This window comes from Ranitomeya imitator, chromosome 2, assembly GCF_032444005.1.
Source record: "Ranitomeya imitator isolate aRanImi1 chromosome 2, aRanImi1.pri, whole genome shotgun sequence".
NCBI lineage: Eukaryota > Metazoa > Chordata > Amphibia > Anura > Dendrobatidae > Ranitomeya > Ranitomeya imitator.
Genome location: NC_091283.1, coordinates 49,541,411 through 49,613,499, shown reverse-complemented (window position 1 = coordinate 49,613,499; position 72,089 = coordinate 49,541,411). Strand labels below are relative to the sequence as shown.

Here is a 72,089-nt window from a genome sequence, read left to right as displayed (position 1 = left end):
TCAATTGAGAGTTCCTTTGACCGCATGTTGTCTGCTCACAGCAACAGCTTCCAAATGCAAAACCACACACCTGGAATCCACCCCTGACCTTTTAACTACTTCATTGATTACAGGTTAACGAGGGAGACGCCTTCAGAGTTAATTGCAGCCCTTAGAGTCCATTGTCCAATTACTTTTGGTCCCTTGAAAAAGAGGACGCTATGCATTACAGAGCTATGATTCCTAAACCCTTTCTCCGATTTGGATGTGGAAACTATCATATTGCAGCTGGGAGTGTGCACTTTCAGCCCATATTATATATATAATTGTATTTCTGAACATGTTTTTGTAAACAGCTAAAATAACAAAACTTGTGTCACTGTCCAAATATTTCTGGCCCTAACTGTATGTATTGTATGTAATGTATAAATGTATTGTATGTAGTATGTGTGTTGTATCTATGTATGTATGTAGGTACGTAGTATGTATGTAGTATGTATGATGTATGTATGTAGTATGAAGTATGTATGTAGTACATATGTCATATGTATGTTGTATGTATGTAGTATGTTGTGTGTATGTAGTATGTATGTAGTATGTATGTAGTATGTATGCAGTATGTATGTTGTATGTATGTAGTATGTAGTATGTATGTAGTATGTATGTAGTATGTATGCAGTATGTATGTTGTATGTATGTAGTATGTATGTATGTAGCATGTAGTATGTATGTAGTATGTTGTATGTAGTATGTATGTAGTATGTATGTTGTATGTATGTAGTATGTAGTATGTATGCAGTATGTAGTATGTATGCAGTATGTAGTATGTATGCAGTATGTATGTAGTATTTATGTTGTATGTATGTAGTATGTATGTTGTATGTATGTAGTATGTATGTAGTATGTATGTAGTATGTTGTATGTAGCATGTTTGTAGTAGGTATGTATTTATTATGTATGTATGTAGTAGTTTTTTTTTGTTTTTGTTTTTTGCATTCAACACATTAGCCGGATGATGGGACTACTACTGTTCCATCATTGGCTAATGTGTCAATCACTGCCATTGTAGCAGGCATAGCCCAATGGAACTTGTAGTCCCATCGGACGATGCCTGCACACAAACACAAAGACCCCCGGCAGGCCGCACAGACCCCGATATGCCCCTTACAGACCCCCGGCAGGCCGCACAGACCACCGGCAGGCCACACAGACCACCAAGAGGCCCGTACAGACCCCTGGCCCGCCGCACAGACCCCCATCAGGCTGCACAGACCCCCGAGAGGCCTGTACAGACCCATGGCATGCCCGCACAGACCCCCGGCAGGCCCAAACAAACCCCTGGCAGGCCGCACAGACCCCCGGCAGGCCCGTACAGACCCCCGGCAGGCCGCACAGACCCCCTGGCAGGCCACACAGACCCCCGAGAAGCCTGTACAGACCCCCGGCAGGCCGCACAGACCCCGGCAGGCCACACAGACCCCCGAGAGACCCGTACAGACCCCCGGCCGGCCGCACAGACCCCGGCAGGCTGCACAGACCCCCGAGAGGCCCGTACAAACCCCTGGCATGCCCGCACAGACCCTCGGCAGGCCCGAACAGACCCCTGGCAGGCCGCACAGACCCCCGGCAGGCCCGTACAGACCCCCAGCAGGCCGCACAGACCCCTGGCAGGCCACACAGACCCCCGAGAGGCCCGTACAGACCCCTGGCAGGCCGCACAGACCCCGGCAGGCCACACAGACCCCCAAGAGGCCCGTACAGACACCCGGCAGGCCCGCACAGACCCCCGGCAGGCCCGAACAGACCCCTGGCAGGCCGTACAGACCCCCGGCAGGCCCATACAGATCATCGGCAGGCCCACACAGACCCCCCCACGGTCACTCACAGACCCTGCCCACACTCCATTATAGTGCATCATTGCACTATAGGAACTTCTGATTCCAGTATCCGATATCTTAAAAGTATCGGAACTCAGTATCGGAAATCCGATACCTGATAATTGCATATCGGAATGCTCAACACTATACAGTACAGACCAAAAGTTTGGACACACCTCGTTTAAATATTTTTCTGTATTTTCATGACTATGAAAATTGTACATTCACACTGAAGGCATCAAAACTGTGAATTAACACGTGGAATTATATGCTTAACAAAAAAATATGAAACAACTGAAAATATCTTTTATATTCTAGGTTCTTCAAAGGAGCCACCTTTTGTTTTGATGACTGCTTTGCACACTCTTGGCATTCTCTTGATGAGCTTCAAGAGGTAGTCACCTGGAATGGTCTTCTAACAATCTTGAAGGAGTTCCCAGAGATGCTTAGCACTTGTTGGCCCTTTTGCCTTCACTCTGCGGTCTGTTATGTTTGCTAATGAAAGGTGTTATGAAGGCAATCCAGAGACACAGTGTGCCTAGCAATCAGAGCGCACACAGTGATCTGACAAATACCCAAAAACAAAAGAACGAGCTCTGAGACGTGGAAACTCTGTAGACTGCACATCTGATCCTATCCTAAACACAACTAAAAGCGGCTGTGGATTGCGCCTAACAACTACCTAGGCAACTCGGCACAGCCTAAGAAACTAGCTAGCCTGAAGATAGAAAAATAGGCCTGACTTGCCCCAGAGAAATACCCCAAAGGAAAAGGCAGCCCCCCACATATAATGACTGTGAGTAAGATGAAAAGACAAAACGTAGGGATGAAATAGAATCAGCAAAGTGGGGCCCGATATTCTAAACAGAGCGAGGACAGTAAAGCGAACTTTGCAGTCTACAAAAAACCCTAAAGCAAAAACCACGCAAAGGGGGCAAAAAAGACCCACCGTGCCGAACTAACGGCACGGCGGTACACCCTTTGCGTCTCAGAGCTTCCAGCAAAACAAAAGACAAGCTGGACAGAAAAAAAACAACAAAATAGCAAAAAAGCACTTAGCTATACAGAGCAGCAGGTCACAGGAACAATCAGGAGAAGCTCAGATCCAACACTGGAACATAGACAAGGAGCAAGGATAGCAGCATCAGGCGGAGTTAAGTAACGAAGCAGTTAACGAGCTCACCAGAACACCTGAGAGAGGAAGCTCAGAAGCTGCAGTACCACTTGTGACCACAGGAGTGAATTCAGCCACAGAATTCACAACAGTACCCCCCCCTTGAGGAGGGGTCACCGAACCCTCACCAGAGCCCCCAGGCCGACCAGGATGAGCCGCATGAAAGGCACGAACAAGATCGGGAGCATGAACATCAGAGGCAAAAACCCAGGAATTATCTTCCTGAGCATAACCCTTCCATTTAACCAGATACTGGAGTTTCCGTCTAGAAACACGAGAATCCAAAATCTTCTCCACAATATACTCCAATTCCCCCTCCACCAAAACCGGGGCAGGAGGCTCAACAGATGGAACCATAGGTGCCACGTTGTTATGTCTGCTAATGAAAGGTGTTATGAAGGCAATCCAGAGACACAGTGTGCCTAGCGATCAGAGCGCACACAGTGATCTGACAAATACCCAAAAACAAAGAAACGAGCTCTGAGACGTGGAAACTCTGTAGACCACACACCTGATCCTATCCTAAACACAACTAAAAGTGGCTGTGGATTGCGCCTAACAACTACCTAGGCAACTCGGCACAACCTAAGAAACTAGCTAGCCTGAAGACAGAAAAATAGGCCTGACTTGCCCCCAGAGAAATACCCCAAAGGAAAAGGCAGCCCCCCACATATAATGACTGTGAGTAAGATGAAAAGACAAAACGTAGGGATGAAATAGATTCAGCAAAGTGGGGCCCGATAATCTTAGACAGAGCGAGGACAGTAAAGCGAACTTTGCAGTCTACAAAAAACCCTAAAGCAAAAACCACGCAAAGGGGGCAAAAAAGACCCACCGTGCCGAACTAACGGCACGGCGGTACACCCTTTGCGTCTCAGAGCTTCCAGCAAAACAAAAGACAAGCTGGACAGAAAAAAAACAACAAAATAGCAAAAAAGCACTTAGCTATACAGAGCAGCAGGTCACAGGAACAATCAGGAGAAGCTCAGATCCAACACTGGAACATAGACAAGGAGCAAGGATAGCAGCATCAGGCGGAGTTAAGTAACGAAGCAGTTAACAAGCTCACCAGAACACCTGAGGGAGGAAGCTCAGAAGCTGCAGTACCACTTGTGACCACAGGAGTGAATTCAGCCACAGAATTCACAACAGTACCCCCCCCTTGAGGAGGGGTCACCGAACCCTCACCAGAGCCCCCAGGCCGACCAGGATGAGCCGCATGAAAGGCACGAACAAGATCGGGAGCATGAACATCAGAGGCAAAAACCCAGGAATTATCTTCCTGAGCATAACCCTTCCATTTAACCAGATACTGGAGTTTCCGTCTAGAAACACGAGAATCCAAAATCTTCTCCACAATATACTCCAATTCCCCCTCCACCAAAACCGGGGCAGGAGGCTCAACAGATGGAACCATAGGTGCCACGTATCTCCGCAACAACGACCTATGGAATACATTATGTATGGAAAAGGAGTCTGGGAGGGTCAGACGAAAAGACACAGGATTGAGAATCTCAGAAATCCTATGCGGGCCAATAAAACGAGGTTTAAATTTAGGAGAGGAAACCTTCATAGGAATATGACGAGAAGATAACCAAACCAGATCCCCAACACGAAGTCGGGGACCCACACGGCGTCTGCGATTAGCAAAAAGTTGAGCCTTCTCCTGGGACAAGGTCAAATTGTCCACTACCTGAGTCCAGATCTGCTGCAACCTGTCCACCACAGAATTCACACCAGGACAGTCCGAAGACTCAACCTGTCCTGAAGAGAAACGAGGATGGAACCCAGAATTGCAAAAAAATGGAGAAACCAAGGTAGCCGAGCTGGCCCGATTATTAAGGGCGAACTCAGCCAACGGCAAAAAGGACACCCAATCATCCTGGTCTGCAGAAACAAAACATCTCAGATATGTTTCCAAGGTCTGATTGGTTCGTTCGGTCTGGCCATCAGTCTGAGGATGGAAAGCCGAGGAAAAGGATAGGTCAATGCCCATCCTACCACAAAAGGCTCGTCAGAACCTTGAAACAAACTGGGAACCTCTGTCAGAAACAATATTCTCAGGAATGCCATGCAACCGAACCACATGCTGAAAGAACAAAGGTACCAAATCAGAGGAGGAAGGCAATTTAGCCAAGGGCACCAGATGGACCATTTTAGAAAAGCGATCACAGACCACCCAAATAACTGACATCTTTTGAGAAACGGGAAGGTCAGAAATGAAATCCATCGAAATATGTGTCCAAGGCCTCTTTGGGACCGGCAAGGGCAAAAGCAACTCACTGGCACGAGAACAGGAGGGCTTAGCCCTAGCACAAATCCCACAGGACTGCACAAAAGTACGTACATCCCGTGACAGAGATGGCCACCAGAAGGATCTAGCCACTAACTCTCTGGTACCAAAGATTCCAGGATGACCAGCCAACACCGAACAATGAAGTTCAGAGATAAGTTTATTAGTCCACCTATCAGGGACGAACAGTTTCTCCGCTGGACAACGATCAGGTTTATTCGCCTGAAATTTTTGCAGCACCCGCCGCAAATCAGGGGAGATGGCAGACACAATGACTCCTTCCTTGAGGATACCCGCTGGCTCAGATAAACCCGGAGAGTCGGACACAAAACTCCTAGACAGAGCATCCGCCTTCACATTTTTAGAGCCCGGAAGGTACGAAATCACAAAGTCGAAGCGGGCAAAAAATAACGACCAACGGGCCTGTCTAGGATTCAAGCGCTTGGCAGACTCGAGATAAGTCAAGTTCTTATGATCAGTCAATACCACCACGCGATGCTTAGCTCCTTCAAGCCAATGACGCCACTCCTCGAATGCCCACTTCATGGCCAGCAACTCTCGGTTGCCCACATCATAATTACGCTCAGCGGCCGAAAACTTCCTGGAAAAGAAAGCACATGGTTTCATCACTGAGCAATCAGAACCTCTCTGTGACAAAACCGCCCCTGCTCCAATCTCAGAAGCATCAACCTCGACCTGGAACGGAAGAGAAACATCTGGCTGACACAACACAGGGGCAGAACAAAAACGACGCTTCAACTCTTGAAAAGCTTCCACAGCAGCAGAAGACCAATTAACCAAATCAGCACCCTTCTTGGTCAAATCGGTCAATGGTTTGGCAATGCTAGAAAAATTACAGATGAAGCGACGATAAAAATTAGCAAAGCCCAGGAACTTTTGCAGACTTTTCAGAGATGTCGGCTGAATCCAATCCTGGATGGCTTGGACCTTAACTGGATCCATCTCGATAGTAGAAGGGGTAAAGATGAACCCCAAAAATGAAACTTTCTGCACACCGAAGAGACACTTTGATCCCTTCACAAACAAAGAGTTAGCACGCAGGACCTGAAAAACCATTCTGACCTGCTTCACATGAGACTCCCAATCATCTGAGAAGATCAAAATGTCATCCAAGTAAACAATCAGGAATTTATCCAGGTACTCACGGAAGATGTCATGCATAAAGGATTGAAACACTGATGGAGCATTGGCAAGTCCAAACGGCATCACTAGATACTCAAAATGACCCTCGGGCGTATTGAATGCAGTTTTCCATTCATCTCCTTGCCTGATTCTCACCAGATTATACGCACCACGAAGATCTATCTTAGTGAACCAACTAGCCCCCTTAATCCGAGCAAACAAGTCAGATAACAATGGCAAGGGATACTGAAATTTAACAGTGATCTTATTAAGAAGGCGGTAATCAATACACGGTCTCAGTGAACCATCCTTCTTGGCTACAAAGAAGAACCCTGCTCCCAGTGGTGATGACGATGGGCGAATATGTCCCTTCTCTAGGGATTCCTTCACATAACTGCACATAGCGGCGTGTTCGGGCACGGATAAATTAAATAATCGACCTTTAGGGAATTTACTACCAGGAATCAAATTGATAGCACAATCACAGTCCCTATGCGGAGGTAGGGCATCGGACTTGGGCTCTTCAAATACATCCTGATAATCAGACAAGAACTCTGGGACCTCAGAAGGGGTGGATGACGAAATCGACAAAAATGGAACATCACCATGTACCCCCTGACAACCCCAGCTGGATACCGACATGGAATTCGAATCCAATACTGGATTATGGGTTTGTAGCCATGGCAACCCCAACACGACCACATCATGCAGATTATGCAACACCAGAAAGCGAATAACTTCCTGATGTGCAGGAGCCATACACATGGTCAGCTGGGCCCAGTACTGAGGTTTATTCTTGGCCAAAGGTGTAGCATCAATTCCTCTCAATGGAATAGGACACTGCAAGGGCTCCAAGAAAAACCCACAACGTTTAGCATAATCCAAATCCATCAGATTCAGGGCAGCGCCTGAATCCACAAACGCCATGACAGAAAACGACGACAAAGAGCATATCAAGGTAATGGACAGAAAGAATTTGGACTGTACAGTACCAATGACGGCAGACCTAGCGGACCGCTTAGTGCGCTTAGGACAATTAGAAATAGCATGAGTGGAATCACCACAGTAGAAACATAGCCCATTCAGACGTCTGTATTCCTGCCGTTCAACTCTGGTCATAGTCCTATCGCACTGCATAGGCTCAGGTTAAACCTCAGGCAATAAAGCCAAATGGTGCACAGATTTACGCTCGCGCAAGCGTCGACCGATCTGAATGGCCAAAGACAAAGACTCATTCAAACCAGCAGGCATAGGAAATCCCACCATGACATCCTTAAGAGCCTCAGAGAGACCCTTTCTGAACAAAGCTGCCAGCGCAGATTCATTCCACTGAGTGAGTACTGACCATTTCCTAAATTTCTGACAATATACTTCTATATCATCCTGACCCTGGCACAAAGCCAGCAAATTTTTCTCAGCCTGATCCACTGAATTAGGCTCATCGTACAGTAATCCGAGTGCCAGGAAAAACGCATCGACACTACTCAATGCAGGGTCTCCTGGCGCAAGAGAAAATGCCCAGTCTTGAGGGTCGCCGCGCAAAAAAGAAATAATAATCAAAACCTGTTGACTAGGATTACCAGAAGAATGAGGTTTCAAGGCCAGAAATAGCTTACAATTATTTTTGAAACTTAGAAACTTCGTTCTATCTCCAAAAAACAAATCAGGAATAGGAATTCTTGGTTCTAGCATAGATTTCTGATCAATAGTATCTTGAATCTTTTGTACATTTATAACGAGATTATCCATTGAAGAGCACAGACCCTGAATATCCATGTCCACACCTGTGTCCAGAAACACCCAAATGTCTAGGGGAAAAAAAAAAAAAAAATGATGTCAGAACTTTTTCTTTCCCTCTATTGAGAATCATTAGTTGGCTCCTAGTACTGTTATGTCTGCTAATGAAAGGTGTTATGAAGGCAATCCAGAGACACAGTGTGCCTAGCGATCAGAGCGCACACAGTGATCTGACAAATACCCAAAAACAAAGAAACGAGCTCTGAGACGTGGAAACTCTGTAGACCACACACCTGATCCTATCCTAAACACAACTAAAAGTGGCTGTGGATTGCGCCTAACAACTACCTAGGCAACTCGGCACAACCTAAGAAACTAGCTAGCCTGAAGACAGAAAAATAGGCCTGACTTGCCCCCAGAGAAATACCCCAAAGGAAAAGGCAGCCCCCCACATATAATGACTGTGAGTAAGATGAAAAGACAAAACGTAGGGATGAAATAGATTCAGCAAAGTGGGGCCCGATAATCTTAGACAGAGCGAGGACAGTAAAGCGAACTTTGCAGTCTACAAAAAACCCTAAAGCAAAAACCACGCAAAGGGGGCAAAAAGACCCACCGTGCCGGACTAACGGCACGGCGGTACACCCTTTGCGTCTCAGAGCTTCCAGCAAAACAAAAGACAAGCTGGACAGAAAAAAAACAACAAAATAGCAAAAAAGCACTTAGCTATACAGAGCAGCAGGACACAGGAACAATCAGGAGAAGCTCAGATCCAACACTGGAACATTGACTAGGAGCAAGGATAGCAGCATCAGGTGGAGTTAAGTAACGAAGCAGCTAATGAGCTCACCAGAACACCTGAGGAAGGAAGCCCAGAAGCTGCAGTACCACTTGTGACCACAGGAGTGAATTCAGCCACAGAATTCACAACACCACGTATCTCCGCAACAACGACCTATGGAATACATTATGTATGGAAAAGGAGTCTGGGAGGGTGAAACGAAAAGACACAGGATTGAGAACCTCAGAAATCCTATATGGACCAATAAAACGAGGTTTAAATTTAGGAGAGGAAACCTTCATAGGAATATGACGAGAAGATAACCAAACCAGATCCCCAACACGAAGTCGGGGACCCACACGGCGTCTGCGATTAGCGAAAAGTTGAGCCTTCTCCTGGGACAAGGTCAAATTGTCCACTACCTGAGTCCAGATCTGCTGCAACCTGTCCACCACAGAATCCACACCAGGACAGTCCGAAGACTCAACCTGTCCTGAAGAGAAACGAGGATGGAACCCAGAATTGCAAAAAAATGGAGAAACCAAGGTAGCCGAGCTGGCCCGATTATTAAGGGCGAACTCAGCCAACGGCAAAAAGGACACCCAATCATCCTGGTCTGCAGAAACAAAACATCTCAGATATGTTTCCAAGGTCTGATTGGTTCGTTCGGTCTGGCCATTAGTCTGAGGATGGAAAGCCGAGGAAAAGGATAGGTCAATGCCCATCCTACCACAAAAGGCTCGCCAGAACCTTGAAACAAACTGGGAACCTCTGTCAGAAACAATATTCTCAGGAATGCCATGCAACCGAACCACATGCTGAAAGAACAAAGGTACCAAATCAGAGGAGGAAGGCAATTTAGCCAAGGGCACCAGATGGACCATTTTAGAAAAGCGATCACAGACCACCCAAATAACTGACATCTTTTGAGAAACGGGAAGGTCAGAAATGAAATCCATCGAAATATGTGTCCAAGGCCTCTTTGGGACCGGCAAGGGCAAAAGCAACCCACTGGCACGAGAACAGGAGGGCTTAGCCCTAGCACAAATCCCACAGGACTGCACAAAAGTACGTACATCCCGTGACAGAGATGGCCACCAGAAGGATCTAGCCACTAACTCTCTGGTACCAAAGATTCCAGGATGACCAGCCAACACCGAACAATGAAGTTCAGAGATAAGTTTATTAGTCCACCTATCAGGGACGAACAGTTTCTCCGCTGGACAACGATCAGGTTTATTCGCCTGAAATTTTTGCAGCACCCGCCGCAAATCAGGGGAGATGGCAGACACAATGACTCCTTCCTTGAGGATACCCGCTGGCTCAGATAAACCCGGAGAGTCGGACACAAAACTCCTAGACAGAGCATCCGCCTTCACATTTTTAGAGCCCGGAAGGTACAAAATCACAAAGTCGAAGCGGGCAAAAAATAACGACCAACGGGCCTGTCTAGGATTCAAGCGCTTGGCAGACTCGAGATAAGTCAAGTTCTTATGATCAGTCAATACCACCACGCGATGCTTAGCTCCTTCAAGCCAATGACGCCACTCCTCGAATGCCCACTTCATGGCCAGCAACTCTCGGTTGCCCACATCATAATTACGCTCAGCGGCCGAAAACTTCCTGGAAAAGAAAGCACATGGTTTCATCACTGAGCAATCAGAACCTCTCTGTGACAAAACCGCCCCTGCTCCAATCTCAGAAGCATCAACCTCGACCTGGAACGGAAGAGAAACATCTGGCTGACACAACACAGGGGCAGAACAAAAACGACGCTTCAACTCTTGAAAAGCTTCCACAGCAGCAGAAGACCAATTAACCAAATCAGCACCCTTCTTGGTCAAATCGGTCAATGGTTTGGCAATGCTAGAAAAATTACAGATGAAGCGACGATAAAAATTAGCAAAGCCCAGGAACTTTTGCAGACTTTTCAGAGATGTCGGCTGAATCCAATCCTGGATGGCTTGGACCTTAACTGGATCCATCTCGATAGTAGAAGGGGTAAAGATGAACCCCAAAAATGAAACTTTCTCCACACCGAAGAGACACTTTGATCCCTTCACAAACAAAGAGTTAGCACGCAGGACCTGAAAAACCATTCTGACCTGCTTCACATGAGACTCCCAATCATCTGAGAAGATCAAAATGTCATCCAAGTAAACAATCAGGAATTTATCCAGGTACTCACGGAAGATGTCATGCATAAAGGATTGAAACACTGATGGAGCATTGGCAAGTCCGAACGGCATCACTAGATACTCAAAATGACCCTCGGGCGTATTGAATGCAGTTTTCCATTCATCTCCTTGCCTGATTCTCACCAGATTATACGCACCACGAAGATCTATCTTAGTGAACCAACTAGCCCCCTTAATCCGAGCAAACAAGTCAGATAACAATGGCAAGGGATACTGAAATTTAACAGTGATCTTATTAAGAAGGCGGTAATCAATACACGGTCTCAGCGAACCATCCTTCTTGGCTACAAAGAAGAACCCTGCTCCCAGTGGTGATGACGATGGGCGAATATGTCCCTTCTCCAGGGATTCCTTCACATAACTGCGCATAGCGGCGTGTTCGGGCACGGATAAATTAAATAATCGACCTTTAGGGAATTTACTACCAGGAATCAAATTGATAGCACAATCACAATCCCTATGCGGAGGTAGGGCATCGGACTTGGGCTCTTCAAATACATCCTGATAATCAGACAAGAACTCTGGGACCTCAGAAGGGGTGGATGACGAAATCGACAAAAATGGAACATCACCATGTACCCCCTGACAACCCCAGCTGGATACCGACATGGAATTCCAATCCAATACTGGATTATGGGTTTGTAGCCATGGCAACCCCAACACGACCACATCATGCAGATTATGCAACACCAGAAAGCGAATAACTTCCTGATGTGCAGGAGCCATGCACATGGTCAGCTGGGCCCAGTACTGAGGTTTATTCTTGGCCAAAGGTGTAGCATCAATTCCTCTCAATGGAATAGGACACCGCAAAGGCTCCAAGAAAAACCCACAACGTTTAGCATAATCCAAATCCATCAGATTCAGGGCAGCGCCTGAATCCACAAACGCCATGACAGAAAACGACGACAAAGAGCATATCAAGGTAATGGACAGAAGGAATTTGGACTGTACAGTACCAATGACGGCAGACCTAGCGGACCGCTTAGTGCGCTTAGGACAATCAGAAATAGCATGAGTGGAATCACCACAGTAGAAACACAGCCCATTCAGACGTCTGTATTCCTGCCGTTCAACTCTGGTCATAGTCCTATCGCACTGCATAGGCTCAGGTTTAACCTCAGGCAATACCGCCAAATGGTGCACAGATTTACGCTCGCGCAAGCGTCGACCGATTTGAATGGCCAAAGACAAAGACTCATTCAAACCAGCAGGCATAGGAAATCCCACCATGACATCCTTAAGAGCCTCAGAGAGACCCTTTCTGAACAAAGCTGCCAGCGCAGATTCATTCCACTGAGTGAGTACTGACCATTTCCTAAATTTCTGACAATATACTTCTATATCATCCTGACCCTGGCACAAAGCCAGCAAATTTTTCTCAGCCTGATCCACTGAATTAGGCTCATCGTACAGCAATCCGAGCGCCAGGAAAAACGCATCGACACTACTCAATGCAGGGTCTCCTGGCGCAAGAGAAAATGCCCAGTCTTGAGGGTCGCCGCGCAAAAAAGAAATAATAATCAAAACCTGTTGAATAGGATTACCAGAAGAATGAGGTTTCAAGGCCAGAAATAGCTTACAATTATTTTTGAAACTTAGAAACTTAGTTCTATCTCCAAAAAACAAATCAGGAATAGGAATTCTTGGTTCTAACTTAGATTTCCGATCAATAGTATCCTGAATCTTTTGTACATTTATAACGAGATTATCCATTGAAGAGCACAGACCCTGAATATCCATGTCCACAACTGTGTCCAGAATCACCCAAATGTCTAGGGGAAAAAAAAAAAAATGAACACAGAGCAGAAAAAAAAAAATGATGTCAGAACTTTTTCTTTCCCTCTATTGAGAATCATTAGTTTGGCTCCTTGTACTGTTATGTTTGCTAATGAAAGGTGTTATAAAGGCAATCCAGAGACACAGTGTGCCTAGCGATCAGAGCGCACACAGTGATCTGACAAATACCCAAAAACAAAAGAACGAGCTCTGAGACGTGGAAACTCTGTAGACTGCACACCTGATCCTATCCTAAACACAACTAAAAGCGGCTGTGGATTGCGCCTAACAACTACCTAGGCAACTCGGCACAGCCTAAGAAACTAGCTAGCCTGAAGATAGAAAAATAGTCCTGACTTGCCCCAGAGAGATACCCCAAAGGAAAAGGCAGCCCCCCACATATAATGACTGTGAGTAAGATGAAAAGACAAAACGTAGGGATGAAATAGATTCAGCAAAGTGGGGCCCGATATTCTAAACAGAGCGAGGACAGTAAAGCGAACTTTGCAGTCTACAAAAAACCCTAAAGCAAAAACCACGCAAAGGGGGCAAAAAAGACCCACCGTGCCGAACTAACGGCACGGCGGTACACCCTTTGCGTCTCAGAGCTTCCAGCAAAACAAAAGACAAGCTGGACAGAAAAAAAACAACAAAATAGCAAAAAAGCACTTAGCTATACAGAGCAGCAGGTCACAGGAACAATCAGGAGAAGCTCAGATCCAACACTGCAACATAGACAAGGAGCAAGGATAGCAGCATCAGGCGGAGTTAAGTAACGAAGCAGTTAACGAGCTCACCAGAACACCTGAGGGAGGAAGCTCAGAAGCTGCAGTACCACTTGTGACCACAGGAGTGAATTCAGCCACAGAATTCACAACAGCGGTCCAGCTCACCCCAAACCATCTCGATTGGGTTCAGGTCTGGTGACTGTGGAGGCCAGGTCATCTGGCGTAGCACCCCATCACTCTCCTTCTTGGTCAAATAGCCCTTACCCAGCCTGGAGGTGTGTTTGGGGTCATTGTCATGTTGAAAAATAAATGATGGTCCAACTAAACGCAAACCAGATGGAATAGTATGCCGCTGCAAGATGTTGTGGTAACCATGCTTGTTCAGTATGCCTTAAATTTTGAATAAATCCCCAACAGTGTCACCAGCAAAGCACCCCCACACCATCACACCTCCTCCTCCATGCTTCATGGTGGGAACCAGGCATGTAGAGTCCATCCGTTCACCTTTTCTGCATCACACAAAGACATGGTGGTTGCAACCAAAGATCTCAAATTTGGACTCATCAAACCAAAGCACAGATTTCCACTGGTCTAATGTCCATTCCTTGTATTCTTTAGCCGAAACAAGTCTCTTCTGCTTGTTGCCTGTCCTTAGCAGTGGTTTCCTAGCAGCTATTTTACCATGAAGGCCTGCTGCATAAAGTCTCCACTTAACAGTTGTTGTAGAGATGTGTCTGCTGCTAGAACTCTGTGTGGCACTGACCTGGTCTCTAATCTGAGCTGCTGTTAACCTGCGATTTCTGACGCTGGTGACTCGGATAAACTCATCCTCAGAAGACGAGGTGACACTTGGTATTCCTTTCCTGGGGTGGTCCTCATGTGAGCCAGTTTCTTTGTAGCACTTGATGGTTTTTGCAACTGCACTTGGGGACACTTTTAAAGTTTTCCCAATTTTTCGGACTGACTGACCTTCACTTCTTAAATTAATAACGGCCACTCATTTTTCTTTACTTAGCTGCTTTTTTCTTGCCATAATACAAATTCTAACAGTCTATTCAGTTGGACTATCAGCTGTGTATCCACCAGACTTCTGCACAATACAACTGATGGTCCCAACCCCATTTATAAGGCAATAGATCCCACTTATTAAACCTAACAGGGCACACCTGTGAAGCAAGAACCATTCCCAGTGACTACCTCTTGAAGCTCATCAAGAGAATGCCAAGAGTGTGCAAAGCAGTCATCAAAGCAAAAGGTGGCTACTTTGAAGAACCTAGAATATAAGACATAATTTCAGTTGTTTCACACTTTTTTGTTAAGTATATAATTCCAAATTTGTTAATTCATAGTTTTGATGCCTTCAGTGGGAATGTACAATTTTCATAGTCATGAAAATACAGAAAATCATGACCAGGGGATTTTTTGTTTTTCCATGTTCGTTTTTCGCTCCCCTCCTTCCCAGAGCCATAACTTTTTTATTTTTCCGTCAATTTGGCCATGTGAGGGCTTATTTTTTGCGGGACGAGTTGTACTTTTGAACGACATCATTGGTTTTAGCATGTCGTGTACTAGAAAACGGGAAAAAAATTCCAAGTGCGGTGAAATTGCAAAAAAAGTGCAATCCCACATTGGTTTTTTGTTTGGCTTTTTTGCTAGGTTCACTAAATGCTAAAACTGACTTGACATTATGATTCTCCAGGTCACTACGAGTTCATAGACACCTAACATGACTAGGTTATTTTTTATCTAAGTGGTGAAAAAAAATTCCAAACTTTGCTAAAAAAAAAAAATTGCGCCATTTTCCGATACTCGTAGTGTCTCCATTTTTCATGATCTGGGGTCGGTTGAGGGCTTATTTTTTGCGTGCCGAGATGACATTTTTAATGATAGCATTTCGGTGCAGATATGTTCTTTTGATCGCCCGTTATTGCATTTTAATGCAATGTCGCGGCAACCAAAAAAACGTAATTCTGGCGTTTCGAATTTTTTTCCCACTACGCTGTTTAGCGATCAGGTTAATACTTTTTTTTAATTGATAGATCGGGCGATTCTGAGCGCGGCGATACCAAATATGCGTAGATTTGATATTTTTTTTATTGATTTGTTTTGATTGGGGCGAAAGGGGGGTGATTTAAACTTTTATGTTTTTTTTATTTTTTTCACATTTTTTTAAACTTTTTTTTAAACTTTTGCCATGCTTCAATAGCCTCCATGGGAGGCTAGAAGCAGGCACAACGCGATCGGCAATGCTACATAGCAGAAATTGAGGTGTGCCGTGAGCGCCGACCACAGGGTGGCGCTCACAGCCACCGGTCATCAGTAACCATAGAGGTCTCAAGGATCTCTATGGTTACAATATACAAGCATCGCCGACCCCCGATCATGTCACAGGGGTCGGCGATGACGTCATTTCCGGCCGCCCAGCCGGAAGCGGTAGTTAGATGCCGCTGTCTGCGTTTGACAGCGGCATTTAACTAGTTAATAGGTGCGGGCAGATCGCGATTCTGCCCGCGCCTATTACGGGCACATGTCAGCTGTTCAAAACAGCTGACATGTCCCGGCTTTGATGCGGGCTCACCGTGGAGCCCTGCATCAAAGCAGGGGAGCCGGCATCGGACGGTATAGTACGTCCGATGCCGGTAAGGGGTTAAAGGAGAAGGTGTGTCCAAACTTTTGGTCTGTACTGTATGTGACACATTTCCTTATAGAAAAAAGTATTGGATATTTCAATACATTTTTAATAGGTTAGAGTAGAGTAGGGCCCTTCCAAAAGAGTCCACCTTGTTGTGGTGGCGACTTAAAAAATCTTTCGGCTAAAACAAAAGCTGATGGCTATGTAAGTGATATGGTGTTCGATGGGAACTGTTAATGTGTGATTGGTGAGGACGTGGTGCAGAAGTGAAGTTTATCCAAGAGTGAGCGCCGGGACTGTGGAAGGTTTGAGGGTTGAAGGCAGAACTAGGGTGCAGGCAGTGCTGGTGTGGAGCCTGTGCAAAGTCTCAAGGGGGGCCCAAAAATTTTGCCAGTATGGGGCCTTGAAATTCCTGATGGCAACCCTGATAGCTGGTACAAAGATCTAACTGTATATCAACACCTTTTCCAAGTCAGAGCAAAGCATGAGAGGGATAAAGATGTTAGGAAAAGTGAACCTGTCAGAAGGATTGTGCACAGTATCCTACAGACACTATCAGGTCGGTGCGGTTAAACTGATTAAAATGATACATTGGTTGATGAAATCCGTCTTGTGGTTGTTGTTTAATCTTTATTTTCAGTTTTGAGTTAATGATATGCTCGTGCTCCAGGGCAGCCTATGGGGTCTTCATGTGGTCCTCTCATTAGCTATTCATAATGAAGACTGCTGACTTGTCACTGATCCCGCACTGACCTGCCCCATAGTTAACATACTGAATCTACTATATAATTGTCTAAGGGTCACTTCCGTCTGTCCTTCTGTCTGTCACGGATATTCATTCGGAGATTGGTCTCGCCAGCTGCCTGTCATGGCTGCCACGACCAATCAGCGACGGGCACAGTCCGAAAGAAAATGGCTGCTCCTTACTTCCCGCTGTCAATGCCTGGCGCCCGCATACTCCCCTCCGGTCACCGCTAACACAGGGTTAATGCCGGCAGTAACGGACCTCATTATGCTACGAGTAACGCACTCCGTTACCGCCGCTATTAACCCTGTGTGTCCCCAACTTTTTTACTTTTGAAGCTGCTTATGCAGCATCAATAGTAAAAAATGTAATGTTAAAAATAATAAAAAAAAAAAAACCTGCTATACTCACCCTCCATAGTCCGCTGAGCCACTCGCGCCTGCCGCCATCTTCCGTTGCAGGTTCCGGTGGCAAAGATGGTATGGGAGAAGGACCTGCCATGACGTCACGGTCATGTGACCGTGACGTCATCACAGGCCCTGCGCGCCTGCACGAGAAAGACCTGCCATGACGTCACGGTCATGTGACCGCGACGTCATCACAGGTCCTGCGCTCATACCAACCCTGGGACCGGAAGCTGCCGTGGACTACAAGGGGCCCTCGTAAAGGTGAGTATATGTTTATTTTTTATTTTTTAATCTGTGACAAACGTGGCTGGGCAATATACTACGTAGCTGAGCAATATACTACGTGACTGGGCAATATACTATGTGGCTGGGCAATATACTACGTGCCTGGGCAATATACTACGTGGCTGGGCAATATACTACGTGGACATGCATTAGAATCGGGCCACCATCTAGTGTTATATATACATACTGAAAAAAAAATCCCTTCTGCAGGCAGGCGCCAGCCATGACACCTGCGCTGCAGCATATTTGCATATGTAATAATTATTATGGTTTAGGTTATCCTGATATTAGAAAAAATCCATTTGAAGATGGCACCCGCCGTGCCTGCACAGTAGCAGCTGTTGGTGTATGTAGAGGTGATCCGATAGCTTCTATTGCACAGGCAAAAAACAATTCCTCCTCCAAGATGGAGCAGCCAGCGCATGCGCAGTAGCAGCTATAGGATCACCTGTATATACACCGATAGCTGCTACTGTGCAGGCACAGCGGGCGCCATTTTTAAATTGATTTTTTTTTAATACCAGGATAACCTCATCTCATCTTAAATAGCAGGCACACATGACAACTTGGCCGCTGCAGGAAGCCTGTGACTGACACTGTGCGCTACTAAATATCAATGAATTATCACATATGAAAAAAATGGAGAACGGTCCAAGAATATCAAAATAACAATTTTATTACATAAATAACAACTAATCAAATGTACAAAATACAAAATACAAGACTAGGATCGGGAAAAAGGGAGGGCAGAAGTCCCGACCAAAAAGATGGAAAAAATGGCCAACATGGGAAAGAAACACAGGCTAAGTGCCATCAATAGATAAAAGAACCCTGAGTAGTAGATCCGTATTGAGTCCAATGACTAGTTAAATCAGACATGTAGTGCGCACTACCTCCTGACTACACTCCGGTTCATGTATTACCATATTTGCTTACCTATGCTTCTGCCAGGTCGGGACCAATGCCCCCTGCCGCCACCGACGCGCGTTTCGCCTTCTTTGTCAAGGTCCGCACCTTGACAAAGAAGGCGAAACGCGCGTCGCTGGTGGCAGGGGGCATTGGTCCCGACCTGGCAGAAGCATGGGTAAGCAAATATGGTAATACATGAACCGGAGTGTACTCAGGAGGTAGTGCGCACTACATGTCTGATTTAACTAGTCATTGGACTCAATACGGATCTACTACTCAGGGTTCTTTTATCTATTGATGGCACTTAGCCTGTGTTTCTTTCCCATGTTGGCCATTTTTTCCATCTTTTTGGTCGGGACTTCTGCCCTCCCTTTTTCCCGGTCCTAGTCTTGTATTTTGTATTTTGTACATTTGATTAGTTGTTATTTATGTAATAAAATTGTTATTTTGATATTCTTGGACCGTTCTCCATTTTTTTCATATGTGATATATCTGATAGGGAGAGTCCTGCTGGTGCACGGATATGAATACTGTAGTTTGTCCTGATAGCACCATTTCACCTTTGGTACCTTATATGGTGTATGTTTATTTATAAATATCAATGAATACTCACGCGCATAGTGTTAGGGCTAGTGGAACGCACCAAATAATATAAAGGAAGATATATAGTGCGTTCGCTGCCCGAGGTCCACCATGCAGAGATATTACCTGCTGCTCAGTAATGGCGGACAGCATATGGGATATAATGAGAACACACATGGGTTAACGTCACCTGGAATGTATGGAGACGGATCCTGTTGCGTCACAGAGCCGCTATACCGCTGAACGAACGCTACTGTTTGGTCACAGAACTCTACCCCAAGAACACAGGGTTCTACCCCAAGAATATTAGAGTCCCTCTAGACCCACTAGCGCAAGACGCCACACCAGCGGTGCCAGGGAAAAGCTATAATAAATTTAGTGCACTGGCGAACACCACTAACCACCCTAACTAGGGACCAGAAAGCGCACTAGTTGCACACGTCGCCGCACTGGCGAACATTGCTAATGATGTTGTAGGAAACGTGCTCAGTGCTGGATGGCACTTAACTGGTGCTAGTCAGCTCCAATCACCCACACTCAATGCTAGGTAAGGGGATCAATTAGAAGCTTGCACCAGAACATACATGCATCCATACACACCACGTTATGCTATACTAGCGCATGGCCAAGTGGCCATGCGCACCTTTCATAGTTGCAGCCTTCCGGGATCTTCCCAGTGATCCAATCAGAGCCGCTTGAGGACCTGGGCATGTGAACCCCGACCTCCAATGAGAGGTTGTCCCCCGGGCATGCTCAATAGACTAAAAGCAGGACTTAGTCCCAGGAACATCTGCTCACCGCTGACTAATACCGGTTACAATAGCTGGACCTGGGACGGCAGCAGTAACCAGATGCCCAGCATCAGCTTGAGAAAGATGCTGGGACCGACGTCTCTGCTGAGCAGGCTCCTCTGTGGCTGGGAAAGAATGGGAGGCCCCAGAGGACAAGGTTCGAGATTCCACCTGTGCAGCAGCAGGAACTCGACACCTAACATAGTCCAGGCGTGGAGAGCAGTGAGTATTCTGGCAGCTGTCCTCTGCTTACAAGCAATGTGTTACTGCACTGCTTACAAGCATAAATCAGCTTCTGTCACCAGAACAAGACGATGCGATGGAGCACAGGGACAGTAAGTAGGATGCTTTAATTTTTTTAATGTTTTTTGATGGGGGTCATGCATACTAGGATGCGGATGAGGAGGCCATGCAGACCAGGATGGGGATAAGAAGCCATGCAGACCAGGATGGGGATAAGGAGCCATGCATACCAGGATAGGGATGAGGGAGCCATGTATACAAGGATAGAGATGAAGAGTCATGCATACAAGAATAGTGATGAGGAGCCATGCATACCGGCTTATACTCGAGTCAATAAGTTTTCCAATTTTTTTGTGGTTATATTAGGAGCCTCGGCGTATACTCGGATGAGCTTATACTCGAGTATATACGGTACTCTATTTTCAGACTCATGTTTGGTGGTGTTTGCCCTTCCTCAGTGCAAAGCAAGCGATCTCATTTGGCTACATGCAAATAGAGTATCTGGTTTTGATTTTATCCTAAGACATAAAACAATGTTAGTTTTTTTACTTTTTCAATTGCTCTTTCCAGTAGGTGGCACTAGAGTTCTAGCCCTCTTCCTCTTTGAAGAGGTAATTTGCATCTTGTGCATTGAACGCATCCGCTAAGGTCCACAAAGGCTTCTTTTACTCGTAGCCAATAAATATACAGTAGTTATCACCAGCCCATCCTTTATACTGAGCTGACGTTTAAAAATAGAAAGATAACTATATATTTTATTGTAACAACTGACAGATTAAACCTGTCATTTAATGGTAAAATGACCAAAAATGCAGAAGACAATCTTACAATATGTGCTAAAGTAGCGAATTCCAGAGTATGGGAGACAAATGTGAGAATTTTATGATGATCATTAGTGTTGAGCATTCCGATACTGCAAGTATCAGGTATCGGCCGATATTTGCTGTATCAGAATTCCAATACCGAGATCCGATATTTTTGTGATATCGGAAATCGGTATCGGAGTGTGCGGTGCGTATGGTTCCAAGGGTCTGGAGTAGAGGAAACTCTCCTTCAGGCCCTGGGATCCATATTAATGTAAAAAATAAAGAATAAAAATAAAAAATATGGCTATACTCACCCCTCCGAAGAACCCTGGCTGTCACCGCTGCGAGCGTCCGCCTCCGTTCCTGAGAATGTAGTGAGTGAAGGACCTTCGATGACGTCGCGGTCAGGTGAGCGGTCACGTGAGCGGGACCGCGACGTCATCGAAGGTCCTTCACTCTCCGCAATTCTCAGGAACGGAGGCGGACGCTCGCAGCGGTGACAGCCAGGGTTCTTCGGAGGGGTGAGTATAGCCAGATATTTTATTTTTATTCTTTATTTTTTACATTAATATGGATCCCAGGGCCTGAAGGAGAGTTTCCTGTCTTTCAGACCCTGGGAACCATCGAGGAATACCTTCCGATATTTGTGTCACATTGACTTGTATTGGTATCGGCTATCGGTATCTGCCGATACCATCCGATAACGATACTTTCAAATATCGGAAGGTATCGCTCAACACTAATGATCATACAAGAGCAAATTAAAGAAGAAGATCTTGTGAGGACATAAGAGAAATCTAGCACAAGACTAGGAAAATTTCTACACAAAGATAGCATGCACAACAATATTTCATAATGCAACTTTTAATATTCTTTTTTCTTGTAAAACAAATCAGTAATTTCTTGCAATGGTTAACCAATAAGGAAAAAAAGAAAAGTTTCTCAAGAACTCTTCAGTCATCTGGGGATCACAGTCATCTGGTACGTCCTTGGTATTGCCCCATTTTTATTTGGTTCTGGGGTGATATCAATATCCTCTCGGGCTACTACTGGTTTCAGGTGAAAATTCTGTAATATATTTGTCAGAAACAGGAATAATTCCATCCGTGCCAGACCTTCTCCAATGCAACTTCTTTTGCCTGTGGAAAAAGGTTAACAAAAAATGATAACTGGACAATCCAACATTTTTGTAATAAACCAATACAAAACAAGATTACAACTTTGATAAGGCCTGGACACCACATTATTAATTGGAGTTGTGAAGAGTGAAACTTGTAATGAGTTTTATCACCTTGGAGCTTGAGGCAAAAGCAGTTCAACAGTCAACTGCCCCAACTGCATTCCAAGGCTTTAACTCTCTTTTTTGGTCAAAGAAAAGTTAAGTTTAGACAAGTTTTGAAAATTGTGAGGTGTTGAGCAGAGACAATGACTAAACATTGCATTGAAAAGTATTCAGTTTAGCTAAGCCACAAACTTCTAAAGTTGATCATCATGGTTATCACTATCGTGTACTGTACATCACTGCCTCACCCTATTCTCTCTGCACATTATTTCTCGTTCATCATTACCATCATTCAGATTTCTCATCTTTTAGTGGCAGTGACTAATATCTGATGCTCTGATGGCTAAGAGTATCTTTAAGCAGGTGCAGATGAGCGTAGAGTCTCTTATCTAATAGAATCGGACTGATCATGCAAATGACACTCTGATCAAACTCTAATCAGAGTTTCATCATAGTATGATATAATTATCTCAGAAGAGAAGATGGAGAAAAATACATTTTCCATCTTCTTCATTCTGTGAGTCCGTGGAAATTGAACTGTACTCAAATGTCATCTGATGTCTCCCACAGGCTCGTTGACTTTCATGGCCAAGTGCACGCTGAATATCAGATCAAACTCGGGCATGCAGCTATTTTTTCCTTTGAGAGTCTCTGTCCAAGGTAAAAATTGCGATTCCATGCAAATACGCTCATCTGCATGAGCAAAGGCCATTTAGTTGACATTAGGCAAAGTAGGCAAAGAGGAGGCCACTCTTAATTGGATCCCATAAAGCAGGGGTGTCAAACTGCATTCCTCGAGGGCCTCAAACCATGCGTGTTTTCAAGATTTCCTTAGCATTGCATAAGGTGCTGGAATCATTCTGTGCAGGTGATTAAATTATCATGCAATGCAAGGAAATCCTGAAAACATGACCTGTTTGCAGCCCTCGATGAATGCAGTTTGACACCCCTGCCATAAAGAGTTACAATGCCTAATGTTAGGATCTGGTGGTTTAGGAGCAACATGGGACGAGCTCTGAAGGAAGTGGTACCTGTACTGACCGCAGTCCCTAAGCTCAACACAACACTAGAAGTAGCCGTGGGATGCTCCTAACACTCCCTAGGCACCTTGTCACAGCCTGAGAACTAACTACCCCTAAAGATAGAAACAGGAAAACTATCTTGCCTCAGAGAAAATCCCCAAAGGATAGATAGCCCCCCACAAGTAATGACTGTGAGTGGAGAGGGAAAAGACATACACAGAATGAAACCAGGATGAGCACAGGAGGCCAGTCTAGCTAGATAGATAGGACAGGATGGAATACTGTGCGGTCAGTATAAAACACTACAAAAAATCCACACAGAGTTTACAAAAATCTCCACACCTGACTAAAGGTGTGGAGGGTAAATCTGCTTCTCAGAGCTTCCAGCAACACTGAATTAATTCATACTGACAGGCTGGACAAACATAAAAAGCACAGAACGGATAAGTCCACAACCTGTGGACAGAAAAGAGCAAGCAAGGACTTAGCTTTGCTGAACTGGTCAGGATAACAGGGAAATCCAAAGAGATGTGAATCCAACCAGGAACCATTGACAAGTGGCACAAGCTGAAGGAAAGAGCCAGGCTAAATAGCCGAGCAGAATAGACAATCAGTGGAAGCAGCTGCTAACAGCTAAATCCAAGGAGCAGCCATTCCACTTAAAACCACCGGAGGGAGCCCAAGAGCAGAACTCACAAAAGTGCCACTTACATCCACCAGAGGGAGCCCAAGAGCGGAATTCACAACATCCTAATACTCTTTTTGTTACCCCATTGAGCTCCAACCATGACAATCACATAGAGTAGCCACTGACCGACTACATAAATTCCTTTTAGAACCGTACACAGCGACTAAAAAAGGCAAGTTATGTAAGGATCATGGCCAACCACCATGTGACAACTTTGGATGTCACTTTTAGAAAACATAAGATTTCAGTGCAGATTTCATAACTGAATTTCACAATAAAGTGCAAAATCTGCCATCTATGTGTGCGACACCTAATACTTGTCACCATTTTGGGTAAATATGATGTATGATGCTTTGACAGAATCGATGACCCCACTTGAAGCTCCCATAAAACCATTAGTTAACAACCATTGTGATACACTGCTGACATTCACCTCTTTAAATGGAACCTGTCACCCCAAAACGCGCGGGTGAGGTAAGCCCACCGGCATCAGGGGCTTATCTACAGCATTCCGGTCCAGTCCGCTCCGGCGCCTCCCATCTTCTTTACAAGACGTCCCCTTCTGATCTTCAGCCACGGCTCCGGCGCAGGCGTACTTTGCTCTACCTGTTGAGGACAGAGCAAAGTACTGCAGTGCGCAGGCGCCGGGCTTCTCTGACCTTTCCAGCGCCTGCGCACTGCAGTACTATCCTCTATCCGCAGAGCAAAGTACGCCTGCGCCGGAGCCGTGGCTGAAGATCAGAAGAGGACGTCTTGTAATGAAGATGGCAGGCGCCGGAGAGGACCAGAGACGCCCGTTTGACCGGACCACAGCGGGACCGCCCATGGGTGAGTATAATATAACGTCTTTTTCTCCTCTTTCAGGTAACATCAGGGGTTTATCTACAGCATTACAGAATGCTGTAGATAAGCCCCTGATGCCGGTGAGCTTACCTCACCCGCAATTTTCGGGGTGACAGGTTCCCTTTAATTGAAAAGATCTCTCCGTATTGTTACTAAATTGTGCTTGCGAAATATCTGTGGAAGTAAAGGTACCTTCACACTAAACGATATCGCTAGCGATCCGTGACGTTGCAGCATCCTCGCTAGCGATATCATTCAGTTTGACACGCAGCAGCGATCAGAATCCTGCTGTGATGTCGTTGGTCGGGGCTAGAGGGCCAGCACTTTCTTTGGTCACTGGCTCTCCCGCTGACATCGCTGAATCGGCGTGTGTGACACCGATTCAGCGATGTCTTCGCTGGTAACCAGGGTAAACATCGGGTTACTAAGCGCAGGGCCGCGCTTAGTAACCCGATGTTTACCCTGGATACCATCCTAAAAGTTAAAAAAACAAACGTTACATACTTACCTTCCCCTGTCTGTCCTCGGCGCTGTGCTTCTCTGTACTCACTGTGAGCACAGCGGCCGGAAAGCAGAGCGGTGACGTCACCGCTCTGCTTTCCGGCCGCTGTGCTCACAGCCAGTACAGAGAAGCACAGCGCCGAGGGACAGACAGCGGTAGGTAAGTATGTAGCGTTTGTTTTTTTTACTTTTAGGATGGTATCCAGGGTAAACATCGGGTTACTAAGCGCGGCCCTGCGCTTAGTAACCCGATGTTTACCCTGGTTACCGGCATCGTTGGTCGCTGGAGAGCTGTCTGTGTGACAGCTCTCCAGCGACCAAACAGCGACACTGCAGCGATCCGGATCGTTGTCTGGATCGCTGCAGCGTTGTTTAGTGTGAAGGTACCTTAAGGAAACTTTTGATATTTTAACTCATGTGAAAAAAACATTACCTAATGAGAAAGGCACAAACGCTTCATTCTTCCGGAAGCTGCCATTGTCATTCAGAAAGTTTGTGGGATCAAATTGTTTTGGATTCTTAAAATATTTTGGATCCTTCAAGACTGATGTCAGCGCTGGAAAAATTACAATATCCTGTAAAGATGAAAACCAGAGCATGAACTTCACCTAAAAAAACAAAACAAAACACTGGACAGCATCATGAACCTTTAGAATCTTATAGGGTTTCTTGCCACATGATTTTATTTTTCATTTATGTAATTATCACTTTGGTTTATGGTTTACTTTCTTTGACATCAATAAAACATTTATCTTTTTGGAATTACGTTTAAATGACAAGTCTATCTTTTGGACTCCTATAAAAAAAAATGCTAGGACATGCCACCACCATACCACCCAGCATTATAGTTTTCTCACTTCTGACCTTGGGAATGTGGTATCCTCGAAATGTTGTGTCTTGACCGGATGCATGTGGAAGTCCCAATGGTGTGATGTCTGCGAACCTCTGAATTTCATGTATAACAGCATCTGTATAAGGCATCTTGACTCGATCGTCTACTGAAGGACATTGATTCCGGCCAATCACCTGATCCATCTCCTCCTGAATCTTACCTATGTCAATACACATTGGGATTCATGGTTTTTAGAGGGTAACAAAAATATAAAGTTCCTCCATTACCTTTTATTGTTATATTATATGCATTATTGTGAAGACAGATCAAATTTGATTGTATAGAAATGGCTATGTGTCACCAGAAAGGTGGTCTGTTATGAACTGGTGATTCAGAAACACAATAGACCTGGTTGTTAAGATCACACAAGTGACCTGATAGTTACAAATAACATAGGACAAGCTCTGAGACGTGGGAACTCTGCTGACCGCAATCCCTAATCCTATCATACCACACTAAAGGTAGCCGTGGAGCGCTCCTGACAAAACCTAGGCGCCTCGGGCACAGCCTGAGAAACTAGCTAGCCTGAAGATAGAAAAATAAGCCTACCTTGCCTCAGAGAAATTCCCCAAAGGAAAAGGCAGCCCCCCACATATAATGACTGTGAGTTAAGATGAAAATACAAACACAGAGATGAAATAGATTTTAGCAAAGTGAGGCCCGACTTACTGAATAGACCGAGGATAGGAAAGATAGCTTTGCGGTCAGCACAAAAACCTACAAACAACCACGCAGAGGGGGCAAAAAGACCCTCCGCACCGACTAACGGTACGGAGGTGCTCCCTCTGCGTCTCAGAGCTTCCAGCAAGCAAGAAAAACCAAAATAGCAAGCTGGACAGAAAAAATAGCAAATGAATGTAACACAAGCAGAACTTAGCTTATGCAGGGCAGACAGGCCACAAGAACGATCCAGGAGAGAGCACGACCAATACTGGAACATTGACTGGAGGCCAGGAACAAAGAACTAGGTGGAGTTAAATAGAGCAGCACCTAACGACTTAACCTCGTCACCTGTGGACGGAAACTCAGAAGCCGCAGCCCCACTCAAATCCACCAGAGGAAGCTCATAGACAGAACCAGCCGAAGTACCACTCATGACCACAGGAGGGAGCTTGACCACAGAATTCACAACAGTATCCCCCCCTTGAGGAGGGGTCACCGAACCCTCACCAGAGCCCCCAGGCCGAACAGGATGAGCCAAATGAAAGGCACAAACCAGATCGGCGGCATGAACATCAGAGGCAAAGACCCAGGAATTATCTTCCTGACCATAACCCTTCCACTTAACCAGGTACTGAAGTTTCCATCTCGAAATACGAGAATCCAAAATCTTCTCCACTATATACTCCAACTCCCCCTCAACCAACACCGGGGCAGGAGGATCAACGGATGGAACCACAGGTGTCACGTATCTCCGCAACAATGACCTATGGAATACGTTATGGATGGAAAAAGAAGCTGGAAGACTCAAACGAAAAGACACAGGATTAAGAACCTCAGAAATCCTATACGGACCAATGAAACGAGGCTTAAACTTAGGAGAGGAAACTTTCGTAGGAATATAACGAGATGACAACCAAACCAAATCCCCAACACAAAGTCGGGGATCCACACAGCGCCTGCGGTTAGTGAAACGTTGAGCCTTCACCTGAGACAATGTCAAATTGTCCACCACATGAATCCAAATCTGCCGCAACCTATCCACCACAGTATCCACACCATGACAGTCAGAAGACTCAACCTGCCCTGAAGAGAAACGAGGATGGAAACCAGAATTGCAGAAAAACGGCGAAACCAAAGTAGCCGAGCTGGCCCGATTATTAAGGGCGAACTCAGCCAAAGGCAAAAAGGACACCCAATCATCCTGATCGGCAGAAACAAAACATCTCAGATATGTTTCCAAGGTCTGATTGGTTCGTTCAGTCTGGCCATTTGTCTGAGGATGGAAAGCCGAGAAAAAAGACAAATCAATGCCCATCCTAGCACAAAAGGCTCGCCAAAACCTCGAAACAAACTGGGAACCTCTGTCAGAAACGATGTTTTCCGGAATGCCATGTAAACGAACCACATGCTGGAAGAACAATGGCACCAAATCAGAGGAGGAAGGCAATTTAGACAAGGGTACCAAATGGACCATCTTAGAGAAGCGATCACAAACAACCCAAATGACCGACATTTTTTGAGAGACGGGGAGATCCGAAATAAAATCCATAGAGATATGTGTCCAGGGCCTCTTCGGGACTGGCAAGTGCAAAAGCAACCCACTGGCACGAGAACAGCAGGGCTTAGCCCGAGCACAAATCCCACAGGACTGCACAAACGAACGCACATCCCGCGACAGAGACGGCCACCAAAAGGATCTAGCCACCAAATCTCTGGTACCAAAGATTCCAGGATGACCAGCCAACACCGAACAATGAACCTCAGAGATAACTCTACTCGTCCATTTATCAGGGACAAACAGTTTCTCCGCTGGGCAATGGTCAGGTCTATTAGCCTGAAATTTTTGCAGCACCCGCCGCAAATCAGGGGAGATGGCAGACAAAATTACCCCCTCTTTGAGAATACCCGCCGGCTCAGACAAACCCGGAGAGTCGGGCACAAAACTCCTTGACAGGGCATCCGCCTTCACATTTTTAGAGCCCGGAAGGTACGAAACCACAAAGTCAAAACGGGAGAAAAACAGCGACCAACGAGCCTGTCTAGGATTCAACCGTTTGGCAGACTCGAGATAAGTCAAGTTCTTGTGATCAGTCAAGACCACCACGCGATGCTTAGCTCATTCAAGCCAATGACGACACTCCTCGAATGCCCACTTCATGGCCAGCAACTCTCGATTGCCAACATCATAATTACGCTCAGCAGGCGAAAACTTCCTGGAAAAGAAGGCGCATGGTTTCATCACCGAGCAATCAGAACTTCTTTGCGACAAAACAGCCCCTGCTCCAATCTCAGAAGCATCAACCTCGACCTGGAACGGGAGCGAAACATCTGGTTGGCACAACACAGGGGCAGAAGAAAAACGACGCTTCAACTCTTGAAAAGCTTCCACAGCAGCAGAAGACCAATTGACCACATCAGCACCCTTCTTGGTTAAATCAGTCAACGGTTTAGCAATACTAGAAAAATTATTGATGAAGCGACGATAAAAATTAGCAAAACCCAGGAACTTTTGCAGACTCTTCAGAGATGTCGGCTGAGTCCAATCATAAATGGCCTGAACTTTAACAGGGTCCATCTCGATAGTAGAAGGGGAAAAAATGAAACCCAAAAATGAAACCTTCTGAACACCAAAGAGACACTTTGACCCCTTCACAAACAAAGAATTCGCACGCAGGACCTGGAACACCATTCTGACCTGCTTCACGTGAGACTCCCAATCATCCGAGAAGACCAAAATATCATCCAAGTATACAATCAGGAATTTATCCAGGTACTCTCGGAAGATGTCATGCATAAAGGACTGAAACACTGATGGAGCATTAGAAAGCCCGAATGGCATAACCAGGTACTCAAAATGACCCTTGGGCGTATTAAATGCTGTTTTCCATTCATCGCCCTGTTTAATACGCATAAGATTATACGCACCACGAAGATCTATCTTGGTGAACCAACTAGCCCCCTTAATCCGAGCAAACAAATCAGACAGCAGCGGCAAGGGGTACTGAAATTTGTCTGTGATTTTATTTAGAAGGCGGTAATCAATACAAGGTCTCAGCGAACCATCCTTCTTGGCCACAAAAAAGAACCCTGCTCCCAATGGCAACGATGACGGGCGAATATGACGCTTCTCCAAGGATTCCTTTACGTAACTCCGCATAGCGGCGTGCTCAGGCACAGACAAATTAAACAGTCGACCTTTAGGAAACTTACTACCAGGAATCAAATTGATAGCACAATCACAATCCCTATGCGGAGGTAGGGCACTGGACTTGGGCTCATCAAATACATCCCGGTAATCCGACAAGAACTCTGGGACCTCAGAAGGGGTGGATGATGAAATAGACAGAAATGGAACATCACCATGTACCCCGTGACAACCCCAGCTGGACACAGACATTGATTTCCAATCCAATACTGGGTTATGGACTTGTAGCCATGGCAACCCCAACACGACCACATCATGCAGATTATGCAACACCAAAAAGCGAATATCCTCCTGATGCGCAGGAGCCAAGCATATGGTCAGCTGGGTCCAATACTGAGGCTTATTCTTGGCCAAAGGTGTAGCATCAATTCCTCTCAATGGAATAGGATACTGCAAGGGCTCCAAGAAAAACCCACAGCGCCTAGCATACTCCAAGTCCATCAAATTCAGGGCAGCGCCTGAATCCACAAATGCCATGACAGAATAGGATGACAAAGAGCAGATCAAAGTAACGGACAAAAGAAATTTCGACTGTACCGTACCAATGGTGGCAAACCTAGCGAACCGCTTAGTGCGCTTAGGACAATCGAAGATAGGATGAGTGGAATCACCACAGTAAAAACACAGCCCATTCTGACGTCTGTGTTCTTGCCGTTCAGCTCTGGTCAAAGTCCTATCGCACTGCATAGGCTCAGGTCCATGCTCAGATAATACCGCCAAATGGTGCACAGTTTTACGCTCACGCAAGCGTCGACCGATCTGAATTGCCAAAGACATAGACTCATTCAGACCAGCAGGCATAGGAAATCCCACCATGACATTCTTAAGGGCTTCAGAGAGACCTTTTCTGAAAATAGCTGCCAGCGCACATTCATTCCATTGAGTGAGCACAGACCACTTCCTAAACTTCTGACAATATATCTCTACCTCATCCTGACCCTGACACAGAGCCAGCAAATTTTTCTCTGCCTGATCCACTGAATTAGGTTCATCATACAGCATTCCGAGCGCCAGAAAAAACGCATCAATATTACATAATGCAGGATCTCCTGGCGCAAGGGAAAATGCCCAGTCTTGAGGGTCGCCACGTAATAAAGAAATAATGATCTTAACTTGTTGTACTGGGTCACCAGAGGAACGGGGTTTCAAAGCCAGAAACAGTTTGCAATTATTTTTGAAATTCAGAAACTTAGCTCTTTCTCCAGAAAATAACTCAGGAATAGGAATTCTAGGTTCTAACATAGATTTCTGAACCATAATGTCTTGAATTTTTTGTACTCTTGCAGTGAGATTATCCACACAAGAAGACAGACCTTTAATGTCCATCACTACACCTGTGTCCTGAACCACCCAAATGTCTAGGGGAAAAGAAAGACAAAACACAGTGCAAAGAAAAAAAAAATGGTCTCAGAACATCTCTTTTCCCTCTATTGAGAAGCATTAGTACTTTGGGCCTCCAGTACTGTTATGAACTGGTGATTCAGAAACACAATAGACCTGGTTGTTAAGAGCACACAAGTGACCTGATAGGACAAGCTCTGAGACGTGGGAACTCTGCTGACCGCAATCCCTAATCCTATCATACCACACTAAAGGTAGCCGTGGAGTGCTCCTGACAAAACCTAGGCGCCTCGGGCACAGCCTGAGAAACTAGCTAGCCTGAAGATAGAAAAATAAGCCTACCTTGCCTCAGAGAAATTCCCCAAAGGAAAAGGCAGCCCCCCACATATAATGACTGTGAGTTAAGATGAAAATACAAACACAGAGATGAAATATATTTTAGCAAAGTGAGGACCGACTTACTGAATAGACTGAGGATAGGAAAGATAGCTTTGCGGTCAGCACAAAAACCTACAAACAACCACGCAGAGGGGGCAAAAAGACCCTCCGCACCGACTAACGGTACGGAGGTGCTCCCTCTGCGTCTCAGAGCTTCCAGCAAGCAAGAAAAACCAATATAGCAAGCTGGACAGAAAAAATAGCAAACGAATGTAACACAAGCAGAACTTAGCTTATGCAGGGCAGACAGGCCACAAGAACGATCTAGGAGAGAGCACGACCAATACTGGAACATTGACTGGGGGCCAGGAACAAAGAACTAGGTGGAGTTAAATAGAGCAGCACCTAACGACTTAACCTCGTCACCTGAGAAAGGAAACTCAGAAGCCGCAGCCCCACTCAGATCCACCAGAGGAAGCTCATAGACAGAACCAGCCGAAGTACCACTCATGACCACAGGAGGGAGCTTGACCACAGAATTCACAACAGTGGTCATCATGGGTTGTTCACATCAACATGGCTCTAGTTTGGTTCTACCAGGAACTACCATTTCCTGGATTAACCAATATAGGATTCAGTGCTCCATTGTGCTAAAGTCTACAGGTATTAAACAATTAATCCTGTTTATTGGAGGGAATTATTGCCCACTAGGACATTTGGAGACAATAACTACTTGGATTCAATGTTTTCTCTGAAAAAAAAATCATATTATTCAAGTCTGAAAGAAGCATTGTTACAAAATCCATGCAGTTTTTCTATTATATAAGTGGAGGTCATATTACTTTTTGACTAAAATAATGGTCTCTTGCAATGATATGAGAGGACTGGTTCAGCTTATATCCTAAACTATGGGACTGTAGTCGATAAAATTTAGGGGCCATTTTATGTTTTTGCTAAAACACTTTTATTAATATGTGCTTGATTCATTCTCAGCTTTGGACAATTCCTACGTGTTACGCTGGGATCACACGGTCGTAGATTCTCTCATGCGAGAGAATTGGGCCGATTATTCATATGTCACTCAGATCAAACTCTGTCAGAGATTGATCAGAGTGTGTCCCGATTCTCTCGCATTTGAGAATCGCAGCACAGGTGCAGAGAATACGGAGAACTTAATTTCTCCATCTTTTCCATTGTCGATGACAACCGAGTGCAGTCCAATGTTTCATACGCACCCGTAGACTTGAATGGGTGCGCATGATCTGATCATCAGAGCCACATGCAGCATACTGCAATTCTCTCATGATGAAAATTTCTCCATCCTCTCCATTCTGTTGGTCCATGTAAATTGAACTACAATCAGAAGCCATGCGAGTGTAGTCCAATGTTTTCGACAGAATTATTGACTTTCGGGGTCGAGAGCGATCCAAATATCGGTTCAAACATGGGTATGCTGCAATTTTTTTCCTTGGACATGCAATAACATGGTGTCGAGTGCTATTTGTCAAAACAATAGATATCACTTATCTTATTATTATGGTAATCTGCACAAACCATTTGAAGGATCCATTGAATATAAACTGATCACGAAGTGCCATCCTGCTGAGACCAGTGCTTGGGAATAGGGTTGAGAGAAACGGATCGGTCATTTTCATAAGTCGCCGACTTTTGGCAAAGTCGGGTTTCATGAAACCCGACCCGATCCCTGTGTGGGGTCGGCCATGCGGTACGCGACCTTCGCGCCAAAGTCGCGTCTCTATCACGCGTTCAGCGCCATTTCTCAGCCAATGAAGGTGGACGCAGAGTGTGGGCAGCGTGATGACATAGGTCTCAGTCCCCACCATTTTAGAGAAGGGCATTACAGTGATTTGCTTGCTTTCTGCGGCGTCACAGGGGCTATAAAGGGGCGTTCCCACCGAACCGCCATCTTACTGCTGCTGATCTGAGCATAGGAAGAGGTTGCTGCAGCTTCGTCAGAAGCAGCGATAGCGTTAGGCAGGGTCCATTAACCACCAAACCGCTTGTGCTGTAGCGATTTCCACTGTCCAACACCACCTTTTGTTTGCAGGGACAGTGGAGGCTACATTTTTTTTCCTCAGCGCTGTAGCCCATTGGGCTGTCCTAGAAGGCTCCCTGATAGCTGCATTGCTGTTTGTACGCTGCTGTGCAAACCAACTGCTTTTTTCAAAGCACAAATCCTGTTGCTCCTTCCTTTCTGCACAGCTATCTTGTTTGTCCACACTTTTGACTTTTTTGTGCAGCAGTCCACTCCTTGTTATTGCTGCCTGCCATACTTTGCTGAGATTACTGCAGGGAGATAGTAATTGTAGTACAGTCCCTTTTTTTTTTTTTTGTTTTATCTCTTCAAGCCACTTTCTGCCACAGAAAATATATTCTAATACAGTGGCCCAGATTTATTCACTAGTCTCCCTGAAGAAAAAAAAAAAGGGTGCAGTTTAAAATTGGCAAATCTGCATCAGTGGCAGTCCTGTGTGTGGCATCTGTGTCTCATTTTCTGGCACAGAAAACATACAGTCTAACAGTGGGCCTGATTTTTTGCCAATTCTCCCATAAATAAAAAAAAAATTGTGGGAGATTAAGATTAGCAATTCTGCCTCAGTGCCATTGCTGTGTGTGCCATCTGTCTCTCATTTTGTGCCACATAAAACCTAGTGTGTAACACTGGGCCAGATTTTTTGACAATTCTCCCAGGAAAAAAAAAAATAGTGGGAGATTAAGATTGGCATTTCTGCCTCAGTGCCAGTCCAGTGTGTGCCATCTGTCTTTCATTTTATGCAACAGAACATTTTATTGTATAAGAGTGGGCCACATTTCTTCAATATTCTCCCTGAAAAAATAAAAAAGGGGAGATTTTTATTGGTAGTGTGTGCATCTGCATCAGTCCTGTTAGTGGCATATGTGTCTGCCACTGAAGCTGTGTACTGTTATATATTGGGCCTGATTTTCCCTGCAGTCTCACCCACCTATAAAGGGATATATAAATCCAACAGAAGTTTGAGTTCACCTTGTAACTGGTTTTACAGTAACAAATACCGTTAGTTTGGTTACTTTTTTACAAACAATGAGGAAGTCTGGTGGAAGAGGTCGTGGCCGTGGGCGGTCATTGCCAGCTGGTAATGATGGTAGTGGTGGTGGAGCATCAGGTGGTCGTGGGAAAAGCAATATAGCACCTAAGTCTCGAGTTGTTGAGCCAGCTCCGTCGTCTGGCTACCCAAGGCCTCGAACGCTCCCTTTTCTGGGAGTAGGAAAACCGCTTTTAAAGCCGGAGCAGCAAGAACAAGTTTTGGCTTTCCTTGCTGACTCTGCCTCTAGCTTTTTCGCCTCCTCTTCTGAAACTGCTAAATGTAAAAGCAGCGCGTCGTTAGTGGATGTTCACAGTCAGGGACAAGTTGCTTCCTTGTCTTCTTCACCAAGAACAACAGAGAAGGATGCGTCAGGCGACACAACGGGTTACTCCATGGAGCTCTTTACACATACCTTTCCTGGGATAGAAAGTTTAATAGTTAACAGGCCATGCCCATTACAAGTTGAATCGGACATAGAGTGCACAGATGCACAGCCACAACCAGATTACTATGCTGTTCCTTTGAATCAGACCAGAACATTGCCCTCACAGTGTACTGATCCAGAATCTGACCCTGATGAGACTATGGTGCCCCATCACGAACGCTATACCACCGGCTTACACGGTGACACAGACGAAGTTGCACACGAGATAGAAGAGGAGGTCATTGATGACCCAGTTGTTGACCCCGATTGGCAGCCATTGTGGAAACAGGGTGCAGGCGCCAGTAGCTCTGAAGCGGAGGAGGAGGAGCCGCAGCAGGCATCAACATCGCAACAGGTTCCATCTGCCAGGCCCGTATCTGGACAAAAACGCGTGGCAAAACCAAAACCAGTTGTAGGACAGCGTGGCCATCCGGTTAAAGAAGCTCAGTCTGCAATGCCTGAAAAGGTATCCAACAGTAGAAAGAGTGCAGTCTGGCATTTTTTTGAACAACATCCAAATGATCAGCGCAAAGTCATCTGTCAAAAATGTTCAACTACCTTAAGCAGAGGTCAGAATCTTAAAAGTCTAAATACAAGTTGCATGCGTAGACATTTAACCACCATGCATTTGCAAGCCTGGACTAACTACCAAACGTCCCTTAAGGTTGTAGCACCCTCGGCCAATAAAGCTAGTCAGCAACGCTACATCCCTTCCCTCACTGTAAGCCCACCATTTCCCGCACCAACTGCAGTAAATGTGCAGGTTTCGTTGCCAGGCCAAATCAGTCAGGGAATCACCAGGTTCGTGGTAGGAAACACTGCATGTAGGGCACCAGCAAGAATACTTTCTCCAACCCTCTCTCGGTCTGCCATGTCCACCGGCACCCCCGCTAGTTCCACGATCTGCAGCTCTCCAGTCCAGCTCACCCTACATGAGACTCTCGTTAGGAAAAGGAAGTACTCATCCTTGCATCCGCGTACACAGGGTTTGAACACCCACATTGCTAGACTAATCTCGTTAGAGATGATGCCCTATCGGTTAGTTGAAAGGGAAGCTTTCAAAGCCCTGATGGACTACGCTGTACCATGCTATGAGCTACCCAGTTGACACTTCTTTTCGAGAAAAGCCATCCCAGCCCTCCACCAGCATGTAAAAGACCGCATCGTCCATGCACTCAGGCAATCTGTGAGTACAAAGGTGCACCTGACAACAGATGCATGGACCAGTAGGCACACTGGGTTAATGTGGTGGATGCAGGGTCCACAGGGGACAGCAATATTGGGACAGTTCTGCCTAGCCCACGGTCTAGGAAACAGTTGGCTGTAGGCGTTCGATCCCCCTCCTCCTCCTCCTGCAGAAGAAAGAGCTTGTCCACATACCGCAGTCGCACGAGCACTCCATCCGCAGCTGCCACTGTTGCACACGAGGTGTCCCATTATGGGACAGCTAGTGGCAAGCGTCAGCAGGCTGTATTGGCAATGAAGTTTTTGGGCGACAACAGACACACCGCGGAAGTTCTGTTCCAGTTCTTGCAGCAAGAAACTCAGTCATGGCTGGGCACTGTACATCTTGAGGCAGGCAAGGTAGTGAGTGATAACGGAAGGAATTTTATGGCTGCCATAGCCCTTTCACAACTGAAACACATTCCTTGCCTGGCTCACACATTAAACCTGGTGGTGCAGTGCTTCCTGAAAAGTTATCCGGGGTTACCCGACCTGCTCCTCAAAGTGCACAGACTTTGCTCGCATATTCGCCGTTCGTCCGTGCACTCCAGCCGTATGCAGAACCATCAGCGGTCTTTGAACCTTCCACAGCATTGCCTAATCATCGACGTTGCAACAAGGTGGAACTCCACACTGCACATGCTTCAGAGACTGTGCGAACAGAGGCGTGCTGTTATGTATTTGTGGGAGGATACACATACATGGGCAGGCAGTAGGATGGCAGACATGGAGTTGTCAGGTGTGCAGTGGTCAAAGTTACAAGACCTGTGTCAAGTCCTTCAGTGTTTTGAGGAATGCACACGGCTGGTTAGTGCAGATAACGCCATAATAAGCATGAGCATCCCCCTAATGCGTCTGCTGATGCAAAGTTTGACGCACATAAAGGAGCAGGCGTCTGCAGCCGAGGAAGAGGGAAGCCTTGATGACAGTCAGCCATTGTCTGGTCAGGGCAGTCTACAGGACGAGGTAGCGGGCAAAGAGGAGGAGAACGAGGAGGATGATGGGGATGAGTATTTTTTGAATGAGGAAGCTTCTCCAGGGCCAATAGAAACTGGTGGCGTTGCAAGGCCGGGTTCAGGCTTTTTGAGGGAGATAAGTGACGTAGATTTGCCAGAAACTGCCCCTCAACCCAGCACAAGCGCAGATTTGACAACTGGAACTTTGGCCCACATGGTGGATTATGCCTTACGTATCCTCAAAACGGACCCACGCATTATTAAAATGATGACAGATGACTGTTACTGGTTGGCCTGTCTCCTTGGATCCTCGCTATAAAGGCAAATTGCAAAATATCATGCCACATGAGAACCTCGAACAAATATTAGCAACCAAACAAGCAACTCTTGTAGACCGTTTGATTCAGGCATTCCCAGCACACAGCGCCGGTGATGGTTCTCACACGAGTTGTAGGGGGCAACAGGGCTATCAGAAAGAGTATTCAGTGCTGCTGGTTCAATATTGACCGAAAAAAGGACTCGTCTGGCTACCCAAAATGTTGATGATCTAACCTTCATTAAAATGAACCACTCATGGATTTCGAATTATTTTGCCCCACCTTTCCCAGCTCACACCTAGCTTTCCTATAAAAAGGTTGTGCTTGTGGAATTGTCTTACTGACTGTTCCAATTTCTTAATTTGCAGCAGCTGTTTGTCCAGCATACAACATGTTTACACCTCCCTAAATGGGCTAACTCCCCCCACAAGGCCGTGGTCTCGCCACTTGGCGCAAGCCCCCGTGAGAGTGCCGTTTGTCTGAAGTGGTGGGTGTGCCCGCTTTTGGTCGACGGCACTGCCACTGGGTCCCTCATAGTACAATAAAGTGTCTCTGGCGGTGGTGGTGCGCACCCAATGTCAGACACACCGTTGTAACATGAGGGGCCCTGGGTTTGTACCGCCGGCCACAAGAGAGTTCCCCCGCAAGCTCAAACAGTGCTCTACCACTTGCAAACTTATCTCTCACAGCTCCACCAATGTTTAGTCTATGCGCTGAAATCCTTCAATGCCTGGCACTGACAATACCAATTTGTTGACATGTATGATGCTAGTTAAAATTGTCAGGGTCAGTGTCCTATATTGACACAAGTAAATACTTAGCACCAAATTACTATGTCTGAAACTCAGCAGAGGAGCCCACCCCTGTACCTAAGTATGCCACCCTTTTTTTATGGTTTTGTTGTTTTGCGAGACATTAACATCTATTTCTTTTTTGGGAGTATTAACTGTGCCAGACACTCCTTCCAATCATCCTCCGCTGACCACACCAATGCTGCCTGTGTACCCCTGCCACATAATCGAATGTGCTTTGAGCCTATTTTTTTTTATTTTAGGCCTACTAAGTCTGTCTGCGGTCCATCCTTCCAATTGTCCTCCGCTAACCACACCAATGCTGCCTGTGTACCCATGTAACCTTTTTTAAACCTGCAGCGAGCCAACTTTGTGTTGTAAGTAGTGTTGAGCATTCCGATACCGCAAGTATCGGGTATCGGCCGATATTTGCGATAACGGAATTCCGATACAAAGTTCTGATATTTTTGTGATATCGGGATTAAGATTAATGTGTAAAATAAAGAATAAAAATAAAAAAATATTGATATACTCACCCTCTGACGCGCCCTGGTCGTCATCAAAGCGGTCACATGAACGCTCAGCGACCAAACACAAGCCGCGACGTCATCGAAGGCCCTTAACGCGCTCATTCTTCGGAACGAAAGCAAGGCGGTTGCAGCGGTGACGACCAGGGCGCGTCAGAGGGTGAGTATATCAATATTTTTTATTTTTATTCTTTATTTTACATATGAATATGGATCCCAGGGCCTGAAAGAGAGTTTCCTCTCCTTCACACCCTGGGATCAATTACAGGATACCTTCCGATATTTGTGTCCCATTGACTTGTATTGGTATCGGATATCGGTATCGGCGATATCCGATATTTTTCGGATATCGGCCGATACCATCCGATACCGATACTTTCAAATATCGGACGGTATCGCTCAACACTAGTTGTAAGGCCTACTAGCAGTGTCTGTCTGCGCCACTCAATACAGCTGTCCTCCTCTTAAAAAAAAAATGAGCTGCAATTGTCTGGTTTTCAGCCTGTCGGAATTTTAAAACTGCATTGGGGCCACAAGTTTCGCTGGGGTCTACAAACTGTGTCTACAACTCCAAGGTGTTCTCCAGGTTGCCTCTCCCTAGCTTCTATCTTCATGCTCTTGTTAAGTAGTTGTTGAAACAACACTGCATTAGGCCTACAAGTTGGGTCTGGGTTGTAGAGACAGTGTCTGCCGCTCCAAGGTGTTCTCCAGGTTGCCTCTCCATAGCTTCTATCTTCATGCTCTGGTTAAGTAGTTGTTGAAACAACACTGCATTAGGCCTACAAGTTGGGTCTGGGTTGTAGAGACGGTGTCTGCCGATCCAAGGTGTTCTCCAGGTTGCCACATAATCGAAGCTGCATAGAGCCTATTTGTTATTTTAGGCTTACTAAGTCTTTCTGTGGTCCCTCCTTCCAATTGTCCTCCACTGAGCACACCAATGCAGACCATGTACCCATGTAACCTTTTTTAAACCTGCGTCGAGCCAACTTTGTGGTGTAAGGCCTACTAGCAGTGTCTGGCTGCGCTTCTCAATACAGCTGTCCTCTTTAAAAAAATGACCTGCAATTATCAGGTTTTCAGCCTATCGGAATTTTAAAACTGCAGTGGGGCTACTAGTTTGGTTGGGGCCTACTAACAGTGTCTGCCGCTCCAAGGTGTTCTCCTGGTTGCCTTTCCTGAGCTTCTATCTTCAGGCTCTTGTTAAATAGTTGTTAAATGGAACAACTGCATTTGGCCTACTTGTTGGGTTGGGGCCTACTAACGGTGTCTGCCGCTCCTTGCTGTTCTCCTCCACTGAACAAAGCTGTGCCGCCTGTTTACTACTGTTGCCAATTTTGAACTGCATTTAGACTACTTACTGATTTGGGCCTACTCTCTGTGTCAGCCTCTCATTACAGTTGTCCTCCACTGAACAAAGCAATGCTGCCTGGTTAGTCCTGTTACCAATTTTGAAATGCATTTAGCCCACTTTATTATTTGGGCCCATATCTGTGTTTCTTCCTCATCCTGCCCATTGCCCAGCCAGTGCTAGATGACACTGCTGGTACATTGACCCAGACCACTACATTCCCCTTGCACGCTACACAGCCAGATTCTGACCCTGCTGAAAGTGAGTTCCCCTTCCCGCATACTATACCACCTTACACGGGGACAAATAGGAAGGTGCAGATGAAAGTGCAGGTTCCTTAATCAGGTTGGGGGGCCCACTCGTTCGCATTGCCACTGGCACAGGGCCCCTCATAGTACGCCAAAGTGTTGCTGCCGGTGGGAGGCGCCCCCGCCGTGCAAACAAACCATTGTACTTTGAGGGGCCCTGTGCCAGTGGCAATGCGAACGAGTGGGCCCCTCCTGCTTGCTCTGGATCACAGCACTTGCAAAGTTGAAATACTTACCTCTCCCTGCTCCACTGCCGTGACGTGGTCCATGTTTCCTAGGCCCACTAAATACTTGACCCAGCCATACCCCCCACAAATTTTGCTGAATTACCCCCAATGTCCAATGCCTAACTATTATTATAAGGTAAATTAAGATTGACAAGCTTCAGTACCAAGAATGGATGTTTTGGCCATTAAAATGGGCACTGTAGGGGTTTTCCTGGCCTCCACTCACTGCCCACTATGCTTCCCCATTGACTTGCACTGGGTTTCGTGTTTCGGTCGACCCCCGACTTTTTTCGATAATCGGACGATTTCACTCGACTTTTGAGATAGTCGGGTTTCGCGAAACCCGACTCGACCCTAAAAAACTAAAAGTCGCTCAACCCTATTTGGGAAGTTTCAGTGTTTAATTTTCCAGAAGCTCATCTGAAGTGAAAATGGGCCTTACAAAATGCCCATTCCCATCAATGAGTCGCCTTTGTAGAGCAGAATAGGCTCTGCAACGAATTCCATATCTATAGTTACATTTAAGTTGAGCCATAGTATTAAAACTTCCTAAGCTCTCCCTTTATGAAATCTGAGATCATCATAAAATAAATCATCTCGCTTCAGACTAGAGGATCATTTCCTTCTGAAAGACTATTCTAATTATAAAAATGTGGCTGTTTTCTTCCAAAAACAATGTGCTTGTCCACATTTTGTGTCTGGTATTGCAGCTCAGTCCCATTTACCTTTACCAAGCTGAGCTACAAAACAAGATGTAACCAAAGAACATGTGTGCCACGCTCTTTTTGTGGGAAAGCAACCATGTTTGTACAATCCTTGACAGTCCTTTTAGGTTTTACCAACCTTCTGATAAGAAAAGGGAAGCACTTACTTTCCACGTCTGGATATTTGAGCAGGTAGAGTAAACCATTCTTCAGGGTTGTGCTTGTCGTTTCTGTGCCAGCGAAAAAGAGGTCCATGACTGTGCCAAATAAATTATCAAAGTGGAATTCAGTTTTTGGATTGCTCTTCTCCTGCAAAGTCACAAGAGTAATTGTAAGTGTCTGTCGTAGACAGATTGGTTGGTTTATTTTGTGATGACTGATGAGCTATGCATTATCTATTTGTTTTTCCCAAAATAAATTAAAGCCATCACCTTTACCTGCTCTATTATCACAGTCCATTGACCTGTTTCTAAGCCCCGAACTACACCGGCATAAGTAAAAAAAAAATCTGAAAAATTTCTGACATAGGGCACTGTCCGTTCCAATGAATGTCTTTTTTCGGCAACTCCTCAATTCCTGCACCTGTTGTCCTCTTGGCTTGGTTGATGTGGAAGATGTGTTCTACGTCAATCACAGATCGCCGTGAATCTTGCATGCTCTATACTCTGCCATAGTAAAGACAGATCAAAGTCCTGTACTGCACATGTGCTGGCACGACTTCACTTCCGGGTCAATAGGTAACAGCACAAGCACATAGAATCTTGCCCTGCACTTAGTATGGTAGATCATACAGTGCCTGCGTAGACTGGTGCCTCAACTGTGCAGGTACACGATTTATTGTAATCTGGGGATAACACAGGGTGCATCATCCACATCAATGAAACCAGGAGAATGTCAGTTGCAGGGATTGAGGAGGCGCGAAAATGAAGAAAAAAAAAAAAAGACACCCATCGGCTTGGACCACACCCTATGCCAGAAGTATATAAGGTATTTTTTGGCACATGCAGGGGAATTCGAGGCTTAGAAACAGGTCATTGACTGTGGTAACAGTGTAGATAAAGGTGGTGCATTTTGTTTATACTGTGAAAACCTGAAGACTGCTTCCCTTTAATACATCACCTCCTCCATCTTTATTAGGAAGCAGTCAATGAAATCCCGAGGACAATTTGGGTCGAGGGTCACTTTGTGATTTTCCAAAGATTCTGCAATAAAGTCTTTCAGTTTCTCCAGATTTGTAAATATCTTCTGGTGGGGTCCGGGAATAAAGCTGAGGGTCTTGGGAAAGATATTGAGAAGCTGAAAAAAGTGAATGCAATAATTGATCATTTTGGAATCCCTTCTATAGTAGGGCAGGTTCACCAAAGACTTTACTAAGAGTTACGTAAAATGTTAACTTACAATTCCCCAAGTGGAAGACATAAGTGAGATTATTTCTTTTAGTAAAGTAAGAAGGGTCCTAAATTTTACATCTTCATAGTCAAAACGTTCTCCAAACACAACTGAGCAGATAACATTGGAGACAGCCAAGGTCAGCAGATGTGTGGGGTCAAAGGCGGTGCCTGGAAGGACATGTTCAAACCTGTTAAATCAAGTACAGATGTCACCTTTCTCGACTTTGCTCTTGACTCAACATACAGTGTGTAAAGCGAGAAGACTAGCTAAAAAAACTAAAAAAAATGTTTGCTTGTTTTTTAAATCTGGCTATGCCCTATTCTGTTGCTCACATCCTTAGTTTTGCTGATCAGATGTGGTTCTGTAGATCGGACACCCACCGATGGATAGGCGGCAGATTTTCATGTGTAAAATCCACGGTATAATACAGTACCTGCTAAATTAATGACATCTTAAAAATCTCTTCCACAAGTGAAAATATTCCACACGAATAGACATGCTATATGGATTTTAAGATCTGCAATTTATTGTGGTCTTCACTCTTGCAATTGATAAACTGAAACTCTCAAAAACCACAACAAAATCCACATGTTAAACTTGTGGATTTGCTGTGGAAGCAACACATTTAATCCATAGTGTGTGCATATATCAAGGGTTGGTCTCAAGATGTGCATTCAACAGAAAATACTTCACAGCCTCCTTCAGTTCCTTTACACTTGAGTGACAGTTCTGGTGCAGTAGCTTCGTACTTTTGCTAAGCTTCTGCTTACTACTGTGACACATTTACAGTCTTTCTTAGGAGCTTGTTATGAAGTTTCCACTGTTATCATTATATTTGCACATAGATACAGCAGACCCTTAGCACAAACTCGTGGCTCATGTGAGCACTAAAAAGCACAACTCCCCCCAGAAATAGCTAAATGTGTGGACTGATGCGTGTGATTTTTCAGGACTGATAACAGCAGCTCTGGCTCAGGAGTAGACAGGAAGAGGGAGATAAGCAGCTGTCTAAATGGTGTATAGAAATCAATGGACTGGAGAGAGGAGGCTGCAAACTCAAGAGTTAACACCCGAACATGCAATGCAACTACTGCACATTCTCAGCCAGGCTCTGTTGCATGATCTCCTTGGCAAGAAGCTGTAAACTATGTAAGATAAAAGCTCTCACAGCATGAGAATGATAGCAAATATAAAAAGTAAGTAAACTGCAAACTTCTTATTTTCATCCTGTCTAACTATTTCAATTTTATTATATGAAAATGCATCTTTAATGTTCCAGGCAAAGATAAAATATGTAATAAACCATGGGATATACAGTGCTTTATTTATATTAATACATACAATTATAGCATAATTCTTCATTGCAAAACTGAAATAATGTAAGTCAAACTTCAACGCCTCATCGGCACATCTCCTCCTCCACTTTTTTGACTCACCTTCATTCTTACCAATCTCTTCCGTTAAGTATCGCGCTTCTTCTTGTATACGTTCTTCAATGCTCCTTTTCCCCATTCCAAAATTTCTCAGGGTAGAAAGAGAAAACCTGCGTAACTGTTTCCATCTTTCACCATTGGTCAATATCACTCCTATGGTTAGAAGACAATAAACAGACTATACTTCTCAATATTAAGTAACCGCTACAACCATTTAGGGTTGCAACTATTTTGGCATGTTCAATGTTTGTCGGCTTGAGTACAACATTTTGGTGCATATTTTTGGCACAAATTAAGCCAAACCAATACGTGATGTTTACTTAGACTAGACAATTTGAAGCAGCGCTAAATTGATCAAACAGCCTAAACCACTGTGATACATCTGGTGCATTTTAAGACTATCTAGTCCATTGGGAATATTATATTAAGACAATTTTTATGGTGGATCTGAACCTATAGCTCAGTGGAGTAAGGTGCAAAAACTTAAGTTTGGAGCATATTTTGATCAGTTTGCGCACCAGAAATTGAAATCTATGGTAGTTATAGGTTTCAGCTACAATGTACATCATTTTTCTGATAGATTAGTTGAAACGTTTAAAAAAAAAAAAAAAACAACAACAGCTCATCATTCGTAACAGCAGAGTTCCTTCTATGCAAGGAAGCCCCATGGTAGCTGGATAACAGGGTTTAAGGGGGAACATTTCACTTTATGGAGACTGCCGGGCTGGTGTAAGGAGACTTTTAGGCCTTGCAATGCTCCTCTGAGAATTTAAATAGACTCCTCTGAATGAATATAAAAATATATTTATATTTTTTCTGCTACTTTTATACACACTCATGCACCGAATTGCCTGAGCGCAATCTAACTGAGAGCTGAAAGTTTTCTTTTTCATTCAAGCTTCTTTTTTTTTTTTAAATTAAGCCACAATAGTGTGTAGTATTTAGCCAAGGGCCATTTGTCGCTATGTAAGATGTCACTCACCATAACCTTTGAAGAGTAGATCTCCAAATTCTGAGGGTCCTCTAAAGCTGAACATATTCCCATTGTCTATCAAAGCTTCTTTCACACAATCATAGCCGATAAGGACCACTGCAGGTGCGCTGGACAGGTAGATGGTGAACACCGGACCATAGGTCTCACTCAGCTGGAAGAGAAAAATATATGTATATATTTTTTAAATATTGAATTTGTCTGCCTACTAGTGATGAGTGAACATACTCTGATATGATGTTGTAATGCCTACTGCCGTGCAGTAGCACACAACCTCCACCAGGGGGTGCGGGTGAAGGAAAAAAGGTATACTCACAGTGAAATCAAAGAGCAGCAGGCAGGAGCCACTAGATGGTGAAAGAGTAGTCAGACAAAGCCGGGTCAGCAACAGAGAGGGAATGAAGTACCAGAGGTCACAGCAATACATGTGGTCAGAAACAAGCCAAACGGGAGCAGGAAAACCAGAATCGCAAGACAGTCAAACAGGCCAGAGAACAAGCCGGGTCAAATACCAAGGGTTCACAATACGGAGAGAGAGTACAACAATGAGCAAAGTAACAGGGGAACACAGGAACCGGACCTAGATAAATGGGCAGAGGAGAAATCTAGGTAAAACGGGGTGAGCTGCTCAAGCCAGGTACAGGAACTATAGCTGATGCTGCTTGCAGGTAACAACGGACTGAAATAGCGAGACAGATCCCAAAACAAGGCAAGGAAGATTAACCCCTGCATGACCATCCCGGGGAGAGAATAATTAGAAACAAACCCCAGATTGGATCATTACAGATGTTATCTAAGCATGCTCATGCACTAACTGAGTGCCTTCGGCGTGTTGGAAAAATATGTTCGCGTTCCCACAGCTGTTTGACAGCCCCAATACATGCAGCCGCGGGGTACCCGTACATATTATTCCAGCACCCCAAAGACACTTGGTCAGGTTCCGGCCTAGATACTGTGCCTATTATGCAAATGACACTCTGATCAAATTCTGATTAGCGTTTGAGCAAAATGTGATCTGATTTTCTCCGATGAGGAAAAGGTGGTTAAAAAAATCTCTCCATTGTGCCAGTGCACAGAAATAAGACTCCACTCAGATGTTATCCGAGTGCAGTCTGATTTTTTTTCCACACACTCATTGATTGACATGGCTGAGTGCGATCCAAATATCAGATCAAACTGTTGGATCAGAGGCTGTCCAATGAAAAGGAATCGGACATGTGCAAGGATCCAAAGACTAACATTGCTCAGAGTGAAATATGATGTTTTGTCAGATCGCACTCGGACCAAAAATATGGTCATCTACAGGAAATCTAAAGAGAATTTAACAGCTAATAAATGCTGCTCGTGGTTTGGGCACCATGTATCAGGCACTGGTTGTATGTTTGACTTTGAAACACTGCGATGATTCAGAAAAAAAGTATACTTTGAAATTGCTGGTGACTAGTGTTGAGCAATACCTTCCGATATTTGAAAGTATCGGTATCGGATTGTATCGGCCGATATCCGAAAAATATCGGATATCGCCGATACGGATACCCGATACCAATACAAGTCAATGGGACACAAATATCGGAAGGTATCCTCGATGGTTCCCAGGGTCTGAAGGAGATGAAACTCTCCTTCAGGCCCTGGGATCCATATTCATGTAAAAAATATAGAATAAAAATAAAAAATATGGATTACTCACCCCTCCGGCGGACCCTGGACCTTAGCGGTGTAACCGGCAGCCTCCGTTCCTAAGAATGCAGGGTGAAGGACCTTCGATGACGTCGCGGCTTGTGATTGGTCACGTGACCGCTCATGTGACCAATCACAAGCTGCGACATCATCGCAGGTCCTTTACTCGCTCATTCTTAGGAACAGAGGCTGCCGGTTGCAGCGGTTACTACCAGGGCGCGTCCGAGGGTGAGTATATTAATATTTTTTATTCTTTATTTTAGACATGAGAATTCATCCCGATACCGATTCCCAATATCGCAAAAATATCGGAACTCGGTATCGGAATTCCGATACTGCAAACATCGGCCGATACCCGATACTTGCGGTATCGGAATGCTCAACACTACTGGTGACCAAGCTGCACGGGACAGAAGACTAGCCAAAAAGACAGGTTCCTGGCCCCGTTTCCCTGCCCATTCACCTGGAGTGACAGGTGTGTCCCCATTTCCATGTATAGGGAGAGACCTGCCGGTCACTGGCAACATGCTTGGAGAAGCCGCCTTGGACCGGCCTGTCGGACTAGTCTCTTGTCCCTTGCATCTTGGTCCTAGCGGCTTTTAAAGTATGTTTTTCTTAGAAATGCCGCAGTATTTCATTATCAAATATACCTAGCTGAGATCATAAATCCAGTGCCTGATACCTGCTACCTGTGGATCGGGAAGCAGGTATCAGCTGTCAGGTTCACTTTAAATGCACTAACATACTGTATGTTAGGAAAGGTTTACACATATATGTGGCTATGAAAATGACATGTATTAAGTTTATTCTATGTATATATTTACTTAAAATGCCATATCTGAAAAGAGTAAATGATTGATTATTTTGATTTCCAGGAGGAGTTCCAGAAGAACACCCCAATGCAGAGTGCTCAGATATGATACTGAAGAACAGGCGTTATATAGGGAATAAAAAAGGGAAATTTGACTTGGACTAAATGCATTATGTATATTTTTTTGTATTAAGAAAAGGTATACAATTTTTCACTGCATATAGTGGGGAAAATAAGCATTTGATACACTGAAGTTTTTCCACCTACAAAGAATAGGTAATTTTTATCTAAGGTACACGTCAACTGTGAGACAGAATCTAAAAATAAAAACCAGAAAATCACATTGTATGATTTTTATATGAATTATTTATTTATAATTCATATTTTTGTGTAATAAAAAGTAATGAGACCTCTGAAGAACTAGTGCAGGATGTGCCATTAATGAGGAGAGACTGCCATCTGCTGTCAATCAGGTGGAACCAATGTGTGCTGGAAGATTTGCAGGGGGAATGACCTTGTGTGCTGGATCGGATCAGGTGACCCTCAGGAAGGACTTCGCTGATAAAAAAAAGCCCTGCACGCCCAACCATGAGGAGATTTGGCGCCATGGAAGAGTGCAGGGCAGACGTGCTCCAGAGACACCACTAAGACACCACTGAGGCCTATCACGCTGAAGTTTGAGGTGCCCAGGTGCCGGTCACCACCTGGCAAGGTCTGGAACCCCCAGAAGATATTCTCAAGTACAGCTTACACTGGTCAGAGCCGGAATCTATGCCCTGCGCTAGTCAAGCATCTAAGGCCCGACTACGCCTGTCAAAAGCTGAGGCCCATTCCTCTCTGCCCTGAGCCTGAGAGATTTCTGCCGATGGGAGAGGCGGGCCTGCTATTGTGGAGGAACAGTGCGAGTGAGAAGGGCCGTAACTTCCAGCTATCACCTATGGCACTGGAGGTCGACTGGGATTAGGAGTGCAGGTTTTGAGGGGGACGATTGGTGCATGGGAGGCTCAATGGGCTTTAATAGACCATGTCAGAAAAAGACTTATGGCCTACCGGGAAAACCGAGTGAACCCCGCTAGGGCCAGAGCTTTGAGTGAGAACTCAGGTTGTGACTCCCAAGACTGAGCGCACCACCTTTGTGAAAAGGACACTAACGTTAAGTAGTGAAAGACTTTCTTGTTTGTTCTAAACCTGTTCTTATTCTTTGTACTGTTAAATCTTTCTACGTGTATGTGCACATGTTCAGTTTTTTTTGCTTTTTTTTGCGATAAAAACTCATTAAAAACGCATACATTATACATTCTATCATTTAGAATGGTACTGTGTAGAAAGAAGCGGCAACACTCACCGGTCCTATGTGGTCTGAGTCTTTATTTAGAAGATTACAACCATCGTATCTTCACGGCGTCGGGATACAAACGAAGGGGGAGGTGAGCAGGATGTGACGACGGCCGTTTCGCGCCGACGATAGCGCTTCCACGGGTACCAGTGGTTTGACTTGTCTCCTGCGTGCACCTCTACCTGGCGGTTGGATCCAAGATAAGTGATACATGCACCGCTAATATCGCCCATGTGTAAGGAACAGCTGTGCGGCGGTTTCGTTCTAGATTGCTATCATTTAGAATGCATTCTGCATTTTTGTGCACATGATGCGTTTTTTTCTGCGAAAAAAACGCATCGCGGTAAAAAAAGCAGCATGTTCATTAATTTTGTGGGGGTTTTTTTGCGTTTTTCCTGCTATTCTATGCATTTGGAAGAAACGCAAGAAAAAACGCATAAAAAAAACGCGCAAAAAACGCGAAAAAAAAAAAACACAAAAAAACCATGCGGATTTCTGGCAGAAATTTCAGGTTTTTGTCAGGAAAATTTCTGCCAGAAATCCTGACGTGTGCACATAGCCTAATTGTTTAAAGTTACTGGTGTATAAAAATAGCATCATATCAACCCCTGCCCGTTTCCACCTTGTGATCTCTGCTCGTTGCATCCAGACACATGCATTACATCTGCTTGGTGTCATTTAAGAGGAAGCTCCATTATTTACTTAGGCTGCCGTCACACTAGCAGTATTTGGTCAGTATTTTACATCAGTATTTGTTGCCAAAACCAGGAGTGGGTGATAAATACAGAAGTGGAGCATATGTTTCTATATTATACTTTTCCTCTAATTGTTCCACTCCTGGTTTTGGCTACAAATACTGATGTAAAATACTGACCAAATACTGATAGTGTGACGGCAGCCTTAGGCAAGTCTCACACGTCCAGATAATTCCGGTACCAGAAAAATCGGTACCGGAATTATCCGTGTCCATGAACTCACGTAGGCCATCTGTGTGGCACACGTGTGCCGACGGTACCACACGCAGCTTGCAGGAGACAGCGCTAGAAATAAGCGCTGTCCCCTGCATCTGGTGCTGAAGCGGCCATTCATATCTTCTCTCCAGCAGCGTTCGCTGGATAGAAGATAAGAAAAATCCTTTTTTTTTTTTTTGTGTTTAAAATAAAGATCCCTGTCCCCTCCCCCCCTCCCACCCCCTGTGCGCCCGCCCGCTGTTATTTAAATACTCACCCGGCTCCCTCGCAGCGTCCTGTCCTCGCCGCACCTTCTCCTGTATGAGCGGTCACGTGGTGCCGCCGATTACAGTGATGAATATGCGGCTCCACCCCTATGGGCTCCCACGAACACTGACATGTCTCCGTGTTTTGCACACGGACACACGGTCCGTGAAAACACGCTGACATGTGCAGAGACACATTGATTTCAATGTGTCTACGTGAGTCAGTGTCTCCGGTACGTGAGGAAACTGTCACCTCACGTACCGGAGCCACTGACATGTGAAACCGGCCTTACAGTGTAGGCAAATCTGTCCTGGTCGCGTGATGGACACTCAGCACGGCTCATTACCTGATATAGATCAGATAGTGGTACTGCAATTGGCTACATTTTTCAGATCCCTTTGATGCCAAATTAACCCCTTAATGCCATATAACAGACCATGTAGGTCATCTCCTTGACTCTGATGCGGGCTCGCGCGCAGAGCTCACATCTTTTCCTGCAGATTTAATCAGCCATCATGTGCATCTAAGGGTATGTTTCCACTGTCAGTAAACACTGCGTGTTGGACACTGCATACATCCGCAGTGGCCAGATGTTACAGCATAGTGGATGGGATTTCATGAAATCCCATCTCCAGTATCTGTGCAGGGACGCCTCCGGCATCCCTGCATATACGCACATGCGGCACGCCTTTCTAGACCACAGCATGTCAATTTATCTTGTGGAGACGCTCCAACTCCGTAAGATAAATGTCACCAGTCCAATGTATTGGACGCAGTGATTCCGCACGGTTCAGTGAACACATGCGGAATCACCTGCGTTCAAAAGCCGGCAGCGCTTTGGATGGAGCAGAGATGTGCTGCGTCCAAAGCGCTGCCGGGTCCTGACCCTGGAAACATAGCCTACCAGCTGCTTGTGGAGGTGGGCCCCGACCAAGGTGGTTGATCTGTTGAACGCCACTGTCAGTCTGTGAAAGCATCATTGACAACATGTCGGCAGTGAGGGGCACGTCATTCTATGTGCCATTAGGCACATCTATGATGTGATTGCGGGCACCGAATGGCTGCCATGATGGATGAGGGTCTGCTGAATACCCATGTGCCTGTCATGACAGTACTCCTGTGAAAGCCAGCCCATGGCTGGTATTCATAGGAGTCCATTATTTTTGCTATATACAGCAATGCTATGACATTGTCTGATCGCTCGTCCTATACATGGCAATCACAGCTTCTAGTTCCCTAAGGGGACTAACAAATACAGTGAAAAGTAAAACAGAAAAAGTTTAAAAAAAATAAATTAAATAGATAAAATACAAAAGTTTATATCAGCCTTTCTTTTTCACCCATTAAAAATTATTTAAAAATAAAAAACACATACAGTGGGGCAAAAAAGTATTTAGTCAGTCAGCAATAGTGCAAGTTCCACCACTTAAAAAGATGAGAGGCGTCTGTAATTTACATCATAGGTAGACCTCAACTATGGGAGACAAACTGAGAAAAAAAAATCCAGAAAATCACATTGTCTGTTTTTTTATCATTTTTTTTGCATATTATGGTGGAAAATAAGTATTTGGTCAGAAACAAACAATCAAGATTTCTGGCTCTCACAGACCTGTAACTTCTTCTTTAAGAGTCTCCTCTTTCCTCCACTCATTACCTGTAGTAATGGCACCTGATTAAACTTGTTATCAGTATAAAAAGACACCTGTGCACACCCTCAAACAGTCTGACTCCAAACTCCACTATGGTGAAGACCAAAGAGCTGTCAAAGGACACCAGAAACAAAATTGTAGCCCTGCACCAGGCTGGGAAGACTGAATCTGCAATAGCCAACCAGCTTGGAGTGAAGAAATCAACAGTGGGAGCAATAATTAGAAAATGGAAGACATACAATACCACTGATAATCTCCCTCTATCTGGGGCTCCACGCAAAATCCCACCCCGTAGGGTCAGAATGATCACAAGAACGGTGAGCAAAAATTCCAGAACCACGCGGGGGGACCTAGTTAATGAACTGCAGAGAGCTGGGACCAATGTAACAAGGCCTACCATAAGTAACACACTATGCCACCATGGACTCAGATCCTGCAGTGCCAGACGTGTCCCACTGCTTAAGCCAGTACATGTCCGGGCCCGTCTGAAGTTTGCTAGAGAGCATTTGGATGATCCAGAGGAGTTTTGGGAGAATGTCCTATGGTCTGATGAAACCAAACTGGAACTGTTTGGTAGAAACACAACTTGACGTGTTTGGAGGAAAAAGAATACTGAGTTGCATCCATCAAACACCATACCTACTGTAAAGCATGGTGGTGGAAACATCATGCTTTGGGGCTGTTTCTCTGCAAAGGGGCCAGGACGACTGATCCGGGTACATGAAAGAATGAATGGGGCCATGTATCGTGAGATTTTGAGTGCAAACCTCCTTCCATCAGCAAGGGCATTGAAGATGAAATGTGGCTGGGTCTTTCAACATGACAATGATCCAAAGCACACCGCCAGGGCAACGAAGGAGTGGCTTGGTAAGAAGCATTTCAAGGTCCTGGAGTGGCCTAGCCAGTCTCCAGATCTCAACCCTATAGAAAACCTTTGGAGGGAGTTGAAAGTCCGTGTTGCCAAGCGAAAAGCCAAAAACATCACTGCTCTAGAGGAGATCTGCATGGAGGAATGGGCCAACATACCAACAACAGTGTGTGGCAACCTTGTGAAGACTTACAGAAAACGTTTGACCTCTGTCATTGCCAACAAAGGATATATTACAAAGTATTGAGATGAAATTTTGTTTCTGACCAAATACTTATTTTCCACCATAATATGCAAATAAAATGTTAAAAAAACAGACAATGTGATTTTCTGGATTTTTTTTTCTCAGTTTGTCTCCCATAGTTGAGGTCTACCTATGATGTAAATTACAGACGCCTCTCATCTTTTTAAGTGGTGGAACTTGCACTATTGCTGACTGACTAAATACTTTTTTGCCCCACTGTATTTGGTATCGCTGCATTTGTAAAAGTCTGAAGTATCAAAATATAAAATAAATTAATCTAATATGTAAACAAGACACTGCTACAACACAAAAAATTGCAATAAGGAAGAAATCAAGAGATCATATCTACCCCTAAATATCAATAAAAGTCATCGGTTCAGAGCGCAAGAAAACAAACAAACCCTCACACAGCTTCATTGCCCGAAGATAGAAAACTTTAGAGCTGTTGGAAAATGGCGACAGAAGCAATTTTTATTATACAAATTCCTGAATTTTTTTAAAATACTTAGAGAAGCCCCAAACCTATGCATGAATAATATCTCTATAATTGTACTGGTGAATCATATTGCCAGGTAATTTTTACCAAAAAATGAACATTTTGTATATAAAAAAAAAAACTAGCAAGAAAACAATTGAGAAATTTCGCTAATTTTTGCCGGTTCGCTACACTTGGAATTTTTTATAGTGCATCACATTATAAAACGAATGGAGTCATTCAAAATTACAATTCATCCCACATAAAACAAACCCTCACACTGGTATATCGTCCAAAAAAAGAAAAATGTTATGGCTCTTGGAATAATGGGAGGAAAAATGAAAGTGTGAAAACGAAAAATCTCCCGATTTGTTAAGGGGTTATAAGAATTTTCAAGAAATTGATCAATTACTAAGGCTAGGTTCACATTGCGTCAAGTACATGGCGTTAAACGGATGCGTTAAACGCATGTACAGAAACGGAGCAAAAATATGAGAAATTCGTCGTCACGGTAACGCTAGCGTTAACGCATGTGATCGCGTTTTTTCATTTTGATGTCCGTTTACGAAGTATCCGTTTGTCTGCGTTTGTCACTGTCAATAAAGTTGTTCTTTTTTTTTTTTTTCCCTTTTGTCATTGTCGGGTGTGGGCACAGACTCATTCTCCATTTTGAAAGCATTGAGTGAACTTCTGCTAGCAAGATGTTTGTGTCTGAGCTCGTCAGATTTCGCTTGATGCGGTTGCGACTTCGGCAGAGAAAGCATAGTTCGCAAAGGAGATATTGGATCCACGAAGTGAATTTCTTGCGGAGTACATATGGTGCCTTTCACACCCTGTATGTGCAGCTTTGGAATCATCCCTACAAATTCCAACGCTATCTACGGATGTCCATTGAGACCTTTGATGTTCTGCTCACACATGTGAAGGATGAGATACATCATCATCGCAGCACTTTTCGTGAAAGCATCAGTGCGGAGCAACGTTTAGTAGTGACTGTGAGGTAATTATACATTTTTTTATCATTCCATTGACAAAGACTAGATCTCGGTATCGTGTTGCCTAACGTTCATTTAGCAATTGTATATTATATTGTAAACTAGCCTTTAGATGATCATTAAAATCCTAATTTTTTTGTTTTTGAATGTCGACAGATATCTGGCTACCGGAGAAACTTTTGTGTCACTGCATTACCAGTTTCGACTTGGGAAGTCAACAATTTGTCAACTGGTTCGGGAAACTTGTGATGCCATTTGGAACAACTTGCAACCACTTGTGCTACCAACACCAACATCAGAAATGTGGCTAGCAATTTCCCAACAGTTCGAGGATGTGGCTAATTTCCCCAATTGTATTGGTGCCGTGGACGGAAAGCACATTCGGATTCAGAAACCTGCGCATAGTGGTTCCCTCTACTATAACTATAAGAAATACTTTTCTATAGTATTGATGGCGATTGCGGATGCCAGGTACCATTTTGTTGCTGTGGATATTGGAGCTTATGGCCGGACTAACGATTCCAGAGTATTCAGAGACTCCAACATGGGCCAATGTTTGTACAGCCAAAGTTTAAACATACCGTCATCACGACCTCTTCCGGGGACCGAAGGCCCAAGTTTGCCCTATGTTTTAGTTGGTGATGAGGCCTTCCAACTAGGACAAAATCTCCTCAAGCCGTACTCAAGCCGTAGTCTAGACTCCAGCAGGCGCATTTTTAATTATCGCTTGAGCCGGGCTAGACGTTATGTGGAGTGTGCCTTTGGGATTTTGACATTAAAATGGCGGATTTTACTAACCTGCATGCAACTGCAACCAGACAATGTGGACCGTGTTGTGAAGGCGTGCATCTGTCTGCATAATTTTGTGGCGAGACATGAACCCCAGTTGGTAGACCCCAATGATTGTGAGTCGAACCTCAGTAGCATTGAATCGACTGCAGTTCGTTCTGCATCACAAATAATGAGGATTCGTGATCAATTTGCACACTACTTCACACATGAAGGCCATGTTCCATGGCAAGACAGACACGTGTGAAAATAATTTAAAGTCTTCCTGATGTGGTGTAAAAATTTAAGTAGTGTAAAAAGTTATGTTGTTTAACCTGATGTCGTCTAAAAAGTTACGTAGTGTAAAAAGTTATGTTGTTTAACCTGATGTCGTGTAAAAAGTTACCTTATGTCGTGTAAAAAGTAAAAGTTAAAGTCATACAAGAATCTGAACTTTGAAACAGTTTACTAAATGTTTTTGTATTTTTCCAACAAACTGTTGGTACACAGGTGTAACATATCATATCCCATAGGGATGAACAAAAAAAAGGAAAATAGAAATTAACAACAAAACCCCCCCCCAAAAAAAAAATTGCACTGCGGTAATTGCACCTGGCTGTGGACAGTGAACTGTACTAAAGACTTTGGTACTGCACGGGAGTATTGTCTGCCCAACTATATGATGGACTGCTACATTGTCTTTGAGGTTCCACGCTCGTTTCACCCCGGCCTCTATATTGAGGGTTGTAGGGCGGCATGTCCAGTCTTCTTCTTCCCGATGGAGCGGGTTCCTCGGTGCCCACAAATTCCTCTACAAGCTCGTTAAGTCTTTGTCGAAACATAAGGTATCTATGTGCCGGGATATTTTGTACAACAGGCACATAGGATAATAAAAGTAGCTTCAACTCATTAGCAGAGTAGACCGACTCGCGTGCTTGCAGCTCGGTAATTTCTCGTCTCAGGTCTTTGAGCTCACTTCGACACATGTCCTCTACCCGTTGGAGTCCATCCACGATAATTGCATCAGCTTCATCTTTTTGAGATGCTCGCTTGCGTCCACGCTGTGATTGCAACCGGGCACTCACACCTGCAGCAACAGTGTTTCTATCCGCAGATCGTGGCTCGCTGATGCCAGACACATCTTCAGGTTGCGTTGGTTCCACTGAAGAAGGCTCAAGTTCCTCTGCTGGTCTAGGAGCAGCGGTACTGCATATCGTGCTGTAACCCAAAAACAAAAATTAATTATTTTCCTTTAAACAATGTAGTCTCGCACACAGACCTTTTTGTACTTACGAGCGCTGAGACACTGTTTTCTGAAGAAAGAGCAGTTGGTCATAATGCACATACGGTGTCACCCGTTTGCCACTTGATCCGCTTGGTGCATTCTGACTGTTCCGGTAGTCACGGACAAAACGATCGCGGATGGACTTCCAACGGTTATGGACAGCATCGGCTTTAAATTAAAAAAAAAAAAATATATAAAAATAGTAGATAGATTGTTTTAAGATATAGGAAAAATTGTTCATAGTTTGCTACGATAGTTGATATATAAATAGTAGATAGATAGTTGTTAGATAAGAAATAGTGTAGAAATAGTGTATAGATAGATAGATATATAGTGTACAGATAGTTGATAATTGAGAGATAGACAACAAGTGGATAGGTTGATAGGATAGAAATTTTTTTTTTTTAAACATTTTCCGATGTTACGTCACCAATATTTACCAATTTTTTTCTTTGAGGTTGTCGACTTCTCCATGTATCGGGGATCAAAGTGACAGATTATTTGATCCCACAACTTCCGGTTCTTCACGATGTCATGGTGGGAGCTGTCGCTCTGGTCCCATATGGAGGGGTTGGCTTCCACAAGGTTAATAAGTGTCTCATTGTGGATAGTCAATGGCTCTTCGTCAACGACAATCCTTTTTTTTTTAGTCGCTGACTTGGACTATGTAAACACAAAACGTTATGTTGATAGTGTCAATTTCACTGGATGGCCATATTCATATATACAGAGATAGATAGATACATAGATATAGCGATAGATAGATATATAGATAGATAGATAGATGTAGATGGATATAGATTGATAGATAGATACATAGATATTGATAGATAGATAGATAGATAGATAGATGATAGATAGATGATAGATAATAGATAGATAGATAGATAGATAGATAGATGATAGATAGATAGATACATAGATATAGATAGATAGATATAGATAGATATAGATAGATAGATACATAGATATAGCAATAGATAGATATATAGATAGATAGATACATAGATATAGATAGATTGATAGATAGATAGATATAGATAGATAGATAGATATAGATAGATAGATACATAGATATAGATAGATTGATAGATAGATAGATATAGATAGATAGATAGATATAGATAGATAGATACATAGATATTGATAGATAGATACATAGATATAGATAGACAAATAAATGGAGCGATAGATAGTTGATAGATAGTTTATAGATATAGTAGATAGAAAGTGAATAGATAGATTGTTGGTAAATATTGGATAGAATATTTCTATTTTATATTTACCACTGGCAGTTGTGGCGACGACAGACGGCTAGGGACCTTTTTTCTTTTTTGTCCTCTGTGTGCCACAACCTATTGTGTATGTAAAATGTAAAAAAAAATATTTTAACATTAAATAATGTTAACATTCATTGGATCAATAAATTTATGCCTGAAAAATTCAACATGTGTGCTATGTACCTTTGTTGTTTTTGCGTGTTTTTTGGGGGAGGTCTAGCAGCCTCGGGCTCAGAAGACTCCTATTCACAATGAAACAATAAACAGGATTGTTATGCCTAGCTCAATACAATGGAGTTTCACACAACATGGTTTTTTAAAGTGCAAGCCTACCGACTCAGAAGAAAAAAATCGCAGACACGTTGCTGCTGCTGCTGCTGACATCTGTATCCGACATCTGCGTGCAACAAAACAATACATTTTTAGTACACACACATCCGACAGACATTACAGACTCCCATGATGTATACTGAGATATATATATATAGATGTACTTACATTTTACAAGAGCTACGGCACAACACTCTGTCACGTGCAGGAGACTTTGTGTGAGTGGGATATTAATGGCCGAAATCACATTTCCTGTCACATGACCACATGTGACCACCCTCAAACGCTATTAAAACGTGTGGTCCTATTTGGAAATTTTTCATGATTTGCGTCTGACTGCGTTTGCCATAGCCTTCTGTGGCAGAATGAACGCTTCCGTTAGTAGTGCGTTAGCTCGGCCGGACCCGAGAATGCTGCAAGCCGCGTTGAAGGTCCGTCAGAAAAAAAACGTTATGTGACAAACGCATACCAATTTAGGGATGCGTCACGATGCATTAGACAATGCAAGTCTATGGGCGCGTTAGTATGTGCGTTACATTGCGTTTTTACTACTTAAAAACGAGTCCGTTAGACGGACACACCTAGCGCAATGTGAACCCAGCCTTACTTGTACAGTCATTGTAGTAGAGTTTTTGTAAGGTCAGGGTCATATGGTCATATTCTCCACATCTGAGGAAAATGGTCCAATTATGCTAATCACATTTTGATTAGAGTGCGATCCAATTTTCTCAAATTCGAATGCAAATTGTACATAGTGATTTTTTTTTCTCAGACCGAGGGAGAAAAATAGAAAAATTGGATATTCGCACGGACCCATGGAATAACACAAGGACTAGTCACGAGCGAATGTGTTATCCGAGCATGCTCGGGTACTAACCGAGTGCTCGAAAATTATCCTCTTGGCCACATATTTTGCGGCTGTTTCTTAGGCAAGGCGTGGGGACTCGAGCATATTTTTTCGAGCACGTCGAAGAGACTCGGCTAGCACCCAAGCATGTTCCTCTTCACTAATGATGATGTGTGCTATCCCTTAAAAACCACGGATAGCACTCGGCCGAGTTATACCGTCGTCTGCACAAGTCCCAACTCACCTTCATCAGAGACTGTGGCATTTCCTTAGTGCTCACATGCAGCAAGGTGCCCAGTAAGGGCAGCGGCGGTGGTCCGGGGGGCATATTTTTCCGCTTAAGATTTCTCCTCCATGCGAAGAAATACAGGACGAGGCTGAGCAAGACGGCGAACAGGAGAGTCCCGGATACTCCCAGCTCCATTGTAGCCTGTAATCTGAGCACAGGGAGAGGCACTTATATACAGTATTACAGACAATGTATACAGGAGCGCATTATGCAATCTGCGACCTTTAAACTTTCCTGTCCACTGTTCAAGATTTACACGAGGATATCCGCAGACGAGAGATTTACACTGCTCCTTTAAAGGACATGGAATAGTAATCTGTATGTAGCCGAGTCATATGCTTGGCTTATAATATTATAAGCTCATCGGAGTAATAAAATGAAGGGTATGTCAAGAGCTCTGATAGGATTTCTCTTCTAAAAGAATAAAAACTGGGCCCTATTCATTAATTGAGATTTTTCTTAACTCATTTTTCTATCGTCTTCTGATATTTCCTGACTTTTTTTTTTCAGCACCAATTTGATCAAAATAGTTTTGATGCAACATTTTTATTTTTTTCTCCTAACTTGTGTTGCACGTTCCACTAAATGTCTGAAAATGTGCACCAAGTCTAGGGAGGAACTGGAGAAAGTTTCAAAGGCCGGGGTCACGCATGCGAGTGCAATGCGAGAAACTCACGCAAGTCTCTCGCCTCAATACCCGGCACTGCCGCCGGCACTCGGGGTCGGAGCGTTCAGCTGTGTAGAAATACATGCAGCAGCAAACTCCGGTCATGACTGCCGGCGGCAGCGCCGGGTATTGACGCGAGAGACTTGCGTGAGTTTCTCGCATTGCACTCGCAAGTGTGACCCCGGCCAAATGATGAATCAGGCAAAGAGGTCTGGAAATCTTAAACGCCTCCCTACAGTGGCGAATGTAAAAAAAAAAACAAATGTATAGATGCATAAAAAAGTGGTTATGAAAAAGACAAATCGAAAGACGAACTTGATGCAAACAAAGCAAAAAGGGGCTAAAAAAAAATTGGTGGTCTTACATTACAATCTCTCCAGCCATTTTTTTCTCTGCCAGAAACAAAAGCACTATATTAAAATTACAAAAAGAAAATGCATGAACAAAAGACTGGTTGCACGTTCTAAAATAGGAATCATTATTAGGCTCTGTTCACAACTTGCGTTTTTGCGGTTTTTTATGCCAATTTTCAGCTGCGTCTTCCAATACCGGCAAAGCCTATGAAATTTCAGAAATCTCAAGCACACACATTGGTTTTATTTTCCTGACTGATTTGGAAAGCTGCTGCATTTTTGCAAACTGCAACATGTCACTTATTTTCAGCACTTTTTAATTGTATTCGCTGCGTTTTTTTTCACCCACAGGAAACAATGAGTAAGGCTGGCGTCACACTCAGCGTATGAAAATACGGTCTGTTATTTACGGCCGTAATATGCAGAAAAGTCCCCAAAATAGTGATCCGTATGTCATCCATAGGCAGGGTGTGTCAGCGTATTTTGCGCATGGCATCCTCCGTATGTAATCCGTATGGCATCCGTACTGCGAGATTCTCTATATTCTATATTATATTCTATAATGGATCCATGGGCTCAAATAATCGTAAAAACATACATACTGTATATATATTTCAGAATATTTTCCCAGGCTCAAGTTCATATGAGGACATCCAGCAGAGGGCGCATCACCGCAACTCGAGGTAACTACAGGTCATTCACCTACATTCCATTCATTGGCCGGATTTTTACAGGCAGGGGCAGCTGCATTAGCAGACTTCGGCTTGTAAAATTAGTTAACCCTTTCAGATGGATTTACAGCGTAGGACGAGACTGATCGTCGGAAGGTATGGAATATTGTTGTTTGTTTTGTTTACATTTGTTTTAGGTGACAAGGGTCTTCAGGTGGATTACCAGTATAATAAAATATTACAACAACCTGTGTATTTATTTCATTAAAATACTTTGTAATGATGTGTGTGTGTTTTTTTTAACCATTTCATTCTATTGGATTAATAATGAATAGGTGTCATAATTGACGCCTCTCCATTATTAATCTGGCTTAATGTCACCTTACAATAGCAAGATGACATTAACCCTTCATTACCCCATATCCCTTCGCTACACAGGAATGGGAAGAGAGTGGCAGAGTGCCTTTTCTGGGGTGGCTGGGAGCAGATGTTTTTAGCCAGGGGGGGGGCAATAACCGTGGACCCTCTCTAGGCTATTAATATTTGCCCTCAGTCACTGGCTTTATCAGTCTGGCAGAGAAAATTACGCACTACTAACATCAGTAGTGTGGAATATGCAAACAAATGGGGATATGAGATGGTTTACTGTATGTAAACCAGGTCTCATATCATGTCAGGTTTAGGAAGGAGATAGCAAAAGCCGGTGTTAGGGCTAGCGGAACGCACCAAATAATAAGACAGATAGAGTATGGTGCGTTCGCAGCCCGGGGTCCACCGTGCAGCGTTGGAACCTGCTGCCAAGTAATGACGGACTATATGGCGGTACAAAGTGAATACACACACGGGTTAACCTCACCCTGTGTGAAGGAAGCGTACCCTGTTGCGTCTCAGGACCGCGGTACCGCACCAAAAGCGCAAGCAAGGAGTCTCAAAACTCAATCCCAAGACACAGGATTTGAGTGCATAGAGACCTCATGCGCTCGACACCGCAACTGTGGTGTCAGAGTGACTGAAATAATTATAACAAAGAAGCACGAGAGTGCATGCGGTGTCGCACTGGCGAATGCCACTAACCACCCAGGCTTGGGTCAGGAAAGCGCTGTGAAAGCACACGGCGCAGCACTGGCAGTCACAGCAATTAGAGGCTGTAATGTGTGTAACGTGCTGATGGTTAAGTCGGGCGCTAGGTAGCAATCATCCACCTTCCGCGAGCAGTCATACAGTAGGGAGGGGATTTTAAAGAGCGACTTTCATCCATCGACATCCATCCATCAACACACACACATTATCAAGACTATACTAGCGCATGGCCGTGTGGTTATGCACAGCTTATATAGTTACAGCACGTTCAGGACCTTCCAATAAAGGACCAATGGGAAGCTGCTACCAAAGTTTTGCCCTTTCAGGACCTTCCTGGAGGACCAATGGGATGTGCTGCAGTACCTGAGCATGTGACCCTCGATCTCCAATGGGAGATCTTGCCCTGGGCATGCTCAGAAAGAGAAAAGCAGGACTTAGCCCCAAAAGCATCTGCTCTCCGCTGCCCAACACTGACTTCAATGGCAGAAGCAGGAAAAGCAGCAGTAACTCTTTGTACAGAGTGAGACTGAGCAAGACGCTGGGACCGACGTCTCTGCTGAGCAGACTCCACTGCGGCTGGAGAAGAATGGGGGACCGCAGCAGAGATGGCTCGAGATTCCCCCTGTGCAGAAGCGGGAACTCGACACCTAACATTACCCCCCTCCTAGGGCCCCCCCCTTGGGCCTCGCTACGCTCGAAGGCAGCAATGAGCTATGGGGTCCGAATGTTTTCAGCAGGCTCCCAGGACCTGTCCTCTGGGCCATAACCCTTCCAATCCAACAGATAGAACATTTTGCCACGTACCACCTTGCACCCCAAAATAGCGTTCACCTCGTAATCGTCCATAGACGAACCCGATGTCCCGGCAGATGACTCAGAAAACCGGGACATGTATACGGGTTTCAAGAGGGACACATGAAAGGTGTCGGTGATACCCAAGCGTGGAGGAAGGGCCAGACGGTAGACCATAGGGTTAACCTGTTCAAGGACCTTGAAGGGACCCAAGTAGCGAGGTGCAAACTTAGTGGACTCAACACGCAGCCTGATGTTACGGGCGGAGAGCCACACTAAGTCGCCAGGAGCAAAGGTCGGAGCGGGGCACCGATGAGCATCGGCGGAGGACCTCATTCTCTCCTTGGAGGCCCGAATGGCATCCTGAGTGCGGTCCCAAATGTCCCGTGCCTCCACAGCCCAGTCTGCCACCCTGGAGTCAGCAAAAGACACAGGCATGGGCACAGGAACACGCAGATGCTGGCCGTAATTTAGGAGGAATGGAGTCTGACCGGTGGAGTCGGCTACGGTGTTGTTAAGCGCAAACTCTGCCCACGGTAGCAAGGATGCCCAGTCATCCTGCCTGGCAGAAACAAAAGGTCGTAAATATGTGACCAAGGTCTGGTTGGCCCTCTCTACCAACCCATTCGTCTCGGAATGATATGCCGAAGAGAGATTCAACTCAATACTGAGTAGACGACAAAGCTCTCTCCAGAATCGAGACGCAAACTGGGGACCCCGCTCACTAACAATTTTGTCTGGCATACCATGTAGGCGAAAGATATGTTTGATGAACAAGACAGCCAACGCCCGTGCAGAAGGTAGCCGTGGAAGAGGCACCAAGTGCACCATTTTGGAAAAATGGTCGGTGATCACCCAGATAATGGTGCAGTTACGAGACTTGGGTAAGCCCACCACAAAGTCCATCCCGACCATCTCCCAGGGCCTGTCCGCCACCGGCAGAGGGTAAAGCAAACCAGCTGGCCGTTGCCGAGGGGACTTGTTCTTGGCGCAAGAGACACACGCCCGAACATATTCTGCGACATCACGAGCCATATGCGGCCACCAGTATGTCCTCGCCAGTAACTCAGATGTCCTTTTGGAACCAAAATGTCCACCCACCCTGGACGAGTGTGCCCAAGAGAGAACCTCCGGCCGCAAACTGGATGGTACAAAAGTCTTGCCCGGAGGCATAGACTCCAGCGAAACCAGGGCCACAGTTCTCAAGCTCTCGGTGGGGACAATAAGCCGAGGCTCCTCTTCCTCCTCCGCAGATGACACAACGGAGCGAGAGAGAGCGTCGGCCCAAATGTTCTTCTCCCCAGAAAGAAAATGGAGGGTGAAATGAAACCGGGAGAAGAATAAGGACCATCTGGCCTGGCGAGAATTCAACCGCTGGGCTGTCTGCAGGTACACCAAATTTTTATGGTCTGTGAAGACTTGGAAGGGAAAACGAGCTCCCTCCAAGAGATTTCTCCACTCAGAGAAAGCCAACTTCATGGCTAGCAACTCCCTGTCCCCGATGGAATAATTCCTCTCTGCTGGTGCGAAGGTCTTGGAGAAAAAGAAGCAAGGATGCTTCCGACCTTGAGCATCCTTTTGGAAGAGGACTGCTCCAGCACCAACAGAAGAGGCATCCACCTCCATGATAAATGGCTTATCAACATCGGGGCGATGTAGGATGGGAGCGCTAGCGAAGTGTGACTTTATGGAGTTAAAGGCCTTGGAGACCTCCTCAGACCACAATTTGGGATTTGCCCCCTTCTTGGTGAGGGCAACCAAGGGAGCTACCAAAGTTGAGAAGTGCGGAATGAACTGGCGATAATAATTAATGAACCCCATAGAGCGCTGCACCGCTTTAAGAGAATAGGGTTCCTGCCAGTCCATCACGGCCTGTAGTTTGGCAGGATCCATAGCCAATCCCTGGGCAGAGATGATATAGCCTAGGAAAGGTAAGGACTCCTGCTCGAACATACACTTCTCCAACTTGGCAAAGAGGGAGTTTGCCCGTAGGAGGTCGAAGACTTTGCAAACATCTCTCCGGTGGGAGTCAATATCTGGAGAGTAGATGAGAATATCATCCAGATAGACTACGACCGAGGTGGAAAGCATATCCCGGAAGATGTCGTTCACAAAGTCTTGGAAAACGGCTGGAGCATTACAGAGCCCGAAGGGCATCACCAGATATTCATAGTGCCCATCCCTGGTGTTAAAAGCCGTCTTCCATTCGTCCCCCTCACGGATGCGAATCAGGTTGTAAGCACCCCGCAGATCTAATTTAGTAAATACCCTTGCTCCCCGAAGCCTATCGAAGAGCTCAGATATCAAGGGCAAAGGATACTTATTCTTAACGGTGATGGTGTTAAGACCCCTGTAGTCTATGCATGGACGCAATTCCCCATTCTTCTTCTGCACGAAGAAGAACCCTGCCCCAGCAGGTGACACTGACTTCCTAATGAATCCTATTGCCAGATTTTCCTGGATGTACTGTGACATTGCCTCTGTCTCCGGGAGAGATAACGGATAGACTCAACCCCGGGGAGGCTCAGCACCAGGCAAGAGATCAATAGGACAGTCATAGGGGCGATGGGGCGGAAGGGTCTCCGCCGCCTTTTTGGAGAACACGTCTGCATAAGACCAATACTGCTTGGGGAGAGAGGATAGATCTGCGGGTACCTCTGTAGTAGCAACCTGAACACACTCCCTCTGACACCTACCCCCACAAGATTCGCCCCATCCCAGAATTCTGCCTGAGGACCACTCGATATGAGGAGAGTGGTACCGTAGCCAAGATATTCCCAACAGGACCTCATCAATTCCCTCAGGAATGACGAGCAGAGATATAATCTCCTGATGAGATGGCGACATGGACAGAGTAAAAGGGATGGTCTGGTGTGTTATCTGTGAGGGCAGTGTCGACCCATTCACCACTCGTACCGTTTCTGGTTGAGCTAGCATAACCAGGGGTATTGCGTGACGTTGGGCGAAGGCAGAAGACATAAAATTGCCCTCCGCACCAGAATCCACGCAGAGCTCTACCGAGTGGGAGAATGAGCCTATAATAATTGTCCCCTTAAAGGACAATTTAGAGGCAAACATCGCCGTGTCTAGTGTACCTCCACCTACTACCACTAGACGCTGACGTTTCCTCGACCGCTGAGGACATCTGGTGGCTAGATGTCCTGACTGCTGGCAAACATGACAGACCTTGAGTGCACAAGCGGTCCGGGACTTAGATCCTGCTTGTGACACTTCCATGGCCTCATGTGACTCAGGAACCAGGGCCGGAGATTCCAGAGGTTTGGCGAAGGTAGGAGCCAGCCGAAACCTCTGCCTACACTGGGCTCGCTCTAACCTCCGCTCGTTAAAACGGAGGTCAATTCGAGTGGAGACAGTTATTAACTCCTCCAGTGTGGCAGGAATCTCCCTAGTGGCCAGAGCGTCCTTAACGTGATCAGCCAGGCCCCTCCAAAATATGGGGATAAGTGTTTTATCCGACCAGTCCAGCTCAGAAGCTAAAGTGCGGAATTGGACAGCAAAATGACTGACCAAGGACTCACCCTGAGTTAATGCCAGCAGTTGGAGCGCAGTATCATGGGTGACTTGAGGTCCTAAAAAGACCTGTTTCAGAGTGCTCAGGAACAGCGGAGCACTCTGCACCACATGATCGCCACGCTCCCACAGCGGCGTAGCCCATTCCAACGCCCTGTCCGACAAGAGAGACACTATAAATCCCACTTTAGCCCGCTCTGTGGGAAAACGTGCAGCCAGGAGCTCAAGGTGAATAGAGCACTGACTCACGAATCCCCTACAAAATTTGCTATCACCAGAAAATTTTTCTGGCAGCGGGAGGCGAGATAATGTCGGAACAGGGGTGGCAATGGACAAGGTTGCTTCAGCCACGCTAGCAGCCTGTACAGCAACTGCGGTAACATCCACAGCTGAGGTTGAGCTCTCGAGAGCCGCCAACCTACCCTCCAGCTGCTGGATATACCGCAAGGATTGCCGTTTGTCTGTCATTACTAGCCAGACCCTGGCGCTAGTATAATGTTAGGGCTAGCGGAACGCACCAAATAATAAGACAGATAGAGTATGGTGCGTTCGCAGCCCGGGGTCCACCGTGCAGCGATGGAACCTGCTGCCAAGTAATGGCGGACTATATGGCGGTACAAAGTGAATACACACACGGGTTAACCTCACCCTGTGTGAAGGAAGCGTACCCTGTTGCGTCACAGGACCGCGGTACCGCACCAAAAGCGCAAGCAAGGAATCTTAGAACTCAATCCCAAGACACAGGATTTGAGTGCATAGAGACCTCATGCGCTCGACACTGCAACTGTGGTGTCAGAGTGACTGAAATAATTATAACAAAGAAGCACGAGAGTGCATGCGGTGTCGCACTGGCGAACGCCACTAACCACCCAGGCTTGGGTCAGGAAAGCGCTGTGAAAGCGCACGGCGCAGCACTGGCGGTCACAGCAATTAGAGGCTGTAATGTGTGTAACGTGCTGATGGTTAAGTCGGGCGCTAGGTAGCAATCATCCACCTTCCGCGAGCAGTCATACAGTAGGGAGGGGATTTTAAAGAGCGACTTTCATCCATCGACATACATCCATCAACACACACACATTATCAAGACTATACTAGCGCATGGCCGTGCGGTCATGCGCAGCTTATATAGTTGCAGCACGTTCAGGACCTTCCAATAAAGGACCAATGGGAAGCTGTTACCAAAGTTTTGCCCTTTCAGGACCTTCCTGGAGGACCAATGGGATGTGCTGCAGTACCTGAGCATGTGACCCTCGATCTCCAATGGGAGATCTTGCCCTGGGCATGCTCAGAAAGAGAAAAGCAGGACTTAGCCCCAAAAGCATCTGCACTCCGCTGCCCAACACTGACTTCAATGGCAGAAGCAGGAAAAGCAGCAGTAACTCTTTGTACAAAGTGAGACTGAGCAAGACGCTGGGACCGACGTCTCTGCTGAGCAGACTCCACTGCGGCTGGAGAAGAATGGGAGACCGCAGCGGAGATGGCTCGAGATTTCCCCTGTGCAGAAGCGGGAACTCGACACCTAACAGCCGGCAATTTAATTACCGGCTTTTCTCCTATCTAGCACTGTATCAAATATATATATATATACCCCTATACTATGTGTAGACATTTATTCTATCTATTCTAATAAAACTTGTCAGTGTGATTTTACTGTACACCGCGCTGAATTGCTGGCTTTTCTATAGAACACCGCTGCGTATTTCTCGCAAGTCACACTGCTGGTCCGTGTGTAATCCGTAATTTTCTCGCCCCATAGACTTTCATTGGCGATTTTTTTTTTGCACAATACGGTGACAAACGCAGCATGCTGCGATTTTCTATGTGTGAAAACTGTCACCACACGCACTGGAAACACTGATTTGTGAAGGACATCTATGGCGGTCTGCTTACTATTACTTTTTGATAAGTTTTTGACTCGGCTGGGTACTGCATATTCGCCCCCTATTGATTTGAATAGGGGGTGAAGGTGCCATATCCAGCTGCCACCATAGAGTTGTTGCTGTGCAGCAGCTGAGCAGCTCCGGCCACCGCTGACAAAGAAAACATCTGCTCTGTGGGAATGCCGGGTATCGCAGCCCCCCACAGGTCAGACATTGATGACTTATCATAGAAATCAATGTTAAAGTTCCCCTTTAATGCCTTGTCCTACATTTCCCTCGAGAAGCTGGTTGACATCCTCTATTAGAGCTGCAGCGGTGGCCACATCGGTTGTCATCCAGCTTTCCCAGTTTACAGTTCTAAAACCTTATTCACTTTTCTTCACACCTGTCCAGTTAAATGCTTTCTTTTGTGGTGTTCGCATCGAGTATCTGCGCCGTCAACAATAACTTCACAGCAGAAAACCTTTGCACGCTCTCAATAATGCGTCCTATAAACACTACTGCCCCTATATACACACACACATCACACCCACATTCCAACTCCACCTCCAGTCTGTGAATATTGTGAAAGAGCAAGCAGCTAGTAAAAGGAAAAATAATGGGAAAGCAAATACCCATAAAGGGATCATAAAATCAGACACTTATCTAGGATTTTATCGAGACCCGTCGAACACCGCTCAAGCGTCTAATAGCAGATCACATTTTTGGAGTCAGACAGAAGGATATCCAAAATAATAGTTTGAAAAGAAGAGAGGGTGAATGCTCACCTGGATCTCGATCGCACAGGTGAGGGACTGGAGGAGGAAATGTGTAAAGTTGTCTCCTGCAAGCTGCAGGCCTTGTAGACTATGTCCTCTCTCTTGGGTTGTCCTCCCCCATCTGATCAGGAAGTAGCATGGTATGCTTTACATACACGCAGGGCCATTCTTCTCCGCTATCTAGGAAACCTATCCAGCAAGCTCACTGTGTAGTCAGCAGGGAAACCGTTCCATATGTTGTTCTTCATTGCATTTTTCTTTATTGCATATTGTATGTATTATATTATATATTATATGTATTATATTATTTTCCTCTGAGGTTTTCTTCCCACATTTGTTTTTATGGTGTTGTTTTTTTTGTTGTTTTTACTTCAGTAGTTTTAGATACTTTTTTTTAATTATTTTTGATATCCAGATGCATCTTTTAAGCTTTTATTTTCTAATGTCACACCTAAAGTATGCTTCAGATAAAAATAAATTAGAGACCCTGAAAAAGAAAAAAAAAAAAGCCAAACATAAAGTTTGATGCATCGAATAAAAAAAAATAATAATCAGGGGCTCCAAAGAAAATTAGACTAATTTTCTGTGGAGTGCCAAATATATTCCTTTTAGGCTACTGTCACACTAGCGTCGGAATCTCCCCGTCGCAATGCGTCGGGGAGAGATTCCGACGCTAGCGTTTAACGCATTGCACAATGGAGGCAGCGGATGCATTTCTCCGGCGCATCTGCTGCCCCATTGTAAGGTGCGGGCGGAGTTCCGGCCGCGCATGCGCGGTCGGAAAAAGCGGTCCGTCTGGAGCAAAAAACGTTACATGTAGCGTTTTTTGCTCCCGACGGTCCGCAGAAACACGACGCATCCGTCGCACGACGGATGCGACGTGTGGCAATCCGTCGCAATGCGTCGTCAATACAAGTCTATGGGGAAAAACGCATCCTGCAAGCACTTTTGCAGGATGCGTTTTTTCTGCAAAACGACGCATTGCGGCGGATTGCAGTTAACGCTAGTGTGAAAGTAGCCTTAGTTAAAAGCTAACACAGTGGTTTTTGCCACAAAAGGAGCAAAAAGCATAATAATAAACAATCAACAACAAAAATTTCATTAAGGCATAGCCATCAGCTTTTTTTTAATTAGTTAATAGTACATGTGAAAATAAGAAACCTTTTAATAAATCACATTAGATAAAATTACATTTATCTCCTCATGGCCTGATCATTTATTTTCAAAATTCTCAATTCCTGGTTAAAATTTGTCTTCGGTGAGGACTAGTTGTCCCATTACTGAGATATAGGATGACAGTTGGTGCTTATAAAGTTCTGTGGACAACTTGAAGGATTTCTGACTCCGCCTTTAGCCCCTCCCCTCCCCATGGAACATTATGAGCACCAACTGTCATCTCCTATTTCAGTAATGAGAAAATCTTTCGTCACTGAATACAGATTTTACCCAGGAATTAATCATGAAAAATAAGTCCAGGAGGAGAACGATGATTTCTCAGATAAAATAAATTATTATTTTGCTTATTTTCATGTGTTCTATTGATTTATAAAACAAAAATGAAAATGGTTACTCTTTAAGACAGGCATTTTATGTGTCAGTCTTGCTAAACTGACGTGATTTTTCATGAATTTTCTGGGCAGACCTCATCACGCCTTGTTCTTCCTAAACTCCGCCCAGTTTGGTGGCGCTGGCCGGGAGGAAATGAACGTTATTCTTCCTGGCAACATTTGGGTTCCAGTCTTAGGGCAGGCGCCGACACGATTTCAGTCACGCTCAGTGTATACAGAACGAAGGCTGTAACCGCACCCCCAGCCCTGACTGACAGCAAAATTAGCATTAGAACCGGCTTTCAGACAATGCCGGGGGTTCAGTTAGAGCTGAACCATGCACCGGCGCCACCCCTATGACTGAAAGCTGAAACTTAATTTCCACCCCATAAAAGATACATGGAAATTTCAGAATTTGGACTGCACTTGGTGTTTGTGAACCTGAAGATGCCAGTGAAGAGGATGTAATTCATGGGCACAGAAGGGCAAATTTGTAAAAACTATCTTCTAGCTCAAAGCAACCAATTACAGTGCAGCTTTCATTTTACCAGCAGTGAGTAAGAAATGAAAACTGCTCGGTGATTGGTTCTGAATGATGAATAATAAAATATTTATTTATTTCAGACAGTTTTAATAAAAGAGACTTTATTCTTTAAGTAACGCATAGAAATGAGTAAATTGATTCAGTGCAAATTAAACTTGTGGCTAAGTTTTAGGAATGATTCTGACACATGATTTGCTTTGCGCTAATTGCCAAAAATGGTCACCACCATTTTATACATTGCATAATTATTATTATTATTATTATTTATTTATATAGTACCATTGATTCCATGGTGCTGTATATGAGAAGAGGTTTCATACAAGTTACAGATATCACATACAGTAAACAAACTAACAATGAAGGACTGGTACAGAAGGGCGAGGACCCTGCCCTTGCGGGCTTACATTCCACAGGATTATGGGGAAGGAGACAGTAGGTTGAGGGTTGCAGGAGCTCCGGTGTTGGTGAGGCGGTAGCTTCGGTAGTGATGAGGCGTCAGCGGTGTCAGTGCAGGCTGTAGGCTTTCTTGAAGAGATGGGTTGTCAGGTTCCGTCTGAAAGATC

General features: G+C 45.0%; 1 protein-coding gene across 1 annotated transcript; it reads right to left on the bottom strand.

The window, feature by feature from the left end:
- Window positions 1-21,937: 21,937 nt before the first annotated feature.
- On the bottom strand, window positions 21,938-69,534 carry LOC138661777 (cytochrome P450 2G1-like). Its single transcript, XM_069746685.1, has 10 exons — window positions 69,445-69,534; window positions 59,659-59,851; window positions 45,624-45,786; window positions 44,645-44,794; window positions 43,215-43,375; window positions 42,936-43,112; window positions 41,984-42,125; window positions 26,290-26,477; window positions 25,859-26,000; window positions 21,938-22,228 (listed from the first exon to the last, which is right to left on the bottom strand). The coding sequence occupies exons 2-10, from the start codon at window positions 59,836-59,838 to the stop codon at window positions 22,047-22,049; spliced, it is 1,485 nt and encodes a 494-aa protein (XP_069602786.1). The 5' UTR covers window positions 59,839-59,851; window positions 69,445-69,534; the 3' UTR covers window positions 21,938-22,046.
- Window positions 69,535-72,089: the final 2,555 nt, after the last annotated feature.

What these genes read in the sequence shown, in the direction of transcription:
- LOC138661777 (XM_069746685.1), bottom strand. Translation starts at nt 59,838, where the DNA reads ATGGAGCTGGGAGTATCCGGGACTCTCCTGTTCGCCGTCTTGCTCAGC. An exon ending in AGAGATTGGTAAGAATGAAG is followed by an intron (nt 43,376 to 44,644) that starts GTGAGTCAAAAA and finishes ATGTCCTTCCAG; the next exon opens with GCACCGCCTTTGACCCCACA. An exon ending in CAAATATCCAGACGTGGAAA is followed by an intron (nt 26,478 to 41,983) that starts GTAAGTGCTTCC and finishes GTATTGACATAG; the next exon opens with GTAAGATTCAGGAGGAGATG.